The sequence below is a fragment of the Aegilops tauschii genome, chromosome 5 (assembly GCF_002575655.3).
Source record: "Aegilops tauschii subsp. strangulata cultivar AL8/78 chromosome 5, Aet v6.0, whole genome shotgun sequence".
NCBI lineage: Eukaryota > Viridiplantae > Streptophyta > Magnoliopsida > Poales > Poaceae > Aegilops > Aegilops tauschii.
Window position 1 is genome coordinate 534,444,157 of NC_053039.3, and position 72,089 is coordinate 534,516,245.

General features: G+C 47.0%; 2 protein-coding genes across 2 annotated transcripts; both read left to right on the plus strand.

Annotated features, from left to right (window-relative positions):
* Positions 1–32,388: 32,388 nt before the first annotated feature.
* On the plus strand, positions 32,389–32,937 carry LOC109784726 (uncharacterized). The gene is made up of 2 exons (XM_020343326.1): positions 32,389–32,613; positions 32,659–32,937. Exons 1-2 carry the CDS (start codon positions 32,389–32,391, stop codon positions 32,935–32,937), a joined length of 504 nt encoding a protein of 167 aa, XP_020198915.1.
* Positions 32,938–67,420: 34,483 nt separating this feature from the next.
* On the plus strand, positions 67,421–68,269 carry LOC109776145 (uncharacterized). Its single transcript, XM_020334810.1, has 2 exons — positions 67,421–68,105; positions 68,190–68,269. The coding sequence occupies exons 1-2, from the start codon at positions 67,421–67,423 to the stop codon at positions 68,267–68,269; spliced, it is 765 nt and encodes a 254-aa protein (XP_020190399.1).
* Positions 68,270–72,089: the final 3,820 nt, after the last annotated feature.

Sequence of the window (72,089 nt, forward strand, 5' to 3'; positions counted from 1 at the left end):
GAACAAATTATTGTTGAGCAATTGACAGAACTAAGCATAGTTATGAGAATATCTAGGTATGATCATATATATAGGCATCACATCCGAGACAAGTAGACCGACTCCTGCCTGCATCTACTACTATTACTCTACACATCGACCGCTATCCAACATGCATCTAGAGTATTAAGTTCATAAGAACAAAGTAACGCCTTAAGCAAGATGACATGATGTAGAGGGATAAATTCATGCAATATGATAAAAAACCCATCTTGTTATCCTCGATGGCAACAATACAATACGTGCCTTGCTGCCCCTACTGTCACTGGGAAAGGACACCACAAGATTGAACCCAAAGCTAAGCACTTCTCCCATTGCAAGAAAGATCAATCTAGTAGGCCAAACCAAACTGATAATTCGAAGAGACTTGCAAAGATAACCAATCATACATAAAAGAATTCAGAGAAGATTCAAATGTTGTTCATAGATAAACTTGATCATAAACCCACAATTCATCGGTCTCAACAAACACACAGCAAAAGAAGATTACATCGAATAGATCTCCATGAGAGAGGGGGAGAACATTGTATTGAGATCCAAAAAGAGAGAAGAAGCCATCTAGCTAATAACTATGGACCGAAGGTCTGAAGTAAACTACTCACACTTCATCGGAGGGGCTATGGTGTTGATGTAGAAGCCCTCCGTGATCGATGCCCCCTCCGGCGGAGCTCCGGAACAGGCCCCAAGATGGGATCTCGTGGGTACAGAAGGTTGCGGCGGTGGAATTAGGTTTTTGGCTCCGTATCTGATCGGTTGGGGGTACGTAGGTATATATAGGAGGAAGAAGTACGTCGGTGGAGCAACAGGGGGCCCACGAGGGTGGAGGGCGTGCCCTGGGGGGTAGGCGCGCCCCCTACCTCGTGGCTTCCTTGTTGGTTGCTTGACATAGGGTCCAAGTCTCCTGGTTCATGTTCGTTCCGAAAATCACGTTCCCGAAGGTTTCATTCCGTTTGGACTCCGTTTGATATTCTTTTTCTGCGAAACTCTGAAATAGGCAAAAAACAGCAATTCTGGGCTGGGCCTCCGGTTAATAGGTTAGTCCCAAAAATAATATAAAAGTGAATAATAAAGCCCAATAATGTCCAAAACAGAAGATAATATAGGATGGAGCAATAAAAAATTACAGATATGTTGGAGACGTATCAATAGTGTCATTGACAGAGTTCTTCAATCACTGCCACCAAGCTATAAAGGCTTCGTGATGAACTATAACATGCAAGGGATGGAAAAGACAATTCCCGAGCTCTTCACAATGCTTAAGGCTGCGGAGGTAGAAATCAAGAAGGAGCATCAAGTGTTGATGGTTAACAAGACCACTAGTTTCAAGAAAAAGGATAAAGGGAAGAAGGGGAACTTCAAGAAGAATAGCAAGAAAGTTGCTACTCCCGGGAAGAAGCCCAAGTCTGGACCTAAGCCTGAAACTGAGTGCTTCTACTGCAAAGGGACTAGTCACTGGAAGTGGAACTTCCCCAAGTATTTGGCAGATAAGAAGGATGGCAAAGTGAAAGGTATATTTGATATACATGTTATTGATGTGTACCTTACTAATGCTCGTAGTAGCGCCTGGGTATTTGATACTGGTTCCGTTGCTCATATTTGCAACTCGAAACAGGGGCTACAGATTAAACAAATATTGGCTAAGGACGAGGTGACGATGCGCGTCGGAAATGGTTCCAAGGTCGATGTGATCGCCGTCGGCACGCTACCTCTACATCTACCATCGGGATTAGTTTTAGACCTGAATAATTGTTATTTGGTGCCAGGGTTGAGCATGAACATTAAATCTGGATCTTGTTTGATGCGAGACGGTTATTCATTTAAATCAGAGAATAATGGTTGTTCTATTTATATGAGTAATATCTTTTATGGTCATGCACCCTTGATGAGTGGTCTATTTTTGTTGAATCTTGATCGTAGTGATACACATATTCATAATATTGAAACCAAAAGATGCAAAGTTAATAATGATAGTGCAACTTATTTGTGGCACTGCCGTTTAGGTCATATTGGTGTAAAGCGCATGAAGAAACTCCATGCAGATGGGCTTTTGGAATCACTTGATGCTTGCGAACCATGCCTAATGGGCAAGATGACTAAGACTCCGTTCTCCGGAACAATGGAGCGAGCCACTAACTTATTGGAAATAATACATACTGATGTATGCGGTCCAATGAGTGGTGAGGCTCGCGGCGGGTATCGTTATTTTCTGACCTTCACAGATGATTTGAGCAGATATGGGTATATCTACTTAATGAAACATAAGTCTGAAACATTTGAAAAGTTCTACGGTCTGATTCCGGAGGCGAATATTTGAGTTACGAGTTTGGTCTTCATTTGAAACAATGTGAAATAATTTTGCAACTCACGCCACCTGGAACACCACAGCGTAATGGTGTGTCCGAACGTCGTAACCGTACTTTATTTGATATGGTGCGATCTATGATGTCTCTTACCGATTTACCACTATCGTTTTGGGGTTATGCTTTAGAGACGGCTGCATTCACATTAAATAGGGCACCATCTAAATCCGTTGAGACGACACCATATGAACTGTGGTTTGGCAAGAAACCTAAGCTGTCGTTTCTTAAAGTTTGGGGCTGCGATGCTTATGTGAAAAAGCTTAAACCTGATAAACTCGAACCCAAATTGGAGAAATGTGTCTTCATAGGATACCCAAAGGAAACCGTTGGGTACACCTTCTATCACAGATCCGAAGGCAAGATATTCGTTGCTAAGAATGGATCCTTTCTAGAGAAGGAGTTTCTCTCGAAAAAGTGAGTGGGAGGAAAGTAGAACTTGATGAGGTAATTGTACCTTCTCCCGAATTAGAAAGTAGTTCATCACAAAAACCAATTCTAGTGATTCGTACACCAATTAGTGGGGAAGCTAATGATGATGACCTGAAACTTCAGATCAAGTTACTCCCAAACCTCGTAGGTCAACCAGAGTACGGTCCGCACCAGAGTGGTACGGTAATCGTGTTCTGGAAATCATGTTACTAGACCATGACGAACCTACGAACTATGAGGAAGCGATGATGAGCCCAGATTCCGCGAAATGGCTTGAGGCCATGAAATCTGAGATGGGATCCATGTATGAGAACAAAGTGTGGGCTTTGGTTGACTTGCCCGATGATCGGCAAGCCATAGAGAATAAATGGATCTTCAAGAAGAAGACTGACACTGATGGTAATGTTACTGTCTACAAAGCCGACTTGTTGCGAAAGGTTTTCCACAAGTTCAAGGAGTTGACTACGATGAGACCTTCTCACCCGTAGCGATGCTTAAGTGTGTCCTAATCATGTTAGCAATTGCCGCGTTTTATGATTATGAAATTTGGCAAATGGATGTCAAAACTGCATTCCTTAATGGATTTCTTAAAGAAGAGTTGTATATGATGCAACCAGAAGGTTTTGTCGATCCTAAAGGTACTAACAAAGTGTGCAAGCTCCAGCAATCCATTTATGGACTGGTGCAAGCCTCTCGGAGTTGGAATATACGCTTTGGTAGTGTGATCAAAGCATATGGTTTTATACAGACTTTTGGAGAAGCCTGTATTTACAAGAAAGTGAGTGGGAGCTCTGTAGCATTTCTAATATTATATGTGGATGACATATTGCTGATTGGAAATGATATAAAATTTCTGGATAGCATAAAAGGATACTTGAATAAGAATTTTTCAATGAAAAACCTCGGTGAAGCTGCTTATATATTGGGCATCAAGATCTATAGAGATAGATCAAGATGCTTAATTGGACTTTCACAAAGCACATACCTTGATAAAGTTTTGAAGAAGTTCAAAATGGATCAGTCAAAGAAAGGGTTCTTGCCTGTGTTACAAGGTGTGAAGTTGAGTCAGACTCAATGCCCGACCACTGTAGAAGATAGAGAGAAAATGGAAGTCATTCCCTATGCCTCAGCCATAGGTTCTATCATGTATGCAATGCTGTGTACCAGACCTGATGTGTGCATTGCTATAAGTTTAGCAGGGAGGTACCAAAGTAATCCAGGAGTGGATCACTGGACATCGGTCAAGAACATCCTGAATACCTGAAAAGGACTACGGATATGTTTCTCGTTTATGGTGGTGACAAAGAGCTTGTGGTAAATGGTTACGTCGATGCAAGCTTTGACACTGATCCGAATGACTCTAAGCCACAAACCGAATACATATTTATATTGAATGGTGGAGCTGTCAGTTGGTGCAGTTCCAAGCAGAGCGTCGTGGCAGGATCTACGTGTGAAGAGGAGTACATAGCTGCTTTGGAAGCAGCAAATGAAGGAGTCTGGATGAAGGAGTTCATATCTGATCTAGGTGTAATACCTAGTGCATCGGGTCTAATGAAAATCTTTTGTGACAATACTGGATCAATTGCCTTGGCGAAGGAATCCAGATTTCACAAGAGAACCAAACACCGCTTCAACTCCATCCGCGATCAAGTCAAGGAGGGAGACATAGAGATTTGCAAGATACACACGAATTTGAATGTGCAGACCCGTTGACTAAGCCTCTTCCACGAGCAAAACATGATCAACACCAAGACTCCATGGGTGTCAGAATCATTACTAAGTAATCTAGATTATTGACTCTAGTGCAAGTGGCAGACTGAAGGAAATATGTGAAAGTGCAACTATCCCTGGGTGGTTTTAGTAATTCCTAACAACATATAGCTCATTGAGCTAATCCTATTTCAAGATAAATATTTCAGGAAAGCTCAGTGATTGGCATGGCATGGATTAAGAAAGTGGACCCCTCAAAATGCTACGGACAAAAGGATTGGCTCAAGCTCAAAGCAAAAGACTCTACATTTTACTTTTAGTGATCCAAGATCACATTTAGTCCATAGGAAAAGCCAATACTATTAAGAGGGGGTGAGGTGTTGCTTTGTGATTTTCTTGCTCAAAATGCTTAGCGATATGCTGCAAAAACCCTCAACTACTTTCTCATATCCACCTATGTCCCAAACCAAAAGTCAAACTCGGCCCCACCGATTTGATCTATCCGGAGCCACCGAGTTCTCTTGACATAGCCACTGCCAGAAACCCTAGTCTTTTCGGTCTCACCGATAGGGATCTCGGTCTCACCGAGATGGGATTGTAATATCTCTGTTTCCCATCGTCACATTTTGGTTAAACCGAGATGAGCGATCGGTCCCACCGAGATTGCAATGCAAACTCTTTGTTTCCCCTTCGTAACGTTTCGGTCTAACCGAGATGAGCGAATCGGTCCCACCGAGTTTGCCTGACCAACTCTCTGGTTAGTCTATTACCAAAATCGGTCCAACCGAGTTTGTGTAATCGGTCTCACCGAGATTACGTTATGCCCTAACCCTAATGACATCGGTCCCACCGAGTTGACATGTTGGTCCCACCGAAAATCCTAACGTTCACATTTTGAACTAAATCGGTCTGACCGAGTTCTCTAATTCGGTCCCACCGAGTTTGGTAAATTGTGTGTAACGGTTAGATTTTGTGTGGAGGCTATATATACCCCTCCACCCACTCTTCATTCGTGGAGAGAGCCATCAGAACATGCCTACACTTCCAACATATATTTTCTGAGAGAGAACCACCTACACTTGTGTTGAGGTCAAGATATTCCATTCCAACCACATAAATCTTGATCTCTAGCCTTCCCCAAGTTGCTTTCCACTCAAATCATCTTTCCACCAAATCCAATCCTATGAGAGAGAGTTGAGTGTTGGGGAGACTATCGTTTGAAGCACAAGAGCAAGGAGTTCATCAACACACCATTTGTTACCTCTTGGAGAGTGGTGTCTCCTAGATTGGCTAGGTGTCACTTGGGAGCCTCCGTCAAGATTGTGGAGTTGAACCAAGGAGTTTGTAAGGGCAAGGAGATCGCCTACTTCGTGAAGATCTACCCGAGTGAGGCAAGTCCTTCGTGGGCGACGGCCATAGTGGGATAGACAAGGTTGCTTCTTCGTGGACCCTTCGTGGGTGGAGCCCTCCGTGGACTCGCGCAACCGTTACCCTTCGTGGGTTGAAGTCTCCATCAACGTGGATGTATGATAGCACCACCTATCGGAACCACGGATAAAAAATCTCCGTGTCAACATTGCGTTTTCTCCCTCAAACTCCTCCCTTTACCTTCATATGCAATTGTTTTACATTCCGCTGCTATACTCTTAGAATTGCATGTGTAGGTTGATTGCTTGATTTGTGCTAAGTTGCTAAAATCTGCCAAAACTTAAAATTGGGAAAAGGCTAGATTTTTATTTGGTCAAGTAGTCTAATCACCCCCCTCTAGACATACTTTCGATCCTACAATATGCCCTAGAGGCAATAATAAACTTGTTATTTATATTTCCTTATATCATGATAAATGTTTATTATTCATGCTAGAATTGTATTAACCGAAAACTTAGTACATGTGTGAATACATAGATAAAACAGAGTGTCCCTAGCATGCCTCTACTTGACTAGCTCATTGATCAAAGATGGTTAAGTTTCCTGACCATAGACATGTGTTGTCATTTGATGAACGTGATCACATCATTAGAGAATGATGTGATGGACAACACCCATCCGTTAGCTTAGCATAATGATCGTTAAGTTTTATTGCTATTGCTTTCTTCATGACTTATACATATTCCTCCGACTATGAGATTATGCAACTCTCGAATACCGGATGAACACCTTGTGTGCTATCAAACGTCACAACGTAACTGGGTGATTATAAAGATGCTCTACAGGTGTCTCCGAAGGTGTTTGTTGGGTTGGCATAGATCGAGATTAGGATTTGTCACTCCGAGTATCGGAGAGGTATCTCTGGGCCCTCTCAGTAATGCACATCACTATAAGCCTTGCAAGCAATGTGACTAATGATTTAGTTGCGGGATGATGCATTACGGAACGGTTAAGGAGACTTGCCGGTAACGAGATTGAACTAGGTATGATGATACCGACGATCGAATCTCGGGCAAGTAACATACCGATGACAAAGGGAATAACGTATGTTGTTATTGCAGTTTGACCGATAAAAGATCTTCATAGAATATGTAGGAGCCAATATGAGCATCCAGGTTCCGCTATTGGTTATTGACCGGAGATGTGTCTCGGTCATGTCTACATAGTTCTCAAACCCGTAGGGTCCGCACGGTTAATGTTCGATGACGATTTGTATTATGAGTTATGTGTTTTGGTGACCGAAGTTTGTTCGGAGTCCCAGATGAGATCACGGACATGACGAGGAGTCTTGAAATGGTCGAGAGGTAAAGATTCATATATTGGAAGGTAGTATTTGGACATCGGAATGGTTTCGAGTGGTTCGGGTATTTTACCGGAGTACCGAGGGGTTACCGGAACCCCCCGGGGAAGTATTGGGCCTACACGGGCCTTAGTGGAGAGAGAGGAGGGCCGCAAGGGGTGGCCGCGTGCCCCCCATGGCAGTCTGAATTGGACTAGGGGAGGGGGCGGTGCCCCTTTCCCTCTCCCTCTCCTTCCTTTTCCCCTCCGGTAAGAAAGGAAAAGGGGGGGGGGCGAATCCTACTAGGAGTGGAGTCCTAGTAGGACTCCCCCCCATGGAGCGTCCCTCCTGGCCGGCCGCCTCCTCCTCCCCTCCTTTATATACGGGGGTAGGGGGCATCCCAAAGGCACATCAATTGTTCTCTTAGCCGTGTGCGGTGCCCCCCTCCCCAATTTACTCCTCTGGTCATATCGTCGTAGTGCTTAGGCGAAGCCCTGCGCGGATCACATCACCATTACCGTCGCCACACCGTCGTGCTGACGGAACTCTCCCTCGACCCTCTGCCGGATCAAGAGTTCGAGGGATGTCATCGAGCAGAACGTGTGCTGAACTCGGAGGTGCAGTACGTTCGGTACTAGATCGGTTGGATCGTGAAGATGTTTGACTACATCAACCGCGTTAAACTAACACTTCCGCTTTTGGTGTACGAGGGTACGAGGACACACTCTCCCCCTCTCGTTGCTATGCATCTCCTAGATAGATCTTGCGTGATCGTAGGATTTTTTTCGAAATTGCATGCTACGTTCCCCAACAGCCATCGCTACCTCATCTGCGCGTGCGGCCGTGATTTGCTTCTATGCCGCCAGATGCTCCCGAGCTCCTCACTATACTGCATGCAAAATGGCTGTGGGCAGCGCTTATTTGGAGGATGGGGCAGTGATTTGGACGCAAGGTGTCACGCCGTCGATCGGGGCATATGGGGCAGAGGATGGGGGGTGTGGATTACGTGAATATATCGACGAGACCGCACATCAAGAAGAAGGATCGCTGGCGAGGAGGGTGACGCTCCAAGTAAGCAGTGAAGGTTTGAACTTGGAAAGGAAAGAGGAACAGTGGAAACGTGGCTTTTGGTCGGGAGGAGGGGCGGGGAGCTAGATATTTCCACGGTTGCCGAATTTTTTTGCTCGGTGCCGCGAGAAACTAGCGCGCAAGTGTGGTTGAAGCGCGGGGACAATGAAGCATCCGGCGTAAACCATACAAGAGGGTGCGCCAAGATATTTGATATCGCATCACACACGATTCTTGCTAGTAAACTGTTTGTGGTGTACCTGATTTTTTTCATTCTGATTTGAAAGACAAAATGGTGTTTGATACGTCTCCAAGGTATCTATAATTTTTGATTGTTCCATGCTATTATATTATCTGTTTTGGATGTTTAATGGGCTTTATTATGCACTTTTATATTATTATTGGGACTAACCTACTAACCGAAGGCCCAGTGCAAATTGCTGTTTTTTTTTCTATTTCAGTGTTTCACAGAAAAGGAATATCAAACAGAGTCCAAACGGAATGAAACCTTTGGGAGAATCGTTTTTGGAACAAACACAATCCAGGAGACTTGGAGTGGACGTCAAGGAAGAAACGAGGCAGCCACGAGGTAGGAGGGCGCGCCCAGGGAGGTAGGTGTGCCCCCACCCTCGTGGGCCCCTCATGGCTCCACCGACCTACTTCTTTCGCCTATATATACTCATATACCGCGAAAACATCCGAGAGCACCACGAAACCCTATTTCCACCGCCGCAACCTTTTGTACTCGTGACATCCCATCTTGGGACCTTTTCCGGCGCTCCGCCGGAGGGGGAATCGATCATGGAGGGCTTCTACATCAACACCATAGCCTCTCCGATGATGTGTGAGTAGTTTACCGCAGACCTTCGGGTCCATAGTTATTAGCTAGATGGCTTCTTCTCTCTCTTTGATTCTCAATACAAAGTTCTCCTTGATCTTCTTGGAAATCTATTTGATGTAATACTTTTTGCGGTGTGTTTGTCGAGATCCGATGAATTGTGGGTTTATTATCAAGGTTATCTATGAACAATAGTTGATTCTTCTCTGAATTCTCATATGTATGATTTGATATCTTTGCAAGTCTCTTCGAATTATCGGTTTGGTTTGGCCTACTAGATTGATCTTTCTTGCAATGGGAGAAGTGCTTAGCTTTGGGTTCAATCTTGCGGTGTCCTTTCCCAGTGACAGCAGGGGCAGCAAGGCACGTATTGTATTGTTGCCATCGAGGATAAAAAGATGGGGTTTATATCATATTGCTTGAGTTTATCCCTCTACATCATGTCATCTTGCTTAATGCGTTACTCTGTTCTTATGAACTTAATACTCTAGATGCATGCTGGATAGTGGTTGATGTGTGGAGTAATAGTAGTAGATGCAGAATCGTTTCGATCTACTTGTCACGGACGTGATGCCTATATACATGATCATACCTGGATATTCTCATAACTATGCGTTTTTCTATCAATTGCTCGACAGTAATTTGTTCACCCACCGTAAGATATGCTATCTTGAGAGAAGCCACTAGTGAAACCTATGGCCCCCGGGTCTCTTTTCCATCATATTATATCTATTTTATTTACATCGCATCTCATTTGCTATTTTGCAATCTTTACTTTTCAATCTATACAATAAAAATACCAAAAATATTTATCTTATCATCTCTATCAGATCTCACTTTTGCAAGTGCCCGTGAAGGGATTGACAACCCCTTTATCGCGTTGGTTGCAAGGTTATTATTTGTTTGTGCAGGTACTAGGCGACTTGCATGTAACTGTTGGGGAACGTAGCAGAAATTCAAAATTTTCTACGCATCACCAAGATCAATCTATGGAGTAATCTAGCAACGAGGGGAAGGGGAGTGCATCTACATACCATTGTAGATCGCGATGCGGAAGCGTTGCAAGAACGCGGATGAAGGAGTTGTACTCGTAGCGATTCAGATCGCGGTTGATTCCGATCTAAGCACCGAAGAACGGTGCCTCCGCGGTCAACACACGTGCAGCCCGGTGACGTCTCCCACACCTTGATCCAGCAAGGAGAGAGGGAGAGGTTGGGGAAGACTCCATCCAGCAGCAGCACGACGGCGTGGTGGTGATGGAGGAGCGTGGCAATCCCGCAGGGCTTCGCCAAGCACCGCGGGAGAGGAGGAGGAGGGAGAGGGGTAGGGCTGCGCCGAAAGAGAGACGTTCTCATATCTTGGGCAGCCCCTAGACCTCAACTATATATAGGGGGGGATGGGGCTGCGCCCCCTCTAGGGTTCCCACCCCAAGGGGGGGCGGCCAACCCTAGATCCCATCCAAGGGGTGCGGCCAAGGGGAGGAGAGGGGGGGGGGGGCGCTACTAGGGTGGGCCTTAAGGCCCATCTGGACCTAGGGTTTGCCCCCTCCCACTCTCCCATGCGCCTTGGGCCTTGGTGGGGGGGGGGGGCGCACCAGCCCACCTGGGGCTGGTCCCCTCCCACACTTGGCCCACGCAGCCTTCTGGGGCTGGTGGCCCCACTTGGTGGACCCCCGGGACCCTCCCGGTGGTCCCGGTACATTACCGATAACACCCGAAACCTTTCCGGTGACCAAAACAGGACTTCCCATATATAAATCTTTACCTCCAGACCATTCCGGAACTCCTCGTGACGTCCGGGATCTCATCCAGGACTCCGAACAACATTCGGTAACCACGTACATACTTTTCCTATAACCCTAGCGTCATCGAACCTTAAGTGTGTAGACCCTACGGGTTCGGGAACCATGCAGACATGACCGAGACGTTCTCCGGCCAATAACCAACAACGGGATCTGGATACCCATGTTGGCTCCCACATGTTCCACGATGATCTCATCGGATGAACCACGATGTCGGGGATTCAATCAATCCCGTATACAATTCCCTTTGTCTATCGGTATGCTACTTGCCCGAGATTCGATCGTCGGTATCCCGATACCTTGTTCAATCTCGTTACCGGCAAGTCTCTTTACTTGTTCCGTAACTCACATCATCCCGTGATCAACTCCTTGGTCACATTGTGCACATTATGATGATGTCCTACCGAGTGGGCCCAGAGATACCTCTCCGTTTACACGGAGTGACAAATCCCAGTCTCGATTCGTGCCAACCCAATAGACACTTTCGGAGATACCTGTAGTGCACCTTTATAGCCACCCAGTTACATTGTGACATTTGGTACACCCAAAGCATTCCTACAGTATCCGGGAGTTTCACAATCTCATGGTCTAAGGAAATGATACTTGACATTAGAAAAGCTCTGAGCAAACGAACTACACGATCTTGTGCTAGGCTTAGGATTGGGTCTTGTCCATCACATCATTCTCCTAATGATGTGATCCCATTATCAACGACATCCAATGTCCATGGTTAGGAAACCGTAACCATCTATTGATCAACGAGCTAGTCAACTAGAGGCTTACTAGGGACATGGTGTTGTCTATGTATCCACACATGTATCTGAGTTTCCTATCAATACAATTCTAGCATGGATAATAAACGATTATCATGAACAAGGAAATATAATAATAACCAATTTATTATTGCCTCTAGGGCATATTTCCAACAGTCTCCCACTTGCACTAGAGTCAATAATCTAGTCCACATGACCATGTGATTAACACTCATAGGTCACATCACCATGTGACCAACACCCAAGAGTTTACTAGAGTCAACAATCTAGTTCACATCACCGTGTGATTAACACTCAATGAGTTCTGGTTTGATCATGTTATGCTTGTGAGAGAGGTTATTAGTCAATGGGTCTGAACCTTTCAGATCCGTGTGTGCTTTACGAATATCTATGTCATGTTGTGGATGCTACCACGCGCTACTTGGAGCCATTTCAAATAATTGCTCTACTATACGAATCCGGTTTACTACTCAGAGCCATCCGGATTAGTGTCAAAGTTCGCATCGACGTAACCCTTTACGACGAACTCCTTTTCACCTCCATAATCGAGAAAATCCTTAGTCCACTAGATACTAAGGATAAGTTCGACCGCTGTCATGTGATCCATTCCCGGATCACTATTGTACCCCTTGACCAACTCATGGCAAGGCACACTTCATGTGCGGTACACAGCATAGCATACTGTAGAGCCTACGTCTGAAGCATAGGGGACGACCTTCGTCCTTTCTCTCTCTTCTGCTGTGGTCAGGTCTTGAGTCTTACTCAATACTCACACCTTGTAACATAGCCAAGAACTCCTTCTTTGCTGATCTATTTTGAACTCTTTCAAAAACATGTCAAGGTGTGCGTTCCTTGAAAGTATCATCGGGCATCTTGATCTATCTCTATAGATCTTGATGCCCAATATGTAAGCAGCTTTATCCAGGTCTTCCTTTGAAAAACTCCTTTCAAACAACCCTTTATGCTTTCCAGAAATTTTACATCATTTCGGATCAACAATATGTCATTCACATATACTTATCAGAAATGTTGTAGCGCTCCCACTCACTTTATTGTAAATACAAGTTTCTAACAAACTTTGTATAAACCCAAAAACTTTGATCACTCCATCAAAGCGTATATTCTCACTCCGAGATGCTTGCTCTAGTCCATGGAAGGATCGCTGGAGCTAGCATACCTTTTAGCATCCTTAGGATCGACAAAACCTTTCTGATTGTATCACATACAACCTTTCCTTACGAAAACTGGTAAGGAAACTTGTTTTGACATCCATCTGCCATATTTCATAAATGCAGCTAATGCTAACATGATTCCGACGGACTTAAGCATCGCTACGGATGAGAAAATCTCATCGTAGTCAACTCCTTGAACTTGTGGAAATACTCTTTGCCACGAGTCGAGCTTCATAGACGGTAACATTACCGTCCATGTCCGTCTTCTTCTTAAAGATCCATTTATCTCAGATTTCATGGCTTGTAACCATTTGTCGGAATATGGGCCCACCATCACTTCTCCATAGCTCATAGGTTCATCATTGTCCAACAACATGACTTCCAAGACAGGATCACGTACTACTCTGAAGTATTACGCATCCTCGTCGTCCTACGAGGTTTGGTAGTGACTTGATCCGAAGTTTCATGATCACTATCATAAGCTTCCACTTCAATTGGTGTAGGTGCCACAGGAACAACTTCCTGTGCCCTGCTACACACTAGTTGAAGTGACGGTTCAATAACCTTATCAAGTCTCCACCATCCTCCCACTCAATTCTTTCGAGAGAAACTTTTCCTCGAGAAAGGACATGTTTCTAGAAGCAATTACTTTTGCTTCCAGATCTGAAATAGGAGGTATACCCAACTGTTTTGGGTATTCTATGAAGATGCATTTATCCGCTTTGGGTTCGAGCTTATCAGCCTGAAACTTTTTCACATAAGCATCGCAGCCCCAAACTTTTAAGAAACGGCAACTTAGGTTTCTCTAAACGGTGTCGTCTCAACGGAATTGCGTGGTTCCCCTTTTAAAGTGAATGCGGTTGTCTCTAATGCCTAACCCATAAACGATAGTGGTAATTCGATAAGAGACATCATGGTATGCACCATATCCAATAGGGTGCAGTTATGATGTTCGGACACACCATCACACTATGGTGTTCCAGGCGGTATTAATTGTGAAACACTTTCCACAATGTCTTAATTGTGTGCCAAACTCGTGACTCAGATACTCATCTCTATGATCATATCACAGACATTTTATCCTCTTGTCACGACGATCTTCAACTTCACTCTGAAATTACTTGAACCTCTCAATAATTCAGACTTGTGTTTTATCAAGTAAATACACTCAGCATCTACTCAAATCATCTGTGAAGTAAGAACATAACGATATCCACTGCATGCCTCAGCACTCATTGGACTGCATACATCAAAATGTATTACTTCCAATAAGTTGCTCTCTTGTTCCATCTTACTGAAAACGAGGCCTTTCAGTCATCTTGCCCATGTGGTATGATTTGCATGTCTCAAGTGATTCAAAATCAAGTGAGTCCAAACGATCCATCTGCATGGAGTTTCTTCATGCATATATACCAATAGACATGGTTCGCATGTCTCATTCTTTTCAAAAATGAGTGAGTCCAAAGATCCATCTACATGGAGCTTCTTCATGCGTTCTATACCAATATGACTCAAGTGGCAGTGCCACAAGTATGTGGTACTATCATTACTATCTTATATCTTTTGGCATGAACATGTGTATCACTACGATTGAGATTCATTTTAGGTGCAAGACCATTGAAGGTATTATTCAAATAAACAGAGTAACCATTATTCTCCTTAAATGAATAACCGTATTGCGATAAACATAATCCAATCATGTTTGTGCTCAACGCAAACACCAATCTCGATGGTAGAGGGAGCATGCGATGCTTGATCACATCAACCTTGGAAACACTTCCAACACATATCGTCATCTCACCTTTAGCCAGTCTCCATTTATTCCGCAGCTTTTATTTCGAGTTACTAACACTTAGCAACTGAATCGGTATCCAATACCCTGGTGCTGCTAGGAGTACTAGTAAAGTACACATTCATATAATGTATATCCAATATACTTCTGTCGATCTTGCCTGCCTTCTCATCTACCAAGTATCTAGGGTAGTCCTGCTTCAGTGACCGTTCCCCTCATTACAGAAGCACTTAGTCTCGGGTTTGGGTTCAACCTTGGGATTCTTCACTAGAGCAGCAAATGATTTGCTGTTTCATGAAGTGTCCCTTTTGCCCTTGCCCTTCTAGAAACTAGTGGTTTTACTAACCATCAACAATTGATGCTCCTTCTTGATTTCTACTTTCGCGGTGTCAAACATCGCGAGTTGCTCAAGGATCATCATCTATCCTTGATATTTATAGTTCATCATGAAGCTCTAATAGCTTGGTGGCAGTGATTATGGAGAACCATCACTATCTCATCTGGAAGATTAACTCCCACTCGATTCAAGTGATTGTAGTACTCAGAAAATCTGAGCACATGCTCAACGATTGAGCTTTTCTCCCTTTGTTTGCAGGCTTAAGAAATTTGTTAGAGGTCTCATACCTCTTGACGTGGGCACTAGTCTGAAATCCCGATTTCAGTCTTCGGAACATCTCATATGTTCTGCGACGTTTCAAAAACCGTCTTTGGTGCCACAATTCTAAACCGTTAGCATTACGCACTGAACTATCACGTAGTCATCAAAACGTGTATGTCAGATGTTTCGCAACATCTACAGACGACGCTGAGGTTCAGCACACCGAGCGGTGCATTAAGGACATAAGCCTTCTGTGCAGCAATGAGGACAATCCTCAGTTTACGGACCCAGTCCGCATAATTGCTACTACCAACTTTCAACTAAATTTTCTCTAGGAACATATCTTAACCAGTAGAACTAAAGCGCAAGCTATGACATAATTTGCAAAGACCTTTTTGACTATGTTCATGATAATGAAGTTCATCTGATTATGAACTCCCACTCAGATAGACATCCCTCTAGTCATCTAAGTGATACATGATCCGAGTCAAACTAGGCCGTGTCCGATCATCACGTGAGACGGACTAGTCATCATCGGTGAACATCTCCATGTTGATCGTATCTACTATACGACTCATGTTCGACCTTTCGGTCTCTTGTGTTCCGAGGCCATGTCTGTACATGCTAGGCTCGTCAAGTCAACCTAAGTGTTTCGCATGTGTTCCGAGGCCATGTATGTACATGCTAGGCTCGTCAACACCCGTTGTATTCGAACGTTAGAATCTATCACACCCGATCATCATGTGGTGCTTCGAAACAACGAACCTTCGCAACGGTGCACAGTTTGGGGGAACACGTCTCTTGAAATTTTTAGTGAGGGATCATCTTATTTATGCTACCGTCGTTCTAAGCAAATAAGATGTAAACATGATAAACATCACATGCAATCAAATAGTGACATGATATGGCCAATATCATTTTGCTCCTTTGATCTCCATCTTCGGGGCACCATGATCATCTTTGTCACCGTCATGACACCATGATCTCCATCATTGTGTCTTCATGAAGTTGTCACGCCAACGATTACTTCTACTTCTATGGCTAACGCGCTTAGCAATAAAGTAAAGTAATTTACATGGCGTTATTCAATGACACGCAGGTCATACAAAAATAAAGACAACTCCTATGGCTCCTGCCGGTTGTCATACTCATCGACATGCAAGTCGTGATTCCTATTACAAGAATATGATCAATCTCATACATCACATATATCATTCATCACATCTTCTGGCCATATCACATCACATAGCACATGCTGCAAAAACAAGTTAGACGTCCTCTAATTGTTGTTGCAAGTTTTTTACGTGGCTTGTATAGGTTTCTAGCAAGAACGTTTCTTACCTACGTAAAACCGCAACGTGATGTGCCAATTTCTATTTACCCTTCATAAGGACCCTTTTCATCGAATCCGTTCCGACTAAAGTGGGAGAGACAGACACCCGCTAGCCACCTTATGCAACTAGTGCATGTCAGTCGGTGGAACCTGTCTCACGTAAGCGTACGTGTAAGGTCGGTCCGGGCCGCTTCATCCCACAATGCCGCCGAAACAAGATAAGACTAGTAGCGGCAAGAAGAATTGGCAACATCTACGCCCACAACTGCTTCGTGTTCTACTCGTGCATAGAAACTATGCATAGACCTAGCTCTGATGCCACTGTTGGGGAACGTAGCAGAAATTCAAGATTTTCTACGCATCACCAAGATCAATCTATGGAGTAATCTAGCAACGAGGGGAAGGGGAGTGCATCTACATACCATTGTAGATCGCGATGCGGAAGCGTTGCAAGAACGCGGATGAAGGAGTCGTACTCGTAGCGATTCAGATCGCGGTTGATTTCGATCTAAGCACCGAAGAACGGTGCCTCCGCGTTCAACACACGTGCAGCCCGGTGACGTCTCCCACGCCTTGATCCAGCAAGGAGAGAGGGAGAGGTTGGGGAAGACTCCATCCAGCAGCAGCACGACGGCGTGGTGGTGATGGAGGAGCGTGGCAATACCGCAGGGCTTCGCCAAGCACCGCGGGAGAGGAGGAGGAGGGAGAGGGGTAGGGCTGCGCCGAAAGAGAGACGTTCTCATATCTTGGGCAGCCCCTAGACCTCAACTATATATAGGGGGGATGGGGCTGCGCCCCCTCTAGGTTTCCCACCCCAAGGGGGGGCGGCCAGCCCTAGATCCCATCCAAGGGGTGCGGCCAAGGGGAGGAGAGGGGGGGGGGGCGCCACTAGGGTGGGCCTTAAGGCCCATCTGGACCTAGGGTTTGCCCCCTCCCATTCTCCCATGCGCCTTGGGCATTGGTGGGGGGGGGGGCGCACCAGCCCACCTGGGGCTGGTCCCCTCCCACACTTGGCCCACGCAGCCTTCTGGGGCTGGTGGCCCCACTTGGTGGACCCCCGGGACCCTCCCGGTGGTCCCGGTACATTACCGATAACACCCGAAACCTTTCCGGTGACCAAAACAGGACTTCCCATATATAAATCTTTACCTCCGGACCATTCCGGAACTCCTCGTGACGTCCGGGATCTCATCCGGGACTCCGAACAACATTCGGTAACCACGTACATACTTTCCCTATAACCCTAGCGTCATCGAACCTTAAGTGTGTAGACCCTACGGGTTCGGGAACCATGCAGACATGACCGAGACGTTCTCCGGCCAATAACCAACAGCGGGATCTGGATACCCATGTTGGCTCCCACATGTTCCACGATGATCTCATCGGATGAACCACGATGTCGGGGATTCAATCAATCCCGTATACAATTCCCTTTGTCTATCGGTATGCTACTTGCCCGAGATTCGATCGTCGGTATCCCGATACCTTGTTCAATCTCGTTACCGGCAAGTCTCTTTACTCGTTCCATAACTCACATCATCCCGTGATCAACTCCTTGGTCACATTGTGCACATTATGATGATGTCCTACCGAGTGGGCCCAGAGATACCTCTCCGTTTACACGGAGTGACAAATCCCAGTCTCGATTCGTGCCAACCCAATAGACACTTTCGGAGATACCTGTAGTGCACCTTTATAGCCACCCAGTTACGTTGTGACGTTTGGTACACCCAAAGCATTCCTACGGTATCCGGGAGTTTCACAATCTCATGGTCTAAGGAAATGATACTTGACATTAGAAAAGCTCCGAGCAAACGAACTACACGATCTTGTGCTAGGCTTAGGATTGGGTCTTGTCCATCACATCATTCTCCTAATGATGTGATCCCGTTATCAACGACATCCAATGTCCATGGTTAGGAAACCATAACCATCTATTGATCAACGAGCTAGTCAACTAGAGGCTTACTAGGGACATGGTGTTGTCTATGTATCCACACATGTATCTGAGTTTCCTATCAATACAATTCTAGCATGGATAATAAACGATTATCATGAACAAGGAAATATAATAATAACCAATTTATTATTGCCTCTAGGGCATATTTTCAACAGTAACCTCCTACTGGATTGATACCTTGGTTCTCAAAAACTGAGGGAAATACTTACACTACTTTGCTGCATCACCCTTTCCTCTTCAAGGGAAAACCAACGCATGCTCGAGAGGTAGTAGTGTTACGAATGGATATGACAGTTTTTGAATTGTTAGAACATTTATCTGTAGTGAACATGCAACTATATGAGTGTTGTGTTAAAAATTGGAATTATTCAGGGTTCATTTGGCCTTGTTAATACATTAATTGAGTTTCTAGGCGTTTAGTGTGCATACAACTAGAAACACGTGCTCTAGTGCACCGAAATGAGTGAAAAATCATATATGTGTCCTTGGATAAATGTTTAGGTCCCATGCAAGAAATGTGAACACCTACACCCCCTGAACAAATTAAAGTTGAACCTAGTATTGCTATGGTTAAAGATCTATTGGTCGATAATATTGATGGGCATGCTATTTATTTCTTTGATGAAGCTGCTAGAATTGCTAAACCCGATCCTAAAGATAAACATAGACCCATTGTTGGCATGCCTCTTGTTTCTGTTAAAATAGGAGATCATTGTTATGACGGATTATGTGATGTGGGTGCTAGTGTGAGTGAACTTCCTTTTACTTTATATAAAGAAATTATGAATGATATTGCACCTGCTGAGATAGAAGATATTGATGTTACTATTAAGCTTGCCAATAGAGATACTATATCACCAATTGGGTTTGTTAGAGATGTTGAAGTCTTGTGTGGGAAAATAAAATACCCTACTGATTTTCTTGTTTTTGCTTCCCCACAAGATGATTTTTGCCCCATTATATTTGGTAGACCTTTCTTGAATACTGTTAATGCTAGGATAGACTGTGAGAAAGAAATTGTTACTGTAAGTTTTGGGGATATGTCTCATGATTTTTAATTTCTCTAAATTTCATAGACAACCCCATGATAAAGAATTTCCTAGTAAGGATGAAATTGTTGGTCTTGCTTCTATTGTCGTGCCTCCTACTGATCCTTTAGAACAATATTTGCTAGACCATGAAAATGATATGTGTATGAATGAAACATAATTTGCCTATTGAAATCCTTGGGGATCCTACTCCACCCAAGGGTGATCCCGTGTTTGAGCTTAAACAATTACCTGATACTTTGAAATATGCTTATCTTGATGAAAAGAAGATATATCCTGTTATTATTAGTGCTAACCTTTCAGAGCATGAAGAAAAGAAATTATTTGAAAACTTTGAAGAAGCATCGTGCTGCTATTGGGTATACTCTTGATGATCTTAAGGGCATTAGTCCCACTCTATGCCAGCACAAAATTAATTTGGAGCCTGATGCTAACCTGTTCATTGTGTCCCTAAGAAGGGAGGTGTTACTGTTGTTCCTAATGATAAGAATGAATTGATCCCACAAAGAATTGTTACAGGTTATAGAATGGTAATTGATTTTCGCAAATTGACCAAAGCTACTAGAAAAGATCATTACCCTCTACCTTTTTTGATCAAATGCTAGAAAGACGATCCAAACATACACATTTTTGCTTTCTAGATGGTTATTCTAGTTTCTCTCAAATACATGTGTCAAAAGAGGACAAAAAAAGACCACTTTTACTTGCCCTTTCGGTACTTTTGCTTATAGACGTATGCCTTTTGGTTTATGCAATGCTCCTGCTACCTTTCAAAGATGTATGACTGCTATATTCTCTGACTTTTGTGAAAAGATTGTTGAGGTCTTCATGGATGATTTCTCCGTTTACAGAACTTCTTTTGATGATTGCTTAAGCAACCTTGATCGAGTTTTGCAGAGATGTGAAGAAACTAATCTTGTCTTGAATTGGGAGAAGTGCCACTTTATGGTTAATGAAGAAATTGTCTTGGGGCATAAAATTCCCGAAAGAGGTATTGAAGTCGATAAAGCTAAAGTAGATGCTATTGAAAAGATGATGTGTCCTAAAGATATCAAAGGTATAAGAAGTTTCCTTGGTCATGCTGGTTTCTATAGGAGGTTTATTAAAGATTTCTCTAAAATTTCTAGGCCTCTCACTAATCTCTTGCAAAAAGATGTTCCTTTTGTTTTTGATGATGATTGTGTAGAAGCATTTGAAATACTTAAGAAGGCCTTGATTTCTGCTCCTATTGTTCAGCCACCTGATTGGAATTTACCCTTTGAAATTTTGTGTGATGCTAGTGATCATGTTGTTGGTGCTGTTCTAGGACAAAGAGTTGATAAGAAATTGAATGTTATACATTATGCTAGTAAAACTCTAGATAGTGCCCAGAGAAATTATGCTACTACTGAAAAGAATTCTTAGCGGTTGTTTTTGCTTGTGATAAGTTCAGATCTTATATTGTTGATTCCAAAGTTACTGTTCACACTGATCATGCTGCTATTAAATATCTTATGGAAAAGAAAGATGCTAAACCTAGACTTATTAGATGGGTTCTCTTGCTGCAAGAATTTGATTTGCATACTATTGATAGAAAGGGAGCTGAGAACCCCATTGCAGACAAGTTGTCTAGGTTAGAAAATGTTCTTGATGACCCACGGCCTATTGATGATAGTTTTCCTGATGAGAAATTAGGTGTCATAAATGCTTCTCGTAATACTCCATGGTATGCTGATTATGCTAATTACATTGTTGCTAAATTTATACCACCTAGTTTCACATACCAGCAAAAGGAAAAGTTTTTCTATGATTTAAGACATTACTTTTGGGATGACCCACACCTTTATGAAGAAAGAGTAGATGGTGTTATTAGACATTGTGTACCTGAGCATGAACAGGAACAGATCCTACGCAAGTGCCACTCCGAAGCCTATGGAGGACACCATGTTGGAGATAGAACTGCACATAAGGTATTGCAATCTGGTTTTTATTGGCCCACTCTCTTCAATGATGCTCGTAAGTTCGTCTTATCTTGTGATGAATGCCAGAGAATTGGCAATATTAGTAGATGTCAGGAAATGCCTATGAATTATTCACTTGTTATTGAACCGTTTGATGTTTGGGGCTTTGATTATATGGGACCTTTTCCTTCCTCTAATGGGTATACACATATTTTAGTTACTGTTGATTACGTTACTAAGTGGGTAGAAGCTATTCCAACTAGTAGTGCTGATCATAACACTTCTATTAAGATACTTAAAGAAGTTATTTTTCCGAGGTTTGGAGTCCCTAGATATTTGATGACTGGTGGTGGTTCACATTTTATTCATGGTGCTTTCCGTAAAATGCTTGCTAAATATGATGTTAACTATAGAATTGCATCTCCATATCATCCTCAGTCTAGTGGTCAAGTAGAATTGAGCAATAAAGAGATTAAATTGATTTTGCAAAAGACTGTTAATAGATCTAGAAAGAATTGGTCTAAAAAACTTGATGATGCATTATGGGCTTATAGAACAGCTTATAAAAACCTATGGGTATGTCTCCATAAAATGGTTTATGAGAAAGCATGTCACTTACCTCTCGAACTAGAACATAAAGCTTATTGGGCAATCAAAGAGCTCAACTATGATTTCAAACTTGCCAGTGAAAAGAGATTATTTGACATTAGCTCACTTGATGAATGGAGAACCCTAGCCTATGAGAATGCCAAGTTGTTTAAAGAAAAAGTTAATAGATGGCATGAAAAAATGATACAAAAGAGTGAGTTTAATGTAGGTGATCATGTTTTGCTATACAACTCTCATTTAAGATTTTTTCAGGAAAACTTCTCTCTAAATGGGAAGGTCCTTACACTATCGAGAAGGTCTATCGTTCCGGTGCCATCAAAATCAACAGCACCGAAGACACACATCCGAAGGTGGTAAACAGTCAAAGAATCAAACATTATATCTCAGGTACTCCCATAAATGTTGAGACCAATATAATTAATACCGTAACACCGGAGGAGTACATAAGGGATACTTTCCAGAACGTTTCAGACTCCGAAAAGGAATAGGTATGTGGTACGGTAAGCAAACCGACTCCAAAACTGTTCTAATAGCAATTTTCTCCGTTTTGGAATATTAAAAAATTATGAAAAATTAAAAGTAGTCCGAAAGAGACACGAGGAAACCACAAGGGTGGAGGGCGCCCTACCCCCCGGGCGCGCCCACCTGCCTTGTGGCCACCTCGTGTGCCCTCCGGACTCCGTTTTCTTGCACTATACTTCTTTTGGTCGGTAAAAATTCATTATATAATCTCCCGAAGGTTTTGACCACCGTACCACGACAAAATCCTCTGTTCTTGTTTCGAGTTGTTTTTCTAACAGATCTAGATCGCCATGATGTCTCCAAGCGCCCCCAAGGACAAGTTTTTCGAGAAGGTCATCAACCCCTACCTTGCGGAGGTGCTGCGACACCCTCAAACCATTGAGATGCGTGAGGGGGTGCTGCACATCCGCGATGTTGAGGGGCCGAAGAAGACCGGAAGCGAGGAGACAAGACTCGAAGCAATGGAGCAGCAAGTTTTCAAGTGTGAAGGGATGGTGGAATGGGGACTCAACGCCAGTCACTTGATGATCACAGAGTTCACCAACAATCACAAGCTGGATGCCAAGAACATCGGGGAGGCCATCTTCAAGCTTCATGAGAAAATCGAGCATCTCCAAGCCTAGATCTATGACCTGCAAAACCAAAACTGTGAGTATGAATACAAATTTAAGAGGATGAGTTTGGCTGCAGATTTGAGGATCCTGGAGACTCGTTCATCTTTCTATGATGGTGAGCCTATGCCTTGGAAGATGGATGACAAACCTACTACATCAACAACTCCATCATCACCACCTCCGAAGAAAGAAACATAAATACATGGGTATGGGCACTCCCCTTGGCAACTGCCAAGCTTGGGGGAGGTGCCTCGGTATTGTATCACCATCACACGTTTACCTTTATCATTTTTCTTAGTTCGATCCTTTTGGTTATATCTGATCTAGTAGAATAAAGTTTCAGTATGATCTAGCTTTGAGTTTTGTTTTGAAATCTATCTATGTAATCGATTCCGTAAGCTATATAATAAAGAGTAGTTTTGAGTTGAGGGCTTTGCTTTCTTGCCATGATCTTGAGGGAATTAAAGAAAAGAAAAAACAAAAAGAAATAAAAAGATCATACAATGATCTTATGGAGAGTAATGACTTCACATATAAAGAGTATGATGAATAAAAGTTGTTGAGAGTTGACAAACATAGTTTTGGTCATTGTTGCAATTAGTAGGAAATAATAAAGAAAGAGAGGTTTAACATATAAGTATACTATCTTGGACATATTTCTAATTGTGAGCACTCATTAAAATATGACATGCCAAAAAGTTGATGTTGGAGAAAGAAGACAACATAATGGGTTATGTTTTCTTATACCCGAATAGAAGTTATATTGTCATGGATCCTCCAACATGTTGAGCTTGCTTTTCCGTCTTATGCTAGCCAAATTGTTTGCACCAATTGGAGATACTACTTGTGCTTCCAAACATCCCTTAAACTAGTTTTGCCATGAAGGTCCACCATACCTACCTATGGATTGAGTAAGATCCTTCAAGTAAGTGCAAGAAATAAAAATTGCTCTCTAAATATGTATGATTTATTAGTGTGAAGAAAATAAGCTTTATACGAACTTGTGATATGGAAGAAATAAAAGCGACAGACTACATAATAAAGTTCTTCATCACAAGTGGCAATATAAAGTGACGTTCTTTTGCATTAAGATTTTGTGCATCCAACCATAAAAGCGCATGACAACCTCTACTTCCCTCTGCAAAGGGCCTATCTTTTACTTTTATCTTCTACCCTTATACAAGAGTCATGGTGATCTTCACCTTACCTTTTTTTCACTTTTTTCCTTTTGGCAAGCACTATGTGTTGGAGAAAGATCCATATATATATATATATATATATATATATATATATATATATATATATATATCCACTCGGATGTACGTTATCATAAAGTATTATTGTTGACATTACCCTTGAGGTAAAAGGTTGGGAGTTGAAACTATAAGCCCCTATCTTTCTTTGTGTCCAACTGAGGCTTTGAACCCATAAGTATCGCGTGAGTGTTAGCAATTGTGAAAGATTAAATGATAGTTGAGTATGTGGACTTGCTGAAAAGCTCTTAAATTGACTCTTTTCGATGTTATGATAAATTGCAATTGCTCCAATGACTGAGATCATAGTTTGTTAGTTTTCAACAAAGTTTTTGATTCATACTTTATCTTGTGAATGAATTGTTACTTTGGCATAAGAAATTATATGACATTATATGTTGATGTTCTAAAGATGATCATGATGCCCTCATGCCCGTATTTTATTTTATCGACACCTCTATCTCTAAACATGTGGACATATTTTTCGATTTCGGCTTTCGCTTGAGGACAAGCGAGGTCTATGCTTGGGGGAGTTGATACGTCCATTTTGCATCATGCTTTTATATCGATATTTATTGCATTATGGGCTGTTATTACACATTATAGCACAATACTTATGGCTTTTCTCTCTTATTTTACAAGGTTTACATGAAGAGGGAGAATGCCGGCAGCTAGAATTCTGGACTGGAAAAGGAGAAAATATTAGAGACCTATTCCGCACTACTCCAAAAGTCCTGAAACTTCACGGAGAGTCATTTTGAAATTAATAAAAAAATATTGGGCGAAGAAAGCACTAGAGGGGGCCCACCAGCCATCCACAAGGGTGGGGGGTGCGCCCTACCCCCCTGGGCGCAACCCCTGCCTTGTTGGCCACCTGGCAGGCCCCTGATGCCCATCTTCTGCTATATGGTGTGTTTTGACCTAAAAAAAATCAGAAGGAAGCTTTCGGGAGAAGCGCCGCCGTCTCGAGGCGGAACTTGGGTAGAACCAATCTAGGGCTCCGGCGGAGCTGTTCTGCCGGGGAAACTTCCCTCCGGAAGGGGGAAATCGAAGCCATCATCATCACCAACGATCCTCTCATCGAGAGGGGGTCAATCTCCATGAACATCTTCACCAGCACCATCTCCTCTCAAACCCTACTTCATCTCTTGTATCCGATCTTTGTCTCAAAACCTCAGATTGGTACCTGTGGGTTGCTAGTAGTGTTGATTACTCCTTGTAGTTGATGCTAGTTGGTTTATTCGGTGGAAGATCATATGTTTAGATCCTTAATGATAATTAATAATCCTTAGATTATGAACGTGAATATGCTTTGTGAGTAGTTACGTTTGTTCCCGAGGACATGGGAGAAGTCTTGTTATAGGTAATCACGTGAATTTGGTATTCATTTGATATTTTGATGAGATGTATGTTGTCTTTCCTCTAGTGGTGTTATGTGAACGTCAACTACATGATAGTTCACCATGATTTGGGCCTAGGGGAAGGCATTGGGAAGTAATAAGTAGATGATGGGTTGCTAGAGTGACAAAATTTTAAACCCTAGTTTATGCATTGCTTCATAATGGGATGATTTGGATCCATATGTTTCATGCTATGGTTAGATTTATCTTAATTCTTCTTTCGTAGTTGCGGATGCTTGCGAGAGGGGTCAATCATAAGTGGGAGGCTTGTCCAAGGAAGGACAGCACCCAAGCACCGGTCCACCCACGTATCAAATTATCAAAGTAACGAACGCGAATCATATGAGCATGATGAAAACTAGTTTGACAGTAATTCCCATGTGTCCTAGGGAGCACTTTGCTTTATATAAGAGTTCGTCCAGGCTTGTCCTTTGCTACAAAAAGGATTGGGCCACCTTGCTGCACCATATTTACTTTTGTTACTTGTTACCCGTTATGAATTATCTTATCACAAAACTATCTGTTACCGATAATTTCAGTGCTTGCAGAGAATACATTGCTGAAAACCGTTTGTCATTTCCTTCCGCTCCTCGTTGGGTTCGACACTCTTACTTATCGAAAGGACTACGATAGACCCCCTATACTTGTGGGTCATCATGAATCTGCCGGAAACATTGAGAAACTTGGTTTTTAAAGTCTTGTAAAACCAAAACTCGTCTAAAAATCATGAAACTTGGCATGACGTCATGACATGGCACCAACATGCTGTGGTAATTTTTTGTCCGATTTGGGACAAGTTTTGGTATAATCTTCATGCAAACGGGAGCTTTGCTTCTCTCAAGAAGGCTCGTGGTTCCAAGAGGGAGCGTGTCACCTCTGTGTGCGAAACGACATACGCTGCCTCTTACCGCCTTGATTCTTTTACAGAGGCAACATGGGCCAATAGGAGTTTCGTGCTAAATTTTAGAGTTATTTAGGGCTCGTTTGCCTTTTTTATACATTATTTGAGTTTTTGTAGGCATTTAATATGCATAATTCAAATTCGAACAAAATGCACATGCTCCAGTGCGTCAAAATGGGTTGAAAAATCATATATGTGTCCTTGGGTGAATGTTTAGGTCCCATGCAAAAAATGAGAATGGATTTCAAACATCTGAACGTCGGCTCGGCCGGAAACATTGAGAAACTTGGTTTTTAAATTCCTGTAAATCTGAAATTCACCTGAAAATCATGAAACTCGGCATGTTGCCTTCACATGGCGCCAACATGCTGTGCTAAAAATGTTGGCTGATTTAAGAAGGCGCACACATTAACAACCAACAAAGTCATTTTGGAACAAGAGTTGCCATGTTACAATCGGAAACATAAGTATAATTGAAACCGTGGGCGGTCTGCTAACCATTTATGTGCCGCCACGCGTCCCCTTTTTTATTGGCTGGGAAGCGCCATGCGGCCTAGCTATTTGAGTATGGGGGGCGTGCGAGCAGGCCGCTGTGCATGCTTATCAGGGGGTGAGCCCTTTGACCTCCATCCGCCGCCCACCTCTCTCCCAACTTCTCCATTAATGGTGCCCAAGCCCCTGTTTTATAGGCGCTGGTGTGGTTATGTCTCACTCGACTGAGATTTAAGAGATAAAAAAGAAAATCTGACATAAAATTATGCATGGATCTTGATGTAAGATCGACGGACATAGCATCGACTGAGACTTAGCAAGACTGATATAAATATAATGACGATGGCAATGGATAATAATTGTCTTACATATTTATGAAGACAATTAAAAATGCCACATGCGACAACGCCCGAAAGACACAAGGGCGAAATAAGAAGGAAGACACAGACAATGATCTGATCGCTACTCTCTACTTTCTTGCATGCGTTGCTGCAGGGCACATAGTTCCTCCAACACCTTTCTTCATCATGTCCACGACTAGTTCTCGCAGCGAGCGATGATGATCTCTTTCACGCCCTCAATACGTTGCTTGGTAACAGCCACTGATTCCTCCACCAGCCTTTCGCGCTTGATGCAGAGCATGACATTCTCGTCCATAAGTTTCTTGATAATGACGCCCGTCTTCTTCAACAAGGCAGTGGTATCCTCGTGCTACTTCGCCCTTCCCTCTTCGCCCTCAGCAGATCACGCTCGGTGGGGAGCTTTGCTTTGTCACCCCCTTAGTCCCCAGATGACGCCAGTAGCATTATTAAACGAGGCATTCATCTCCTTCGGCAGCTTCACCCAACCAGAGATCCGATCCATCAGGTCATTGAGCATAGCACGCATGCACCTGTGAGAGCCATCGCCTGCCCGCGAGAGATCTTTCCAGGCCGCCATGCCACGGGAGGACCTCTCTGCTGCATCTGCGTCGTGGTGGGATATCTGTGTTGCTTCCGCGGCACGGCCAAACCAGTCTGCTGCTTCAGCGGCGCGACTGGACCTCTGTGTTGCTTCAACGATGCGACATGACATCTTGGCTGCTTTCGCGGTGAGGCGGGACATCTATTGTGTTTACGCTTCCATGCTCACCTCTCCCTGATAATTTCTCGACCTAGAACTCATACGGGCCATGGCAGACACAAGGAATGGCGAAGAAAGACTTGTTTGTTTGTTGATGAGGAATTCAGGAGGAATGTGCAGTCATCTTGGAGTACAGGTAGTATTTATAACCTAGTAATACGCTGCTAAGTGGGAAACCATTTAGGTTTTGATCAGTGTGAACAAGTTTGTAATTAAATATAGCATGGTAATTTGGAATGTGATGGGAAGCAAGCTCAAAATTTATTGACGGTTCTAGTTTCGAAGTGCGGCATGATTCCCGGATAGCGTAACGTGGGCACGCGTTTTCGGATGCGTACTTGGCATCTGCACCATAGGATGCACCGTAATCGACGATGTCAGCACACGACTTGTTCCATCAACCGTGCACGCTCATTATTACCATCACACACGCTTCTTTTAATTAGAATGTGTGACCATCTAGCACATACACCTTGATCTGTCTGACTGTTTCTGTTTGTTGTGGCTAATCGCAAACAGTTCATCCGTGTGAAGTGTATGCCATCTATTGCACACACCTTAATCTGGCTGACCGTTTCTGTCGGGGGGGGGGGGGGGGGTGAACCCCGGGCAGGCAACGGAACCCGGATCCTTTTCAAAAACATTGGGGCCAGCAACGCCCCACAATCCGGCTCGCACTTGGCCGAGTTGCTCAACCCGACCAAAGTCCCTCAACCTGGCCAAACTCCTCAACCCGGCCCCAACGGCCGGCGCAAGACGGCCGAACCCGGCATGCCAAGACTTCTCCAACAAGCCAGCTCCCCTTGGCGTATTCCTCAACCCGGCCACGGGTCAACTCCCGTCCCATCCCAGCTGTGCGATGGGACGAGTCTCCATCCAAGGGCGAGCAGGGCAACAGTACCCCACCAACTCCTCTGGTCAGCCGAGGCATGGCAACAGTGCCCCACCTACCATGCTGACCAGGGCCGGCGTGGCTATAGTGCACCCGTTGTCACTGCTGATGCTAGCAAGCGGCGACCTGGCGGTGCGCCACTGTAGCGGACTCGACCCGGCCACTCCGTGATGATCGACAAGAGGGCTAACAGTGGCCCCTAGAGAACCCGGCGAGCCCTGACACCCGGCGGGTCCCGGCACCGGCTTCCCGGACAATGACAACCCGACCCCACGGCCTTGTAACATTACCATTGTATCCCTGGGGGGTTGACCTACAAAAACCCCTAGGAGCCCTCATGCATACGGGCGGACACAAGATCAACTAGACTAGCCACACACTAGGAGAGGGAGCAGCCAAGGCCTTGGTCTGCCTTCCTTCTTTCTCCATACAGCTCTAAGAGCAACTCTGTACTATTACATATAAACCACACTCGGCAGGACTAGGGGTGTTATCTCTCCGGAGAGCCCCGAACCTGGGCATGTCTTGCGTCCCTCGCTCACTCATGTCGACCTTGCCTTTGGATCCCACCGGTGCCCTCGAGCCTCCTCCTGTCTTTAACCATCCCTTGGCATCCGCCGTGCGCCCACCATGATAGTTGGCTCCCACTGTGGGGTAGCTCGAGGTCCCGACCGGAGACATGTTCCAGACGGGGCTCCTCTCCGACTCCGACGAGCCCGTCACGCTGGCGGACGACTTCATCGACGCGCTCGCCGCCTCCTTCCCCGCGCTGCGCATCTTTGATGCGCCCGCGGCCGATGACTACCCCAGCGAGGTATTTGACATCTCCGACTCCCCCATCTCCCTCGGCAACGGCGCTCCCGCCGGGGCGGCAGACCTCTGTGTGGAGGTATTCGTCACCGACACCGGCGCTTCTTCTTCGTCCAGCGCGGCGAGGAAGGCCGCCGAAGCCAAGGCCGCAGTGGGTCGCGCCAACTCGCCCAACCCGTTGCGCGCCATGATGCAGAGCCTTCGCGTCCCCATCACCACCGATGTCGACGTCTCCAACATCGCCGAGACCCAGACTCGGCTCGAGAAAGACCGCCAGCGCCTACTGGACCTGTCCGAGACGCTCGCTGCCACACAGCGCCGCCTGGACTCCGCTAAGCTGGAGCGCAACGCCGCCTATGGCTTCACGCCCGCCGCAGCCAAGCCAAGCCGGGTCGCCGACGTGCGGGCTTGGGGCGGCGCGATCGGCCGCGCCTTAGGTGCAATCCCTCGTGTCTACGAGACCCGCGTGAAGAATATGTGCGCCACCCAGGCGGCCACGGTCGGCCTGGATCAGCTCGCCGGCGAGGAGCTAAAGGACCGCCTGAAGCGGGTGAACGACCTCCTCGACGCGGCCAACGCGCAGCAGGACCGCCTCAACCAACTAGCCAAGCCGGCGGGATCCGGCTCCATCCACACCAACGGTCCCGAGGAGTAGTGGAACACGACGTCTTCACCACCCGGCGAAGCGCATTCCGGCCGCAACTGGACCGGTGCAACCGCGCTCCGGTGACTGCCGGCGGCTTGGGCGATGAGCCGACCCCGGAAGACCGGCGCCGACGTGATCCTCCCCCGCAACCCAGCTGACGTCCGGCTTCGGCCGACCCGGCCCCCCACGGCACGGTCGTCAGCCGGCTGGGCCCACGCGCCATCAACGATACCGACGCTCGCCACCGCCTCGACCAGCTCGCCCCCTCCCTGGAGCTGGAGGAGAACAACGCCGTTGGGCCGGCGTGCTTCGGCCCGCGCATCCGGGATGAGCCTTTCCACAAAGAGTTCATGCTCCCCCGCGACACCCCCAAGTACAATGGCACCGTGAAGCCGGAGGACTGGCTCATTGGCTACACCACCGCCATCGGCATCGCGGGCGGCAACCGCCATCTCACAGTACGCTACGCTCCACTCATGCTCCAGGGTTCAGCCCGCACATGGTTGAATAGCTTGCCGGTGGGCAGCATCAACGCGTGGGTCGACTTCGAGCAGACCTTCGTACGCAACTTCACCGGCACCTACAAGCGACCCGACCGCCCCAACCAGCTCGCCATGTGCGTGCAGGGGCCCACAGAGACTGGTCGTGAGTACCTCGCGCGCTGGACCGAGCTCTGGAACAGCTGCGAGGGCGTCCACGAAGTTCAGGCCATCCAATACTTCGTCAGCGGGTGCCGAGACGGCACCCTCCTCAAGCACAAGCTCTTACGCTCCAAGCCAGCCACCATGGCCGCGCTCATTGTGACGGCAGACAAGTACGCCAACGCCGACTCCGCCATGAAGATCCAGGTGGCGCTGGACGAAGCCGGCAAGGTGAAGCCGGTTCCCCCTCCCAAGCCGGCCGGCGAAGGCAGCCGGCAACAGAACAACCAACAGAACAACAAGCGCAAGGCCGACCAGCCGGCTCAGTGCTACGATAACTGGCTCGTCGCGGCCGTCGAACAGGCACCCGCGGCCGAGTCGACCGCCAAGCGCCGGCAAACCGGCAAGACGGCGTGGCAACCCACCATGAGCTTCAACGAGATGCTCGACGCTCCCTGCAAGCACCACAGCGGCGCAAGGCCGTCCACCCACATGCTTCGGCAGTGCGCCATCACCAAGCGCATCATGCGGGGTGACATCCAGCCCCCTCCGGCTCCGACTCCGGGAGCGGGGCAGCCGCCTCCTCCTCCGCCCTCGGCAGGCGGCGCGATGCGCGACGATGTCTACCCCGACTAGAACGCGATCTATGTCGTTTTCACCAGCCTCGGTGACGACAAGCATAGCGAGCGCCTGCTTCGGCAGGAGGTGAACACCGTCATCCCGGCCAAGCCGGAGTACATGCACTGGTCGGAGCGCCCGGTCAGCTGGACCCGTGAAGACCACCTAACCGTCATGCCAAATCCGGGTGGCTACGCCCTCGTCCTCAACCCAACCATCGTCGCGCCTCGGCACATGTGCAAGTTCTCCCGGGTCCACATCATGGCAGCAGCAGCATCAACATCCTCTACCACGACACCATGACCAAGCTCGGCCTCGAGGCCAAAGACCTGGAGCCGACCCGGACGATCTTCCACGGCATCGTTCCCAGCCTCTCCTGCTCCCCGATCGGTCGGATCTGGCTCGACGTCCTGTTCGGCACCAGCGACCACTTCCGACGTGAGCCGCTCTGGTTTGAGGTGGTGGATCTATCCAGCGCGTATCATGCGCTGCTAGGCCGGTCCGCACTCGCCAAGTTCATGGCGGTCCCCCACTATGCCTATCTGAAGATGAAGCTGCCGGGTCCGTAGGGCCTCACCACCATCACCGGTGACTACCGCAAGTCCCTGGAGTGCGCCCGAGACGGTGCCCGACTGGCCGAGTCACTGGTCATAGCCGAGGAGCGGCGCCAGCTCGACCGGATCGTCGCGCTGGCCAACGAGGTACCAGCCGTGCCGGCTTCGGCCAAGGAGTCGGCCGACGAGGCCTCGTTCCAGCCCTCCAAGGAGACCAAGAAGGTCAAGCTGAAACCGGAAAACCCCAGCTGCAGCAAGTACATTGTCATGGGCACCCGCCTCGACAGCAAATAGGAAGGCGAGTTCGTCGACTTCCTAGGTGAGAATCGGGATATCTTCGCATGGACACCAAAGGACATGCCGGGTATTCCATGGAAGTACACCGAGCACAAACTCCACGTCCACAAGGACGCCAAGCCTGTCCGCCAACCCCTACGACGTTTCTCCGATGAGAAGAGAAGAATCATCGGTGAAGAGGTCGCCAAGATTTTGGCGGCCGGCTTCATCATGGAGGTGTTTCACCCTGAGTGGCTGGCAAACCCAGTCCTCGTCCTAAAGAAGAACAAGACCTGGCGCATGTGTATTGACTACACCAGCCTGAACAAGGCCTGCCCCAAGGATCTGTTCACCCTCCCGCGAATTGATCAAGTCATCGACTCCACTGCCGGCTGTGAGCTCTTGTCCTTCCTGGACGCTTACTCCGGCTACCACCAGATAAAGCTGGACCCGGCTGACGCCCTGAAGACGTCCTTCATCACACCCTTTGGGGCGTATTGCTACATCACCATGTTGTTCGGCCTGAAGAACGCTGGCGCTACGTTCCAACGCTGCATGTAGAAATACCTGCTGCCACAACTCGGCCACAACATCCACGTCTACATGGATGACATCATGGTGAAGACCAAGCAGCACCTCACGCTCCTCGATGACCTGAAGGAAACTTTTGCTAACGTGCACGAGTACCGGGTCAAGCTCAACCCGGAGAAATGCGTTTTCGGCGTGCCGGCCGGAAAGCTACTCGGCTTCCTCTTCTCGGAGCGTGGCATTGAGGCAAACCCGGAGAAGATCGAGGCCATCGAGCGCATGCACAAGCCGGCTCGGTTGCGCGATGTCCAGAAATTCACCGGCTGCTTTGCTCGCAGCCGGTTTCTCAGCCTGCCGGGCGAGAGGGCCTTGCCCCTATATCAGCTGATGAAGAAGATGACGCCGTTCAAGTGGAACGACCAGGCAGACTAAGCCTTCCGGGATCTCAAGCGCATGCTCTCCACCGCACCCGTCCTCGCCGCACCGGCCGAGAAGGAGCTGCTGTTGCTCTACATTGCCGCCACCTCGCGGTCGGTCAGCACGGTGATGGTGGTCGAGCAACCAGAGAAGGGCAAGATCCAAGCCGTCTAGCGCCCGGTCTACTACCTGAGCGAGGTGCTTTCCGCCTCCAAGCAGAACTACTCGCACTACCAGAAGATGTGTTACGGCGTGTACTTTACCGCGAAGAAGTTGAAGCAGTATTTCCAAGAGCATGTTGTCACCGTGGTTAGCACGGCTGAGGGAGTCCTGGACTAAGGGGTCCTCGGGCGTCCCGCCTGTTATCTACTGGGCCGGACTGATGGGCTGTGAAGACATGAAGACCGAAGACTGCACCCGTGTCCGGATTGGACTCTACTTGGCGTGGAAGGCAAGCTAGGCGACCTATTATGAAGATTTCCTCCTATGTAACCGACCTCATGTAACCCTAGATCTCTCCGGTGTCTATATAAACCGGAGAACATAGTCCGGATAGGACAGATTCATGACCATATACTCATAGGCTAGACTTCTAGGGTTTAGCCATTACGATCTCGTGGTAGATCAACTCTTGTAACACTCATATTCATCAAGATCAATCAAGCAGGAAGTAGGGTATTACCTCCATAGAGAGGGCCCGAACCTGGGTAAACATCGTGTCCCCCGTCTCCTGTTACCATCGATCCTAGACGCACAGTTCGGGACCCCCTACCCGAGATCTGCCGGTGTTGACACCGACATTGGTGCTTTCATTGAGAGTTCCACTATGCCCTCACCAAGAGGGTTGATGGCTCGCCTTGTTGTCAAGGATAATATCATCTCTGGAGGAGCCCTGGCCCCAGGCCAGACCCTCCGACTCGGCGGCTTCGTCATGACCGCCGGCTTGGCCCTCAAGCCGATGATGACCTCTCAAGTCATCGAAAATCGCCTCCGCGTTGATCCCAAATACTCCGCCCGCATGGATCCAGTGGAGTTATCGTCGTTGAACGAACTCCTGGATCTCATGGCCGCCTTGGGGGTCGCTACAGACTATGATCGGGTCGGGCTTAAACCCGGCCAAAGAGAAATTAAAACTCCACCGATCACCCATCAGATAGCGGTAGTCGAGGAGCAGAGCAACTCTTCCACTATATTGAAGACGAACTATGTTCGGATCGCCGATCTTGAAGAGCCGGATATTTTCCAGCAGAAAAGCGTGTCTCTCCCTCCGAACATAGAGTCGGATGACGAGCCCAAAAAATCAGTCGATATCCCGGAGCCCGAACTGTCCGGCCCGGTAGACCTCCAAACTCCGGATCCAAAATCGGGTCAGGGTTCGGATTCAATTCCATCCACCCACCCGGACATAGATGCTCTCAGGAGCATCAAACAACAGTCTCAGGAAACGGTCCACCACTTCTGGGCCAGATTCCTCCTTGTTAAAAACAAGGTAAAAGACTGCCGCGACAAAGACGCGATAGCAGCATTTTGCAACAACTGCGCGGACGAAGGTATCCTTAACGCCATCAATCGCCGCCTCACACCAAAGTTCGCTGACCTAGCAGCTATCGTACAAAAGTACATCGCGATGGAAAGCGCCTGGAAAACTCAGCAGCTTGCTGGGAACCATCCCGGCTCCCCTTACAGGCGAAAAGGACGCTCCCCCGTGGCACACCCAGCCGAACAGTCAAAAAATATAAACCCATTACGTTGCACGGCACCGTTCTGGAGGGATGGCTCAATGGCCCATGCAAAATACACACGACGCCGGATACCGTGGCAACCCACAGCCTTAGAGCATGTTGGATACTTCGGTAGGTAGCCAAGAGCGGCGAGGACATCCTTATCAAGGACACCCCAGACCAACACCCTCCAACAAACGACGACAATAGAGTATTGGCAGTCTTCAAGACATTCGCTTAAAACAACAAGCGTAAAAGGGCCCTGCGTGATATCGCCGAAGTTTGCCAGTTCGCTATAATTGACCCCTGGAACGACACGGCCATAACCTTCAACGCCAGTGATGAACCTAAATACAGAACAGTCCGAGCGCCAGCTGCCCTAGTCCTCAGTCCCATCGTGGACGGCTTTCGACTTACAAATGTCCTCATGGACGGCGGCAGCGGACTAAACCTCATTTACGAGGACACGCTCCACAAGATGGAAATAGATAGGAGCCGCATCGAGAAAAGCAGCACAACCTTTCGAGGTATCATTCCCAGCCAGGAAGCTCGGTGTGCAGGAAAAATTACACTTGATGTGGTGTTCGGCACGCCGGAGAATTATCGGTCCGAAGAAATAACTTTCCAGGTGGCCCCTTTCAACAGTGGGTACCACGCCCTGTTAGAGCGAGAGGCCTTCATGCGCTTTCAAGCCATACCTCATTATGGGTATATGAAGCTAAAAATGCCTGGGCCTAATGGAATAATCACCCTCGTCAGCGATCCGGACATAGCACTCCGCGCCGAGAATAAAACCGCATCCTTGGCCCTCGAGGCATTGTCTTAGGCCCTTGCGGCCGAAGAACTAACCGCACTATGCTCCACCGTGGATAAGGACGATGTGATCCTGGACAAATGACCCAAATCCACTTCCTTCAAGACAGCAAAAGAAATAGTTAAATTTCAGGTCCATCCAACAGACCCGAAGAAGACAGCGTCTATAGGAGCGCAACTCAGCCCTGCAGTCAACGCCGCACTACGAGACTTCCTGCGCGAAAACTGGGATATATTCGCCTGGCATCCTTCCGATATGCCATGAATCCTGCGCGAGTTGGCCGAACATAGCCTCAACATACTAAAGGGATATAAGCCGGTCAAGCAAACTATGCGGCGCTTTTGCGAACCCAAACGACAAGCTATGGGGGAGGAGCTAGCCAAACTCATCGAGGCCAGATTCATCAAAGACATTAAACATCCGGACTGGCTAGTGTAGGAGATATGCCCTAGAGGCAATAATAAATGTTATTGATTATCTCCCTGTTCATAATTATGTTTATGTTCCATGCTATAACTGTTGTGGTTCCCGAGCCCGTATATCCATAAAGGCTCTGGGGAGAACCCATATGCACGTGTGGAATAATAAACGGTAAAATGTATTCCTAGTCGTGCCTCTAAGACTAGCTCAAGTGTTGCATGATGATTATGCTTTCCCAATCATGGGCATGTCTATGCCAAGCAACTTTGAGGGCACAATGTCAGGAAGGACATTTGTGTTGAATCGACCCGAATTGATGTTATGCTATGAGATACATTCGTCACAAGTTAATGGTTTATAACACAGAGATAGTTAATGTTTGCATAATTCCTTAGACCATGAGAGTATCGAGTATCTTCATGCTTGCTTCATGAACTTTGGGGTTTGTTAAACGTCATCCGTAACTGGATGGCTATTACGGCGGCTTACGGGTTCATGGGAAAGTATGTTAAGTAACTTGATAGCTCGAGATTGGGATTTGCTCCTCCGACGATGGAGAGATATACTCGGGCCCACTCGGGTGTTACGGTGTCCATCATCGTCTGGCTAGACACTTTCTGATTTGATCACGGGGATGCCGGAACACGAAACGAGAAAAGAGAACAAAACCGGTAACGAGGTAACTTGCATAGTGGACAAAGTGTTGGCCCACGGGGATGCAATAAATCTCACCTCAGGTGTTTGTGATATATCGTGAAGCAACAGGAATAGCTCACCTCAACTGGAGGTTCACTCGAATATTCATTCGTGTGGGTATAGGGGTCAATATGGGTGTCCACGGCTCCGATGTTGATCATTGATCGGAAGGGGTTCCAGGTCATGTCTATACTTCACCGAACCTATAGGGTCACACGCTTAAGGGTCATCTATCTGCTGAATACTAGACAGGCAGTCTGAGAGAAAATCACCGAGAAAGTTTCGGACACCGAAAAGTTTCGGACAGCGGAATCGTACCGCAGAGAGAGGTCACCGGATGAGTTTCGGTGAAACCAAAAAAGTTGTTTAGGGGTATGCCATTAAGTCAAAATGGTTTTGGCACATGCCTGATAATTCTTGGAGGATGCCAGAATCATTCTGGAAGCTTTTTGGAATTTTCTGAGATAAAAACCGGAAATGTTCCGGAGCTGCCGGAGCCACTTCAGATGCTTTTCGCAGATGAAAATCACTAAACCGGAATTGTTTCGGAACGCGTTGAAAATAATTTTGGTGGGTACTGGAAATGTTCTAAGCCCACATAAATATTTTCAGTTCGAACAGACGCTGAAAAATGTCGTCGTGAATAGTGAAAGTGCTTTTTGGGATATTTTATGGTGAGTCACCTTTTGGGATATCTCCAAAAGGCTTCTAGAAGGGCTTGGGGGCCAAGCATGCTCCTCATGGGGGTCCCCCAACGGGGTTGGCCGGCCACATGTGTGGGGCTCCATGGAGCTCCACTTCACTCCCCATTATGCCCTTCATGTGTGACATTTGCATGGGCATTTTGGGTTTTTGTGAGCCATCCCTACCCCTTGGCTTTCCTATAAATAGAGGAGGAGTGGGCAGCCCAAACCTCATCCCTTCTCACATACAAGTGCCATGCAATGATCTGGCTTCTCTCTCCCTCCCCGCGAAATAGTTTCGTAGAGCCGAAAGGCTGTCTGGGTTCCGGCAGGAACTAGTTCTGGACGGCGAAGCCCTGCCGGATAGATGACACCGTATGTGTGCAACTCTGTAGAGAGATCGTAGTTTCGGTCTTAGTTCGTGAGTGCCTCCCGAAGGGCTGTCCATGTGACCGTCCGAGTTTCGAAGGTCCTCCCGAAGGGCTGTCCAAGTGACCGTTCGAGTTTCGAAGGTCCTCCCGAAGGGCTGTTCGCGACACCGTCCGGGGGGGCTGTTTGACCGCCTCCCGGAGGGCTGTCTGAGGAGCAGATGAGGGTATACATCCTCGCGGTTGGGAGGTTGTAAATCCTAGCTGCGGGGATCTGCACCGCCGATCGTCATCGACTCTACTTCCCGCTGCGCTACGAGTCGGTAACGAAAAAGATCAAACCATGTATGCAGTCTCCATAGTGGTCCTGGGCTGGTGCGTAGTTCGGAAAATTTTTGTTTTCTGCTGCATTACCCTACAGTGGCATCATGAGCCATGCTATGCATAGATGCAGGTTTCGATCTAGAATACATGGAGATGTATGGGTATTGCATAATATAATTAGGTAGTAGATGAGATCTATTGCTGAAAATTATTTATGCGGGTGACAGATGAAATCTGTTACCTGAGGTTCTTGTTGCTTCCCTAGAATTTGCGTTTGCTCAATCTCGAGACAACATGGTGAAATTTGACAAAGTTCTGGCAATCCGTGATCCTGATTGATCATGGAAGTGCTATCAGTTCTTTGGGTTCTGCCGTAGTCAAAAGAAAGATGAAATTCGCAGATGAAAGGGCATTGCAGATATTATCTGCACGGGGGTCATGCGTATGACGAAGTTTAGTATGGGGCTCGAGATTTAATTATCTCGTGTTTCATACACCCCGAGATGTTAATCTAGCAACTTGAATAATCATACTTGATGATAAAACGTTGGTAGCTGCGGTTTAAGTCAAAACCTTAGAAGCCACGTAAAATAAAATTTTGCATAAACCGATTAGAGGCGTCTAACTTGGTTTTGCAGGATGTGCATGTGATGTGGTATAGCAGTGCTCATTTTAATTCAATTATGTATGAGATGACTATATGATGTAATTTGATTAACATGACCTGCGTGTCATGATTCGGCATGATGGCTGGAGCCATATGATTGCACTTTAATGACCTGCGTGTCAACCTTGTTGTAATGCATTATTTTGTTAGCTATAGAGATAGCAATAGTATCTTGTGCATCAACAAGGTGGTGCCAATCTTCGTGAAGGTGAACACCGACGCGAATGCCGAAGACGAAGAAATGAAAAACTTCTCCGTCAGAAAGGGCTATACCATATATTGCTATTATGAATTGCCTGAGATGTTAATCCCTTATGATGCACCCTTCTTGATTGCGCGGTAGTCGCTTTTTATTAGGGTGATCTCTCACTTAAAATATCAAAGTAGTTAGTTTTCACCCAAGTGTAGCACCGTCTGAAATTCGTATCTTTCTGGGGTGCGCCATGTACACATGAGCATGAACGAATCGAGAGGAATGAGGCGGGTGAGGTCAGACCTCGCAGCAAGATCACTTGGTTGTCTTTGACGTTTAGGCAGGAGAGTCCTGAGCTCGGAACACGCCCATCGAAAGATGAACAAGAATCACATAGAGATGTCATCGGCAAGTTGGCCTACCGATTGAAATTCGTGTCATCAGTGATGAACCCGTCAATGGCATCGAATAGAAATATGGATCTTGAATCACTCTAAATCAATTATGAGAGATATTGATTTGAGTGGGAGCGCACTGTTGAATTAACATGTTTAATTCTCAGTGCAATTAATTATGAACACTGTCTAAGTGTTTCTTGCAAAATAGTTGTAGAATAATGGCTCGCGTTTCCACCTTTCCTGTTAAAATTGAATAGCTGTTAAATATCTGGTTAAAACTTTACGTTTGGTAACGTAATGTGAGGATTGTCCTCAAAAGTGCCGAGAAGGACTTTGTCCTATCGCATGCTTTTCGTATCCTCCCGCTAATGCTATGGATCATGTGACTCTCGTCCTTCGATCCAAAAGCTAGAATTCTGTTACGGTCAAGCGGAATATGTTTGCTTCCATGAAACCCAAACTTCGAAAGTTGGGATAGTTATATGATATGCATGGAACTGAAAATTATTTTCAGATACAAACAAAGAAATGTTTGTTTGCAAGTATTAGTAAAAGTGTTTACTATGCATTTGACTGTTGGGAAAGGGATCCAGAAGAACGCCTGTCATATAATGAAAGGTGAATAAAACAACAACTTAAAGAGAAAGGAAGTGTCCAAAGGGTGTTAGTATGACTTACACGCCTAGGAAGTCCGGGGCTAATGCCACTCTTAAGTTGGGGCTTCTTCTCAGAGTAGGAGAAATACTAAAAGTTAAACTGTTAGAAGTATAAAGGCAAAAGGAAAGAAGACTGGAATATCCAGCTCACGTATGAATGTCATACAAGTTTTTGATGTATAGAAGGCTGGTCAAAGATATAGTTCTTGCGAATTATGGTTAAACATGTTAATCACTAATTCTTGGGTATTGTGAGTTCATCACAAAAATGCCCGCTCGATTGCATTCTGTTGCAACTCGATGTAAGAACTACTATGGCCTGAAAGACTAGCTAGAAATGAGGTTAAGGTATACACAGGGAACATAGTAAATGTTACTATACCTTCCATCGGTGTATTGCCGTCTGTATTTATTTTCATAATTCATTTAGAGTTTTACAAACTCTATCCCATTGCATAAGGTATCTTGCAAGAAGGTTGTTCATAAGAGAACTTTTTATGTTCGATGTTATGAATAACACAAGGGCCATACTTTCATTATGAATGAGATGTATGTTATGAATATTAATAATAATACAATACCTCTGGGTTTACTTTCATAATTCATTTTAGAGTTTCATACACTCTAGCCCATTGCACAATGTTTGTTGCAAAAGAGTTGTTCATAAAAACAACAATTGTTGTTAAGTATTATGAATAACATAAGGGCCATACTTCCATCATCGATGGGACGTATGTTATGAATATTGAGGGTAATATGATACATCCATAACACTGACGCTAAATGTCGCAAGACTAAAAGAATACCACACAAGTGTGGCACTACATTTGGTCACATTGGAGAAACCCGCATGGAAAATTCCATTATGATGGATTTTGAAGTCTTTTTGATTTTGAATCATCTGACACTTGCAACTTTCCTCCGAAAAGTGAAGTGACTAAAATACCGTTCACAGGCCATAAGGAACGAACAACAAACTTATTAGTGATCATACATTTGATGTGTGTAGTCCGATAAGTGTTGTTAGTGGTGGATTTATTTATCTTCAGAAATGACTCAAGTAGATATATGGATATTTACTTGATGAGACGTAAGTCTGGATCTTTTGAAATCATTCGAAAGGTTCTCAAAAATGAAGTAGAAGTTATTGTAACAAGAAAATTATGTTTCTGCAATTTGATTGCACAAAGGAATATTTGAGTTACATGTTTAGCGAATGTCTGATGAGTTGTGAAAGGGGTTTCATAACTTGCACCTCCCGGAACACCACTGCAAGTGGAAAGTCCGTGGAGATGTAATCAAACCATTTATGACATGGTAAGGTCAAAGATGACATAAATAAATTTGCCATTATCCCTTTTAAAGTGATGCTTTAGAGACTGCGGCTTTTACACTGAAAAGAGCTACATCGGGTCTGTTGAAATGAAGCCATGGTATGGTACGCCCAACCATGTTATATCTTTTCTTAACATTTGGAATATGGGGCTTGTGTAAAAGGTTACAAACCTATTCCAAATCAGACAAGTGCTACTTTGTAGGTTATACCAAAATGTTGGGTATTCCTCCCTCACTATACCGAGGCAAATAGTTTTGCCGCGAAACGGTGTGCTTTTAAAGAGAATGGTTCTTTCAAAAAGGTGAGTGGGAGAATAGTGCAACTCGACGAGATAAACAGTATCTACGTCATCAGATCAAAGGAAAGAGACCTTGGAAGTAATTCTAGAGTTTCCTACTGCGACTGATACGGAAGTCTCTACAATAAAATGTATGAACTTCGGTCGAACTTGCAGCTGAACCACGTAGGCAAGGCTCGTGCAAACCTATCAGGTGCGCAAACGAGATATTGTTGTTAGACAACATTATACCTACGATACACAAGGAAGCGTTGATGGGCCCTGATTCCGGAATTGGCTAAATGCCAATACAACCCGAGTTAGTTTCCATATAAGTGATTCAAGATTAAAACCTTGATACACCTTTCAGAAGACTTAGAGTCTAACGAATATTTATGGAACTTAAAACTGATACGGATAAAATGTTTTATCTATAAAGCTCGACTTGTTGAAATAACAAGTTCAAGAGTTGACTACGATGAGGTTGTTTTCATCGTAGCGATGCTTAAAGTCGGTTCGGGTTGAACTAGCAATTAATACATATTTCAATCATGAGATATGAAACATGGATGATAAAAGGATTTCCATCTGATGGAAATGAAAGCTAGGACTTGTATATGATACAGTCCAAAGTAATTTGTCGATCCAGAGGATGCTAGTAGGTATGCAAACTTCAGAGTTCCAGCAATGGACAGAAGAGAGCAAAATGGAGTTGGAATCTTCGTGTTTTGATGAAATGGTCAAAGGGGTTTTGACTTCATCAATGGGTAACGAAGATGCTTGTAATTCAAGAAAGTAAGTGGGAGCGTAATAATATTTCTAAAAACCTTATGTGCTTGGCACATTGGTAATTGGAAATAAATTTCTTGACACAAATTAGGACTTCATTTGAAAATAGTTTTTCGATGAAGTGCTTAGGCTAAATAGCCTCAATATTAGGCATGATGATCTATGGAGATAGATTTACCTAATGGGGCTAAGAAATGAATACATATTGACAAGATGCTAAAACCTTTTAGCATTTAAAATGCCAAGGAGTGATTCTTGCCAAAGTCACATGGAAAGAGTTTTTGCAAGACTTGGTGTCCCAAAACACTGATGAGTAAAATACATGATGCAGATTCCACACACTTTTGTGTTTGGATTAATCATGTATTCCATGGTATGTAAAACAACCAGATATGTCCGATACTCCCAAGGTGTTGCGAGTATGGATACCAAAGTGATCAAATTACTGATCATGGGACAACAGTGAAAGATGTCACAGAGTACTAGAGTAAGTACTGATGACATGGTTTTCTCGCAAGCAGAGATCATGAAGAGTTCGTTGTAAAATGTTACATCGATACAGTCTTCATCTTTTCTCCATGCGATTTTCGATTTAAATTAAGGGTTTTGTGTAACACACAATGTGGTGGCACAGTTAGTTGGAATTTGTTCAAACTAGTTACTGTGGAGAATTCTATAACAAGGGCTAAGTATGTTGACGCTTTAGAAGCGACAAAGAAGATGTTGAATCATATAGTTCATTCATGAACTTAGTATAGTTCCAAGATGGCTTTTGACAATGGGACACTACTGCAGGTAGTTGCTCCATAACTCAGTCTGAGGAATCCAGGTTCGACCTGTGATTCACATACATACAAAGCCAAGTCCACACAAAATATGAATTTTGTGAAAACGTGAAAACGCGAGGACATGCAAAGATACACACGGAACTGAAGTCGTCAGATCCGTTGGACATCAGGCTATACCACAAGCAAAGCATATTTACACCGGTGTGCCACAGGTGTGAAGTGCATTAGCATAAGCTAGATTATTGTCTCTAGTGCAAGTGGGAGTCTGTAGGAGATATGCCCTAGAGGCAATAATAAATGTTATTGATTATCTGCCTGTTCATAATTATGTTTATGTTCCATGCTATAACTGTTGTGGTTCCCGAGCCCGTATATCCATAAAGGCTCTGGGGAGAACCCATATGCACGTGTGGAATAATAAACGGTAAAATGTATTCCTAGTCGTGCCTCTAAGACTAGCTCAAGTTTTGCATGATGATTATGCTTTCCCAATCATGGGCATGTCTACGCCAAGCAACTTTGAGGGCACAATGTCAGGAAGGACATTTGTCTTGAATCGACCCGAATTGATGTTATGCTATGAGATACATTCGTCACAAGTTAATGGTTTATAACACAGAGATAGTTAATGTTTGCATAATTCCTTAGACCATGAGAGTATCGAGTTTCTTCATGCTTGCTTCATGAACTTTGGGGTTTGTTAAACGTCATCCGTAACTGGATGGCTATTACGGCGGCTTACGGGTTCATGGGAAAGTATGTTAAGTAACTTGATAGCTCGAGATTGGGATTTGCTCCTCCGACGATGGAGAGATATACTCGGGCCCACTCGGGTGTTACGGTGTCCATCATCGTCTGGCCAGACACTCGGATGCATGTAACTTGCCATATTTGTAACTCCGACTCTTGCCATTCTCGGCTATGTGTTATGATATTCCCTCCGTTGTCGGGTTTTGTCTTTCGTTTTGTATTTTGTCATGTCATGCATTTTCATATCATGTCATCATGCGCATTGCATTTGCATACGTGTTCGTCTCATGCATCCGAGCATTTTCCCCGTTGTCCGTTTTCCAATCCGGCGCTCCTATCTCCTCCGGTGCACCCCTCTTGTTTTCTTTCGTGTGCGTGTGTCAAACTTTCTCGGAATGGACTGAGGCTTGTCAAGTGGTCTTAATATACCACCCGGAGACTACCGGTCAAGTTTCGTTCCATTCGGAGGTCGTTTGGTACTCCAACGGTTAACCGGGCATCCGCAAGTCCATTTGAGTGTCCAGCAAAAACCCCCTCTAAAACCAGCCGAAAACCCACCAAACTCTCTTCCATGCTCTAGGTCGTTCGATCACGATCGTGTGGGCGAAAACCGCACCTCATTTGGAGCCTCCTAGCTCCCTCTACCTATAAATATGTGGGCATCTCGAAATACATTCTCAGTCCAACCCTAGAAAAAATCCCTCCGCGCCGCCGGACGCGTCCGTACCCCGCCGGACACGTCCGCCGCCGCGCTCCGACGAATCGCAGCGCGCCACGTCGCCTCCTTCCTCTCCCCACGCCGCCGGCCCGCCGGGCCCAGGCGAGGCCCGCCCGGCCCGATCCGCCGCGCCTCTCGGGCCGTCGCCGACCTGTGCCCCGCGCCTCGCCACCGGCCGGCGCCGCCCCGCCGCAGCCGCCCGTCTCGGCCTCGCCGCCAGCGCCCGCCGCTGCCACCGCGGCCACCGCCTCCGGCCGGCGCCCCTCCTCCGGCCTCGCCTCCTCCTCTCCCACCTCCCTCCGGCGAAGGACGCCGGCGAGTCCCACTGCCCCGAGCTCGAGCTCCCCCAGATCCGATCGAGATCCTCGTGAGTTGACTTTTTCCCGAGCCTCCAAATCCTCTAAGTCCCTAAATTTCATCAGCAAGTGCCTTTGTTCGTGATGCGATTACTCCGTGCATGTAGCTCCGATTAGCACGTCTATAATGTCAAATTGTTCGTCTCATGATGCTCTTCATTTTGTTCAATTGAACCATGTTCATTAGAGGTCATATTGATGCCCAAATCTCTGTTGGAAGAGGGCTAGTTGCTGTTATTCTCTGGTTCTTGACAGAACTTGGGAGATTTGTCATTTTTGTATCATTTAATCTGTGCATCTTTTGGACATGAGCTCTACATGTGTTTTGAAGTATGCCATGCCATCTTTCCAGTTGTGTAGTCCATGTATTTTTGTGACCTATGTGGTGACTAGCACAAGCATGCAAAGTAGGCCCCGTAATATTTCTGATTTCAGGGACTTAGTGATTTCTCTAAGTCTTTGTCTGCTGTAATTTTGTTGCCATGTAAACTTGATGCTACAGAGAGATCCATGCATATTTTGGAGATGTTCAGTAAGGATGTTTTGTAGATATAGTTGTAATTGATCCATTCCTGTAATTGTTTGCAATTATGGAGTGCCATAGCATGACTCAATCTTGCTCTACTTTTGCTATAAAATATTTCTGGCAGATTCTTAACATGACTTGCAATCTTGCCAAGCTTATTGTACTTGATCCATACATGCTATGCATTTGTTCTTGACATGGATAGCTTCATAAACATGCCATCTTGCTGTAGGTAAGCTTGGTTTGTAATGCATTGCTCTGTAGTGAGTGCATCAAGCTCACAAAGAGGCCTACATATTATTATTTCTGCCATGCTCTGTTTTCTGCCAAGTCTAAAACCTGATAACGATACTTGCTATGTTTACATGCTTGCCATGATATCTTCTGTTAATTTTGGCTTATGGTCAGTAAGGGACTTTTGTCATGTGTATTTAGTAGAACACTGCCATGCCTTGTTTTGCTATGTTAAGTTCCTGTAGCATGTTGATTTCGTGCTCTGAACATCGCTACCTGTTGCTGTTTACTGCCATGTCCAGTTTTTCACCAAGTCTGTGAACCTGTAATCTTTTGCACTTTTTCCATGCTTGTTTGAGCTTGATATGTTGAGAACTAGCCATAGCTCAGTGTTCATCTTTTGTCAAGCATCTCCTGTAGATTACTACCATTTGCTTTTTTGCTATGTTGGGGTGCTGTAGCATTGTTGCTTGTTGCATTCTAAGTGCTATCTTGCTGTTTATCGCAGATTAGTGTAATTCTTGTTTTGCTTGTCTTTTGCAAACCGTGCATCCGATTCCGGTGATCTTTATATCGATTTCGACCGAAATCATCTCATCTTTCCAGTGGCATGCTTGGTTTGCCAAGTTACTGCCATGTTCAACATTTTCCTTCCGGAGCACGCATATGCATCGCATATCATATCTTGCATATCATACATGTTTTGCATCATGTTGCTTGCGCATTTCTCGTTGTTGATTGTGGTTCCGTTTGTTTGTGTTCTTGTCTTGGGTAGAGCCGGGAGACGAGTTCGTGAACGAGGAACCTTTCGAGTACGCTTACGAGGATCAAGCTTTCGACAACTCTGAGAACCTTGCAGGCAAGATGACCACCCCTCGAAATCACTTCTATCTTTGCTATGCTAGTTGTTCGCTCTATTGCCATGCTCCGCTACCTATCACTTGCTATATCATGTCTCTCATTTTTTCCATGTCAGCCCCTAACCATCCTTTCCTAGCAAACCGTTGTTTGGCTAAGTTACCGCTTTTGCTCAGCCCCTCTTATAGTGTTGCTAGTTGCAGGTGAAGTTGAAGTTGTTCCATGTCGGAACATGGATATGTTGGGATATCACAATATCTCTTATTTAATTAATGCATCTATATATATTTGGTAAAGGGTGGAAGGCTCGGCCTTATGCCTGGTGTTTTGTTCCACTCTTGCCGCCCTAGTTACTGTTATACCGGGATTATGTTCCTTGAGTTTGCGTTCCTTACGCGGTCGGGTGATTTATGGGACCCCCTTGACAGTTCACCTTGAATAAAACTCCTCCAGCAAGGCCCAACCTTGGTTTTACCATTTGCCGCCTAAGCCTTTTCCCCTGGGTTTTCGCGAGCCCGAGGGTCATCTTTATTTTAAACCCCCGGGCCAGTGCTCCTCTGAGTATTGGTCCAAACTGTCAGTCGCCGGTGGCCACCAGGGGCAACTCTGGGCTGGCCTATCGGAAGCTTGGACAATCCGGTGTGCCCTGAGAACGAGATATGTGCAGCTCCTATCGGGATTTGTCGGCACATTCGGGCGGCTTTGCTGGTCTTGTTTTACCATTATCGAGATGTCTTGTAAACCGGGATTCCGAGACTGATCGGGTCTTTCCGGGAGAAGGTTTATCCTTCGTTGACCGTGAGAGCTTATGATGGGCTAAGTTGGGACACCCCTGCAGGGTATTATCTTTCGAAAGCCGTGCCCGCGGTTATGAGGCAGATGGGAATTTGTTAATGTCCGGTTGTAGATAACTTGTCACTTGACCCAATTAAAATACATCAACTGCGTGTGTAGCCGTGATGGTCTCTTCTCGGCGGAGTCCGGGAAGTGAACACGGGCTGAGTTATGTATGACGAAAGTAGGTGTTCAGGATCACTTCTTGGTCATTGCTAGATGACGTCCGTTCCGTTGCTTCTCTTCTCGCTCTTTTGCGCAAGTTAGCCACCATATATGCTTTTGCCGCTGCAGCTCCACCTCATTACACCACCCTTTCCTCCAAGCTTAAATAGTCTTGATCTCGCGGGTGTGAGATTGCTGAGTCCCCGTGACTCACAGATTCTACCAAAACAGTTGCAGGTGCCGACGATGCCAGTGCAGATGATGGTGTCGATCTCAAGTGGGAGTTCGACGAGGAACGTGGCCGTTACTATGTGTCTTTTCCTGATGATCAGTAGTGGAGCCCAGTTGGGACGATCGGGGATCTAGCATTTGGGGTTATCTTATTTTCATCTGGATTTTGACCGTAGTCGGTCTATATGCTTGTATTTTGGATGATGTATGATGATATTTATGTATTGTGTGAAGTGGCGATTGTAAGCCAACTCTTTATCCCATTCTTGTTCATTACATGGGATTGTGTGAAGATGACCCTTCTTGCGACAAAACCTCTATGCGGTTATGCCTCTAAGTCGTGCCTCGACACGTGGGAGATATAGCCGCATCGTGGGCGTTACAAGTTGGTAATCAGAGCCATCCCCGACTTAGGAGCCCCCTGCTTGATCGAATCGCTGGCGTTGTTGAGTCTAGAACAAAAATGTTTTGAGTCTTAGGATTATATATCGGAGAGTAGGATTCTTTTTACTCCTCAGTCCCTTCGTCGCTCTGGTGAGGTCTCCTGACGTAGAAGTTTTGACTATTCTCTCCTCAAATTTCACTAAAATTTTTTTAGGATCACGCGGGTATCTTGGAATCGTTCCGATGGATTTGTGACGAGAACATTGTTCTTGGTGCCTCCTGACATTTAGGGGTTGTGGCAGTGTCCCGGGGAGTTGAGCTCCGAGGTGTTGTCGTCACAATTTTATCTTTGCAGTTCTGGAATACCTGAGTTTCGCCGACATCGAAATCTCTTTTATGCAGTTGTTGGTGAGATCACCTCGACGCCACCCAGTACTGTGGCGGGAGTTCGGGAGTATTGCCATAACTTGTATAACGGATGTTTTTCGAAGGTTGAGGTAAACGATTTCCGAAGGTTTCTTGGTTATGTGTTGACTGATGGATACAGCTGGATCTAGGGATTGCTAGTTTGGGTGATATATATTTTGTGTCCCCTGTATCCCTTACACCAGATTGCATAACCAGAAAGTTTCGGGAGTTTATAAGTGGGAATTCAAGTAGCCTTAGGATATCTTTCCGACAGACGCATGATATGAGATTGGGGTTCGACGTCTAGTGGTCCGCCTGTATACGGTTGATTTTACAGTGGTCTCGTTGTGTCTTAAAGAGTCCATGGCTTTGCCGACTCGGGGACGCTTCGTATGTCATGTGCACAGCCTTGTACATGATGGTGCTGTACGATTGAGCCCGTGTGGGCCCCACCACGAAAACTTCGGACGAAATATCTATCATATGTTTGTTCCGGCTTATCCTGCAAGCCAATAGTTGTTTTGTTTTTATATTGTGGTTTTCGAGTTGCTTCGAATTCATATGTTCATTCCATATCTTTTTCAAGTGGCTTCTCAACTTATGGAAGTGTGATGATTTACTACGGAATTCATTCGTTCATCTTCGTTCGAATGTTTATTGTGAAGACTATATGTTGCAATTTCTATCCGTTGATTCTGCTTATCTATTTATCTATCAAGATGCTAACGGATGTCACCCTCTTCAGGATGGCTCCGCCAACGCGTCAGAATCCGGATCACAATGAAGGGAGTCAAGCGAACCCTCCGCCACCACCTCCACCTCCGGAGGCATGGCAAGCAATCATGGCAGCCACCAACGCCAATGCTCAGATGATTCTGCAACTCTTGCAAGAACGTACTCAAGGGCAAGACAATCAAGGCAATCAAGGTCAAGGCAACAATCAGTTTCACTTTGCCACTCTCAACCAGTTTCTCGCAAATCAGCCCAAGTCTTTCAGCTACTGTGCCGAGGCCACGGATGCCGATGATTGGCTCGTGGACATCAACAAGCATTTTGAATGTAGCAATGTCAGGCCTGAGGACTTTGTCAAGTTCGCTTCTTTCCAGCTCAAGGACCAAGCTGCTGATTGGTATCAACAATACAAAGATTCCAGAGGAGGTCGTGTGATCACTTGGACTGACTTCTGTCGGGACTTCAAAGCGCACCACATTCCACAAAGTGTTGTTGAGGGCAAGCGTGAGGAGTTCCGCAATCTCAAGCAAGGCAACATGTTTGTGTATCAATACAACGTTCAGTTTCAGAAACTTGCTCGCTTTGCTAAACAAGACGTTCCTGATGAGAAGAGCATGATCTATCACTTCAGAGGTGGCCTTAAAGAGGATCTGCAGTTAGGTCTCGTTCTTGTTGAGCCTACTCACTTTGATCAATTCTACAATATGGCACTGAAGCAAGAGGCTGCTTAGCTCAAGTGTGAGGCTTCTAAGAAGAGAGTCAGAGACGCAGTTCAGTCTTCTTCTTCCTCACTTGTGACAGCTAAGCAACAGAAGTTCTGGTTGCCTCCTCCTCCTCCGTTTCGTCAGCCTTACCAGCAGAAGAACAAAGGTGGCCATGGTTCTTCCAACTCTTCCAACTCTGGCTATCAGAACAAGTCTCAGAATCAAGCTCCAAAGTCCAATGCTCCTTATCACCGTCCACTCTCAGAGGTGACTTGCAACAAATGTTAGCAGAAAGGTCACTATGCTAACAAGTGCTTCAACCAGAGGCGTCTTCCTCCTCCTCCTCCTGTCAGATCTTCCAGCAATGCAGTGGTCAAGCATAATCCAAAGTTTGCAAAGGTGAACATGATGAATGCAGCTCAAGCGGAGGAATCTACTGATGTGATAATGGGTAATCTTCCTGTTAATGATATTCCCGCAAAAGTTCTTTTTGATACTGGTGCATCGCTTTCTTTCATTTCAAGACCTTTTGCATCCAAGCATGAATTGCATTTCCAAGGATTGCCTAGGCCGTTAGCAGTTGTCTCTCCGGGCAAATGCATGAATGCAAGTTCCATGGTCCCGAATGTTACCATCAAGATGGGTGACTATAAATTCCAGTCTTCTCCAATTGTTCTTGGTGACTCGGATATTGATCTTATTCTCGGGATGGACTGGCTTTCTAAGCACAAGGCTCAACTTGATTGTGCTGCCAGGGAAATTCAATTGACACACTCTTCTGAGGATGTGATTATTTTGCCGCTCGTGATGAAACCATTCGGTTTTTCTCTCTCAATGAGAAGGGCGAATTGAATGCCATCTCTCAAATTCCAGTCGTTTGCGAGTATCAAGATGTCTTTCCAGAAGAGCTTCCGGGTATGCCTCCTCATCGGCCAGTTGAGTTCGTTATCGAACTGGAGCCTGGTACTGAACCCGTTTGCAAGCGTCCATACAAGCTTGGAGCAAACGAGCTGAAGGAATTGAAGAAGCAGCTCGATGAACAAGAGCGTCTGGGTTTGATCAGACCGAGTTCTTCTCCATGGGGTTGTGGTGTTCTTTTTGTCAAGAAGAAGGATGGCACGGACCGACTGTGTGTCGACTACCGTCCATTGAACAAGAAGACAATCAAGAACAAGTATCCACTTCCCAACATCAATGAGCTATTTGAGCAACTCAAAGGTGCTAAAGTATTCTCGAAGCTTGACCTTCGTATGGGTTATCATCAGATTTGCATTCGTGAAGAAGATATTCCCAAGACAGCATTCAGAACAAGCTTTGGTTCTTATGAATATACTGTCGTGTCTTTCGGCCTTGTCAATGCTCCTCCGGTGTTCTCTCGGATGATGAATTTCATCTTCAACCCCTATACCAATGAATTCGTTCTGGTGTATCTCGATGATATCTTGGTCTTCTCCAAGAATAAGCAGGATCATGCCAAACATTTGCGATTGGTGCTCGACAAGCTCAGAGAGTATCAATTCTATGCGAAGTTCTCCAAATGTGAGTTTTGGCTTGATGAAGTTCTTTTCCTTGGTCACATCATCTCTGCCAAGGGCATCGCTGTTAACCCCGAGAAGGTGTCCGCAGTTGTGGATTGGGAACCTCCTCAAAATGTCAAGCAGCTCCGCAGTTTTTTTGGTCTTGCAAGCTATTGCCGAAGATTCGTTGAGAATTTCTCCAAGATTGCAAAACCTCTTTCCAACCTCCTACAGAAGCATGTGAAATATGTCTGGTCTCCTGAGTGTGACGTTGCTTTCAACACTCTCAAAGAGAAACTAGTCACAGCTCCTGTCTTGACTCCTCCTGATGAATCCAAGCCGTATGAAGTTTTCCGTGATGCTTCTCTCCAAGGTCTCGGTGCTGTGTTAATGCAAGAGAAGAAAGTTGTGGCCTATACCTCTCGGCAGTTGAAGCCCAACGAAAAGAACTACCCCACTCACGATCTTGAGTTGGCGGTAGTTGTCCATGCATTGATAACATGGAGACATCTCTTGTTGGGAAGACAAGTGGACATTTTCACTGATCACAAGAGTCTCAAGTATATCTTCACTCAACCCAACCTCAACCTCAGGCAGACTCGATGGGTCGAAATGATTCAAGAGTACAATCCGAGTATCGAATATACTCCAGGCAAAGCAAATGTCATTGCAGATGCTTTAAGCAGGAAGGCTTATTGCAATAGCTTAATCCTCAAGCCTTTCCAACCGGATCTTTGTGAAGCTTTCCGCAAGCTGAATCTCCAAGTTGTTCCTCAAGGCTTTCTCGCCAACCTCTTAGTATCTCCTACTTTGGAAGATCAAATTCGTGAGGCACAACTCCTTGATGCCATGGTGAAGAAGGTGAAACGTGGTATCGACAAGGGTCTTTCCAAATACAAGTGCTATCGCATTGATGACAGAGACACTTTATTCTTCGAGGACCGGATTGTGGTTCCGAAAGGTGATCTAAGGAAAGTCATAATGAACGAGGCGCACAATTCTCTCCTTTCCATTCATCCTGGAAGTACGAAGATGTATCATGACCTCAAGCAGTCGTATTGGTGGACTCGAATGAAGCGAGAAATTGCTCAATTCGTGAATGAATGTGATGTCTGCCGAAGAGTGAAAGCAGAACACCAACGACCAGCTGGTCTCCTCCAACCTCTTGCTATCCCAGAATGGAAGTTTGATCACATCGAAATGGACTTCGTGACTGGATTTCCCAAGTCCAAGCGCGGAAATGATGCTATCTTCGTTGTCATCGACAAGCTTTCTAAAGTGGCTCATTTCCTTCATATCAAAGAATCCATCACAGCAGCCCAGCTGGCAGAGCTTTACACCTCCAGAATTGTCTCCTTGCACGACATTCCACAATTGATTTCTTCAGATCGTGGAAGCATCTTCACCTCTAAGTTCTGGGACTCCTTCCAGAAGGCCATGGGCACAAACATTCGCTTCAGCACAGCTTTCCATCCTCAAACTAGTGGCCAAGTCGAGCGAGTCAATCAAATTCTTGAAGATATGCTCAGGGCTTGTGTCATTTCCTTTGGCATGAAATGGAAAGATTGTCTTCCATATGATGAATTCTCCTACAACAACAGCTTCCAAGCAAGTTCGGGCAAGGCCCCATTCGAGATTCTCTATGGCAGAAAGTGTCGTACTCCTCTCAATTGGTCAGAGACTGGTGAACTCCAACTTCTTGGCAATGACTTAATCACTGAAGCTGAAGAAATGTGTAAAGTCATCCGTGATAATCTCAAAGCCGCGCAATCGCGCCAGAAGAGTTACTATGATAGTAAGCATCGTGATTTGACTTTCGAGATCGGAGACCATGTCTACCTCCGCGTCTCTCCAATGAAAGGCACTCGTCGCTTCGGTATCAAAGGGAAGCTTGCCCCTAGATACGTGGGTCCTTTCAAGATCATTGGCAAAAGAGGCGACCTCGCCTATCAACTTGAGCTTCCTTCAAACTTCGCGAACGTGCACGATGTGTTCCACGTGTCACAGCTCCGCAAGTGCTTCAAGACGCCTGAGCGCACTATCGACTTCGAAGAGATTGACCTCCAAGAAGATTTGTCTTATCATGAGCACCCAGTTGCTATTCTTGAAGAAACTGAGCGCAAGACTCGCAACAAGTCAATCAAATTTCTGAAAGTGAAGTGGTCGCACCATTCCGACCGGGAAGCCACCTGGGAACGCGAGGACCATCTCCGTTCCGAATATCCGGAGTTCTTTCAGTCCTAGATCTCGGGACGAGATCCTCTCGTAGTGGTGGAGTGTTGTAACACCCCGCATGTAACTTGCCATATTTGTAACTCTGACTCTTGCCATTTTCGGCTATGTGTTATGATATTCCCTCCGTTGTCGGGTTTTGTCTTTCGTTTTATATTTTGTGATGTCATGCATTTTCATATCATGTCATCTTGCGCATTGCATTTGCATACGTGTTCGTCTCATGCATCCGAGCATTTTCCCCGTTGTCCATTTTCCAATCCGGCGCTCCTATCTCCTCCGGTGCACCCCTCTTGTTTTCTTTCGTGTGCGTGTGTCAAACTTTCTCGGAATGGACCGAGGCTTGTCAAGTGGTCTTAATATACCACCCGGAGACTACCGGTCAAGTTTCGTTCCATTCGGAGGTCGTTTGGTACTCCAACGGTTAACCGGGCATCCGCAAGTCCATTTGAGTGTCCATCAAAAACCCCCTCTAAAACCAGCGCAAAACCCACCAAACTCTCTTCCATGCTCTAGGTCGTTCGATCACGATCGTGTGGGCGAAAACCGCACCTCATTTGGAGCCTCCTAGCTCCCTCTACCTATAAATATGTGGGCATCCCGAAATACATTCTCAGTCCAACCCTAGAAAAAATCCCTCCGCGCCGCCGGACGCGTCCGTACCCCGCCGGACACGTCCGCCGCCGCGCCCCGACGAATCGCAGCGCGCCACGTCGCCTCCTTCCTCTCCCCACGCCGCCGGCCCGCCGGGCCCAGGCGGGGCCCGCCCGGCCCGATCCGCCGCCGCCTGTCGGCCCGTGCCCCACGCCTCGCCGCCGGCCGGCGCCGCCCCGCCGCGGCCGCAGCCCCGCCACGGCCGCCCGGCGCCGCCCCGCCGCAGCCGCCCGTCTCCGCCTCGCCGCCGGCGCCCGCCGCCGCCGCCGCGGCCACCGCCTCCGGCCGGCGCCCCTCCTCCGGCCTCGCCTCCTCCTCTCCCTCCTCCGTCCGGCGAAGGACGCCGGCGAGTCCCACTGCCCCGAGCTCGAGCTCCCCCAGATCCGATCGAGATCCTCGTGAGTTGACTTTTTCCCGAGCCTCCAAATCCTCTTAAGTCCCTAAATTTCATCAGCAAGTGCCTTTGTTCGTGATCTGATTACTCCGTGCATGTAGCTCCGATTCACGCGTGTAATATGTCAAATTGTTCTTCTCGTGATGCTCTTCATTTTGTTCAATTGCACCATATTCATTAGAGGTCAGCTTGATGCCCAAATCTCTGTTGGAAGAGGGCTAGTTGCTGTTATTCTCTGGTTCTTGACAGAACTTGGAGATTTATCATTTTTGTATCATTTAATCTGTGCATCTTTTGGACATGAGCTCTACATGTGTTTTGAAGTATGCCATGCCATATTTCCATTGGTATAGTCCATGTATTTTTGTGACCTCTGTGGTGACTATCACATGCATGCAAAGTAGGCCGCGTAATATTTCTGATTTCAGGGACTTGGTGATTTCTCCAAGTCTTTGTCTGCTGTAATTTGGTTGCCATGTAAACTTGATGCTACAGAGAGATCCATGCATATTTTGGAGATGTTCAATAAGGATGTTTTGTAGGTATAGTTGTTGCTGATCCATTCCTGCAATTTTTTGCAATTATGGAGTGACATAGCATGACTCAATCTTGCTCTACTTTTGCTATAAAATATTTCTGGCAGATTCTTAACATGACTTGCAATCTTGCCAAGCTTATTGTAGTTGATCCATACATGCTATGCATTTGTTCTTGCCATGGATAGCTTTATAAACATGCCATCTTGCTGTAGGTAAGCTTGGTTTGTAATGAATTGCTCTGTAGTGAGTGCATCAAGCTCACAAAGAGGCCTACATATTATTATTTCTGCCATGCTCTGTTTTCTGCCAAGTCTAAAACCTGATAACGATACTTGCTATGTTTACATGCTTGCCATGATATCTTCTGTTAATTTTGGCTTATGGTCAGTAAGGGACTTTTGTCATGTGCATTTAATAGAACACTGCCATGCCTTGTTTTGCTATGTTAAGTTCCTGTAGCATGTTGATTTCGTGCTCTGAACATCGCTACCTGTTGCTGTTTACTGCCATGTCCAGTTTTTCACCAAGTCTGTGAACCTGTAATCTTTTGCACTTTTTCCATGCTTGTTTGAGCTTGATATGTTGAGAACTAGCCATAGCTCAGTGTTCATCTTTTGTCAAGCATCTCCTGTAGATTACTACCATTTGCTTTTTTGCTATGTTGGGGTGCTGTAGCATTGTTGCTTGTTGCATTCTAAGTGCTATCTTGCTGTTTATCGCAGATTAGTGTAATTCTTGTTTTGCTTGTCTTTTGCAAACCGTGCATCCGATTCCGGTGATCTTTATATCGATTTCGACGAAATCATCTCATCTTTCCAGTGGCATGCTTGGTTTGCCAAGTTACTGCCATGTTCAACATTTTCCTTCCGGAGCACGCATATGCATCGCATATCATATCTTGCATATCATACATGTTTTGCATCATGTTGCTTGCGCATTTCTCGTTGTTGATTGTGGTTCCGTTTGTTTGTGTTCTTGTCTTGGGTAGAGCCGGGAGACGAGTTCGTGAACGAGGAACCTTTCGAGTACGCTTACGAGGATCAAGCTTTCGACAACTCTGATAACCTTGCAGGCAAGATGACCACCCCTCGAAATCACTTCTATCTTTGCTATGCTAGTTGTTCGCTCTATTGCCATGCTCCGCTACCTATCACTTGCTATATCATGTCTCTCATTTTTTCCATGTCAGCCCCTAACCATCCTTTCCTAGCAAACCGTTGTTTGGCTAAGTTACCGCTTTTGCTCAGCCCCTCTTATAGTGTTGCTAGTTGCAGGTGAAGTTGAAGTTGTTCCATGTCGGAACATGGATATGTTGGGATATCACAATATCTCTTATTTAATTAATGCATCTATATATATTTGGTAAAGGGTGGAAGGCTCGGCCTTATGCCTGGTGTTTTGTTCCACTCTTGCCGCCCTAGTTACTGTTATACCGGGATTATGTTCCTTGAGTTTGCGTTCCTTACGCGGTCGGGTGATTTATGGGACCCCCTTGACAGTTCACCTTGAATAAAACTCCTCCAGCAAGGCCCAACCTTGGTTTTACCATTTGCCGCCTAAGCCTTTTCCCCTGCGTTTTCGCGAGCCCGAGGGTCATCTTTATTTTAAACCCCCGGGCCAGTGCTCCTCTGAGTATTGGTCCAAACTGTCAGTCGCCGGTGGCCACCAGGGGCAACTCTGGGCTGGCCTATCGGAAGCTTGGACAATCCGGTGTGCCCTGAGAACGAGATATGTGCAGCTCCTATCGGGATTTGTCGGCACATTCGGGCGGCTTTGCTGGTCTTGTTTTACCATTATCGAGATGTCTTGTAAACCGGGATTCCGAGACTGATCGGGTCTTTCCGGGAGAAGGTTTATCCTTCGTTGACCGTGAGAGCTTATGATGGGCTAAGTTGGGACACCCCTGCAGGGTATTATCTTTCGAAAGCCGTGCCCGCGGTTATGAGGCAGATGGGAATTTGTTAATGTCCGGTTGTAGATAACTTGTCACTTGACCCAATTAAAATACATCAACTGCGTGTGTAGCCATGATGGTCTCTTCTCGGCGGAGTCCGGGAAGTGAACACGGTCTGAGTTATGTATGACGTAAGTAGGTGTTCAGGATCACTTCTTGGTCATTGCTAGATGACGTCCGTTCCGTTGCTTCTCTTCTCGCTCTTTTGCGCAAGTTAGCCACCATATATGCTTTTGCCGCTGTAGCTCCACCTCATTACACCACCCTTTCCTCCAAGCTTAAATAGTCTTGATCTCGCGGGTGTGAGATTGCTGAGTCCCCGTGACTCACAGATTCTACCAAAACAGTTGCAGGTGCCGACGATGCCAGTGCAGATGATGGCGTCGATCTCAAGTGGGAGTTCGACGAGGAACGTGGCTGTTACTATGTGTCTTTTCCTGATGATCAGTAGTGGAGCCCAGTTGGGACGATCGGGGATCTAGCATTTGGGGTTATCTTATTTTCATCTGGATTTTGACCATAGTCGGTCTATATGCTTGTATTTTGGATGATGTATGATGATATTTATGTATTGTGTGAAGTGGCGATTGTAAGCCAACTCTTTATCCCATTCTTGTTCATTACATGGGATTGTGTGAAGATGACCCTTCTTGCGACAAAACCTCTATGCGGTTATGCCTCTAAGTCGTGCCTCGACACGTGGGAGATATAGCCGCATCGTGGGCGTTACATGGGGCTCCATGGAGCTCCACTTCGCTCCCCATTATGCCCTTCATGTGTGACATTTGCATGGGCATTTTTGGTTTTTGTGAGCCATCCCTACCCCTTGGCTTTCCTATAAATAGAGGAGGAGTGGGCAGCCCAAACCTCATCCCTTCTCACATACAAGTGCCATGCAATGATCTGGCTTCTCTCTCCCTCCCTGCGAAATAGTTTCGTAGAGCCGAAAGGCTGTCTGGGTTCCGGCAGGAACTAGTTCTGGACGGCGAAGCCCTGCCGGATAGATGACACCGTATGTGTGCAACTCTGTAGAGAGATCGTAGTTTCGGTCTTAGTTCGTGAGTGCCTCCCGAAGGGCTGTCCATGTGACCGTCCGAGTTTCGAAGGTCCTCCCGAAGGGCTGTCCGAGTGACCGTTCGAGTTTCGAAGGTCCTCCCGAAGGGCTGTCCGCGACACCGTCCGGGGGGCTGTTCGACCGCCTCCCTGAGGGCTGTCTGAGGAGCAGATGAGGGTATACATCCTCGCGGTTGGGAGGTTGTAAATCCTAGCTGCGGGGATCTGCACCGCCGATCGTCATCGACTCTACTTCCCGCTGCGCTACGAGTCGGTAACGAAAAAGATCAAACCATGTATGCAGTCTCCATAGTGGTCCTGGGCTGGTGTGTAGGTCGGAAATTTTTTGTTTTCTGCTGCGTTACCCTACAGCTGGCAAACTTGGTAATGGTACCAAAGAAGGATAAATCCTGGCGCCTATGCGTCGATTTCAAAGACCTTAACAAGGCTTGCCCTAAGGATCCCTTCCCTCTTCCCCGCATTGATCAAATCATTGATGCTACCGCAGGTCACGACTCGCTGTGCTTCCTTGATGCATATTCCGGATACCATCAAATAAAAATGAAGGAGTCCGATCAAGCTGCAACAGCATTCATTACACCATACGGGCCGTTTTGCTTCAACACCATGCCTTTCGGGCTCAAGAACGCCGGCGCCACCTACCAGCGCATGATCCAAACATGCCTCGAGAAACAGATCGGCAAAACAGTGGAGGCCTACGTGGACGACGTCGTCATCAAAACTAGACACGTCGAAACACTAATAGACGACTTGCGTCTCACATTCGACAACCTCCGCACATACGACATCAAGCTTAACCCAGAAAAGTGCGTCTTCGGCGTCCCAGCCGGTAAACTATTAGGCTTCATCGTTTCCAATAGAGGAATTGAAGCAAATCCAGCCAAAATCCGAGCTCTGTCACAACTGACTATGCCAACCGAACTCAAGCAGGTCCAAAAACTCACTGGGTGCGTGGCAGCTTTAAGCCGCTTTATCTCCAGGTTGGGAGAAAAGGCGTTGGTGCTCTATCGCCTTCTACAGTGCACCGATAGCTTCGAGTGGACAGACGCGGCGATGGCCGGACTGGAGGAAATAAAAGCCCTTCTGGCAAGCAACCCAATCCTGGCCGCGCCAAATGCTGGTGAACCAATGCTCTTATACATATCGGCAACACACCAGGTGGTGAGCGCCGTACTCGTCGTCGAATGAGAACAGGACGGACACAAATTTCCACTCCAGAAGCCGGTATACTACGTATCCACCGTCCTCACACCATGCAAATCCCGGTACCCCCATTATCAAAAAATAGCATATGCAGTCTTCATGGCATCTCGAAAATTGCGACACTACTTTCAGGAGTGCTCACGGTGGCCTCCGAAGTGCCCCTCAATGATATAATTAACAACTGGGATGCAACGGGCCGGATTGCTAAATGGGCCATTGAGCTTCTGCCATTCGACATCACGTACAAACCACGTCGAGCCATCAAATCCCAGGTACTGGCTGACTTCGTCGCCGAATGGACAGAAGCCGAACTCCCTAAAGAGTACGGCGCGTATTCCAACTGGGTGATGCATTTTGACGGCTCCAAGATGTTGGCAGGGCTAGGGCGGGCGTCGTGTTAACGTCCCCATAGGAGATATCGTCCAGTACGTACTCCAAATATTATACACAAACTCCAACAACGCAGCCGAATACGAGGCCTTGCTACATGGCCTCTGGATGGCCGTATCAATGGGCATACAACGCCTGGAGGTGTGCGGGGACTCAAACCTCACAATATCCCAAATTAATGGAGACTTTGATGCCAAAGATCCAAAGATGGCAGCTTATCGCAATGCCGTTTTGAAGATGTCGGCTCGGTTCGAGGGACTCGAATTTCATCACATCGCCCGCGAAAGTAACTAGGCGGCAGACGTCCTTGCTTGCATCGGCGCTAAGCGCGACCCCGTCCCACCTAACATCTTCCTCGAAAGGCTCTTTAAGCCATCCGTGGTATGGCAAGGGGGAGATAGCAACGACAGTACCGTTCCGAACACATACACAGATAACGAACACGCCGATATCATCGGAGGTTCAACCACCGAAGTAACACCATCGGCCCACCTCATCATGGTAGTAATTGCCCTGTGGACCGAACCATTCTTGGCCTACTTTAATAGGAAGGAGCTCCCAGAAGATCAGAACGAGGCTCGCCACATAGTTCGGCGTTCGAAGGCCTATAAAGTTCATGAAGGAGAGCTCTACAAGAAAAGCACTACCGGAGTCCTTCAAAGGTGTATCTCCGAGGAGGAGGGGCGGCAACTCTTGGCAGAAATTCACGCCGGTCTCGGTGGGCACCACGCCGCAACCCGGGCACTTGTCAGCAAGGCCTTCCGTACAGGATTTTACTGGCCTACGGCCCGGGCAGACGCACAGGACCTCATCCAGCGCTGTGTCGGATGCCAACTCTTCGCCAACCAAAGCCATATGCCCCCAACCGCTCTACAAACAATCCCCATTACATGGCCCTTTGCGGTCTGGGGCTTGGACATGGTCGGACCCCTTAAAGGGGGAAGCCATAAGAAAAAATATCTGTTGGTCATGGTGGACAAATTCACCAAGTGGATAGAGGCTAGACCAGTTAAAATGGCCGAGTCCGGACCGGTGATTGCATTTATATCCGATGTGGTACACCGTTACGGTGTACCGCACAACATCATCACCGATAACGGTTTGAATTTCACAGCTGATGAGGTGAAAACCTGGTGTGCTAATCTGGGCATTAAGCTCGATTACGCCTCTGTCTACCACCCGCAAACAAACGGTCAAGTCGAGCGAGCTAATGGTCTTATTATGAGCGGCATCAAACCCAGACTAGTGCGGTCTTTGAAAGAATCAGACAAGCACTGGGTCGAGGAGCTCGACTCCATACTCTGGGGGCTGTGGACCACGCCCAACTGTACTACCGGATATACACCTTTCTTCATGGTGTACGGTGCAGAGGCTGTATTGCCCTGCGATATTATACACGACTCACCTCGAGTGCGTATGTACGAAGGGAAAGAGGCCGAGTTGGATCGGCAGGACAGCCTAGATGCCCTGGAGGAGGAGCGCGACGTCGCCAAAGCCCGTTCAACATTTTATCAATAGCAGGCTCGAATATCAAAGCAGAGAAGTACGGGCCAAGACTTACAACGTTGGCGAACTCGTTCTATGCTTGCCGGGGAAGAAAAAGGACAAACTCAAGCCCAAATGGGAGGGTCCCTTCATAATTGACGAAGTTCTTACCGGGGGAGCGTACCGTCTTCGTGACGCATCAGACAATCGCCTAGAGCCGAACCCCTGGAATGCGGCCAGACTCCGAAGGTTCTATGCCTAGTGCCGAACCCTTTGTTAGTCTCCTTCTACCCTACAATTTCCATAACTCTTTCCCCCTTTTACACAATTTTTCGCTTTAAAAGCTCTCATTCGGCTTGACCGAAAACTGCTGGCGTACACATTTTTACAAACGTACGCCCATCATACCTGGGGGCTTCTTTTAACAGAAGCTTGTTAATATTACTTGCCGAGCATTAAGCTCATCACACATACGCGTCTCTCCCGTATGTCTTTTCTTCACCATTATATGCATCGATATGACTTAAGTTTTGGCCAAGCTGGGTGGCCTGGCTCCTGTGCTTACCCCTATGTTCCCGATTGTTCGGCTAGGTGGTAAAGGGAGCACCTCTGCGATTGTTATTGCCGGGTCATCCGGATGTGTACCTCAGACTGGGTGAAGCCGAAAGCTAGCGTTCTTAAGGGAATATTTGGTCGGTGGATGAAAAATATTTTTTTGCACTCACTCTATTGTGAACCCCCAGAAGTTATACACACAGTGATTTTCACATCACAATTCGGACATGTCTACTAATGCATGCACACCCAGGGAAAGGAACCCTTAACGGAACTATTCTCCCTGGAAGATGTTTCTTACAATCTCAATGTAATATAACATAACTAGCCGGATACAACTTGTCTGTTCAAGCAACTATGACCCCCACGCTTAGTTTTCCACGCATACCCCGGCCTATTCGGCTGTGACGGTATTCAGAAACACTCCGCACCTTCGGGTCCGGAGGTCAAAGCGAAAAGGTCTGCCATGACAAATGATATACAATTCGGCTAGAAATTCCACATGGTGAGGAAAGTACATAGTCACTTGGACTCAAACACTTCTGCCTCTATACCATCTAGCAGGCAGTCTAATTTACAATCCTGTTGGGAATATTTGGCGGCCACCTCTACTTGGTCATATACTAAACTAACGGGAATTTCTTCCCCATTCGACCCTACCGGCCCGACCCGCGCCATGTGATTAGGATCAAGCTTGGTGTACCGAGTTTTCACCATGGCCCAAGCCTCTCGCGCACCCTCTCGGCAGGCCGATATCTTCCATAGCCGAATACGTCGCCGCGCTCCTTTAAACAGCTCCACAAGCTCCTCCATACTTCCTGGAGGGGTGGCAGATGGCCATAGAGCCTTGGCAACACTCCGCATCGCCGGCCGAGCCTGTTCCTGCACTCGCAATAGCCCTTGCAGCAGATCACACGATGATCCGGACACCTCCTCTTCAGGACGGCCCGTCAATATACCTGCGATCACAACTATATCAGTTTCATCCACTTTCGAACTACTTTCAAAATAGTTCAGATACGTACTGAATATGCCGCCCCGCAGCTTCTTGTTCTCCTTCACGGAATCGGCTAGCTGGGCCCGCACATCTTTCAGCTCTTCGCCTAGCTGGGTCTTGCAATCCTGGAGCTGGTTTTTCTCAATAATGGCCTGCTTCAGCACACGATCGCCTGTAGCTTGTAGCCTTTTGGCTTCTTGCTCATTCGCTTGCGTGACTTCCAACGCCTCTTTGAGTCCCCTGACCATTATGTCATGGTATAAGCAAGACTGTTAGTATTCTGGGCATATAAGTATATTTTCTCATTGGAGGGGAATATTACCAGGTGACGCCTTCTTGAACTCTTTTAGTTCAGCGGTAGCAGCATTTAGCTGCGTCCGACATTGTTCCAGCTCTTGGGATAGCAGGTTGTTCTTCTCTGTAAGAACCTGGTCATACAACGGTCCTTAAATCAGTTGTACCAACTGCTTTCAGTCCCGGGGGCTACTGGCATAGGCTATCCTTTTTTGACAAAGTAACCTTACCTGCACATCTGTTAGATATTGCCTCGTGGCTTTTCTAAGCCCATCTCGAGCAGCTCGGATGTATGCGTCGCCCAAGCTAAAGGCACTAAATGCCTCATCCTAGAACTTCGGGTCTCGTAAAATAGCCCTGCATCGCCGATGATTCATGGCGCTCTCTACTTCCAAGTTGGTAACGTACATATTGTCCGAACCCTCGGCCGAAGGGCGGTCCGGCTTTGTTCCTACATCGGCCCCCATCTCCCCGACCGGATCTAAATCTTGGTTGTTGGGAACGCGGCCGGCCGGACCCCCGGACGCAGTTCGGTGAACCTTTTTCCTGTAATCAAACATGCGCATAGGTCACAGTTGGATACGGCCACTGAAAAATATATTTATCTGTACCTCCTTGATGAAGGCCTGGCGCTGCCTTCAACGGCCCTCCTCTTCGAAGATCTGTCCGGCACATGAATCGATTTCCTCGGTATCACCGAACGCCTCCCCTGAAGAACGCGTGACAATGCGGTGGGTGAGGCAGAGTAAGAGCACCCTTTCAGAGAAGGTGTTTCTTGATTACTTACCTGTGAAGCAGGAAGAAGACCAGGGTAGTCAGCGATGATGGCCACTTCTGTGCCATCATAGCTCATTTGGTAAAACACCCCCTCCGCGAGCACCACAAATATATCCGGATCCTCTTCAAACCCGGGATCAAGCTCCCGGTTGTGATTATCCGGCTGCGGGGCGGGACTATGAAATCCCTTGGTGACCTTTCGCCAGTGCTGTCATAAGAAAACAAGCTAGAAATTAATCAAAGGCAATTCGGAGATGGAAGGAGCAAAAACAGAGGGGTTGGGCCTTACCCAACTGGGAGGATTATACATAGACTACCCTCCTCTAAGTTTGATGCGAAGAAATTCCTTTTCCTCACCTTTGAACAGTTCGGCTAATATCTTAGCCAAAGCGGCAGGGGTGTCCGGACCTTTCCGGCCGCAGCGAGAGGCGTCATCCTCCCCATTGTAGTGCCACATTGGAAGACCTCTGTATTGGAGCGGCTGGACCCCTCACGCTATGGAGATCGCCATAATCTCAATAACTGTGAGCCCGGACTGAGCGAGCTCTTTCATCTTGCTCATCAGCTGACGAACCTCCGTGCCGTCCTCCTCTTCAAGGCTCCGGGGACGCCAACTGTAGCGTTTCTTCAGCGGGACGCACGCAAATTCAGGAAGACCCTTTCGAACCGGGTCGGGAAGCGCGACGTCCTCAATATAGAACCATTCGGAGGGCCATTCATCAGGCGCCTTCCTTGGAGTGCTGGATAGATATCCAGTATTGGCGACGCGCCATACTTCGGCTCCGCCCACTTCAAATATCGACCCTTCATAATTGCGCGGGATGAGACAGAACGGCTTCCTCCACAAATCGAAATGAGCCTCGACGCCCAAAAATAATTCGCATAAAGCAACGTAACCCGCAATATGCAGAATAGAGGCTGGAGTGAAGTTGTGCAGCTGGAGGCCGTAATACTCTAGAAGCCCTCGGAGGAACGGATGGATTGGAAATCCAATGCCTCTTAGCAGGAAGGGGACAAAACACACACGCTCTCCCCCAGACAGATTGGGGAAGTCCTCTGCCTGAGTCCCCTCATTGAAGGAAGCTAGCCCCATTCGAACAAGGACTAGATCCGCAGGGGGAAGGAATCCCTGCATTTGCAACTTTATCAACTAGCTATGAGACACAGAACACCTCTCCCACTCGCCTTTCTCTGGGCAGGGATGAGCGGAGGAGCTGGGAACACTAGCCATGCTGGAATGGTTTCTCCTAAGCAGTCTCTGGGGATCTCTTCTGCGCGACACTGAATGGATCTAGGATCCAATCTCTTTAAATAGGCGCTCTTCCCCGCATGGACAAGGTGTTATTCGCAAAATACCCTGAATTTCCACATTCGCTCGACGCGTGGAGGGGGAGATTATTTAACATACAGAAGCCAAGGAGGCGACATTGGATCAATGGCCGAATATATTACTTGGAGAGGGAACCCGCCTTGCAACGCCGAAGACTATCTACGTGCCAAACACCTCGTCATTGAAGCCTGGTTCGGGGGCTACTGAGGGAGTCCTGGACTAAGGGGTCCTCGGGCGTCCGGCCTGTTATCTACTGGGCCGGACTGATGGGCTGTGAAGACATGAAGACCGAAGACTGCACCCGTGTCCGGATTGGACTCTACTTGGCGTGGAAGGCAAGCTAGGCGATCTATTATGAAGATTTCCTCCTATGTAACCGACCTCATGTAACCCTAGATCTCTCCGGTGTCTATATAAACCGGAGAACATAGTCCGGATAGGACAGATTCATGACCATATACTCATAGGCTAAACTTCTAGGGTTTAGCCATCACGATCTCGTGGTAGATCAACTCTTGTAACACTCATATTCATCAAGATCAATCAAGCAGGAAGTAGGGTATTACCTCCATAGAGAGGGCCCGAACCTGGGTAAACATCGTGTCCCCCGTCTCCTGTTACCATCGATCCTAGATGCACAGTTCGGGACCCCCTACCCGAGATCTGCCGGTTTTGACACCGACAACGGCCCCTCTCGGCGAGATCATTGGCTGCTGGGACGCCTCTGGTCGGGTTGCCAAGTGGGCACTCAAGCTAGCCGGCCACACCATCCTCTACGAGCCCCGCACCACGATCAAGTCCCAAGTTCTGGACGACTTCCTCGTCGACTGGACCGAGACCCAGTACCTGCTGCCGCCGCCGGATTCGACGCACTGGCGCATGCACTTCGACGGCTCCAAGATGCGCCTCGGCCTGGGGGCCGACATCGTGTTGTCTTCCTCGGAGGGCGACCGACTCCGGTACACGCTCCGGATCCACTTCGCCGCCTCCAACAACGTCGCCGAGTACGAAGCCCTTGTGCATGGCCTCCGGCTTGCCAAGGAACTCGGCATCTGGCGCATCCAATGCTACGGCGACTCGGACCTGGTGGTGCAGCAATGCTTCGGTGAATGGGACGCCCGCGACACCAACATGGCAAGCTACCGCTTCCTCGTCCAGCAGCTGTCCGGCTTCTTCGACGGCTGCGAGTTCCTCCACGTCCCGCGCACGGATAATGAAGCTGCCAACACACTAGCCAAGATTGGCTCATCCCGGCAATCCATCCCGTCCGGCGTCTTCCTCGAGCACCTGCACAAGCCCTCCGTCAAGCCGTCTCTGGACCCTGAGTCCATCTTCGTCCCAGACGACCCGGCCGCACCTCCACCTGGCCCGGGGACTGCCGAACCCGGCCCGGGGGCTGCTGAGCCCGGCCTAGGGAGCGCCGAACCCAACCCGGGGACTACTGAACCCGGCCCGGGAGCCACCCAACCCGGCTCGGGGGCTGACGCCCTCGACCCGGTCGCCGTCGTCCTCGACCCAGCCGTCGTTGTTCCCGACCCGGGGGCCGCCGCCTCCGGCTCGGGGGCTGCCGCCCAAGAACTCGCCATGGTGGCCGTCTTCGCTGTGGCGACGGTCCCGTCGTGGGCCCTGCCCATCTCAGAGTTCATGGAAACCGGGGTTCTCCCCATGGACGAGACCGAAGCCAGGCAAGTGCAGCACCGGGCGTCAGCCTACAGCACCATCAACAACGAGCTCATCAAGCGTGGTCCGACAGACATTTTCCAGTGCTGCATCGAACAAGAAAAGGGCATTGAGATCCTCCTCGACATACATCAGGGCGAGTGCGGGCACCACGCCGCCTCGAGATCCCTGGTGGCCAAGGCTTTCTGCCATGGTTTCTACTGGCCCACGACCCTCCAAGACGCTGAGTCACTTGTCCTCAAGTGCGAGGGATACCAACGCTTCAGCAAGCGCAGCCACCAGCCGGCCTCGGCGCTCTGAACCATCCCGATCACCTGGCCCTTCGCGGTCTGGGGACTCGACATGGTGGGACCTTTCAAGACCGCTCGAGGCGGCATGACGTACTTGCTGGTGGCGATGGACAAGTTCACCAAGTGGATCGAAGCACGACCAATCAAGAAACTGGACGGGCCGACAGCCGTCCGGTTCATCAAGGATATCGCGGTACGCTACGGCGTCCCGAACAGCATCATCACGGACAACGGCACCAACTTTGCCAAGGGCGCGCTCGCGCAATACTGCTCCGTCTCCAGCATCCGTCTCGACCTAACTTCCGTGGCGCACCCGCAGTCCAACGGCCAGGTCGAGCGGGCCATCGGCCTCATTCTATCCGGCATCAAGCCACGGCTCATCGAACTGCTCGTCTGTTCACCCGGCATCTAGCTTGATGAGTTGCCAGCCATCCTCTAGAGTCTCCGCACCATGCCAAACCGGTCGACCGGGTTCACCCCGTTCTTCCTCATCTACGGAGCCGAAGCCGTCATCCCGACCGACATCGAGTTTGACGCACCGCGCGTCGTGATGTACACCGAAGCTAAAGCCAAGGAAGCCCGCGAAGACGGCGTCGACCTACTCTAAGAAGCACGCCTCTTGGCGCTCAGCCGGTCAGCCATCTATCAGCAAGGCCTAAGGCACTACCACAACAAGAAGATCAAGCCCCTCGCATTCCGCGAGGGAGACCTCGTCCTCCGACTCATCCAGCAGCAAGCCGGCCAACACAAGCTGTCCTCCCCATGGGAAGGCCCCTTCATCGTCAGCAAGGCCTTAGGCGACCGCAATGCCTACTACCTCATCGACGCCCGCAAGCCAAACAAGCGGAAGAGAGGCACCGCCGGCGAAGAAACAACCCGACCATGGAAAGCAGAACTCCTCCGCCCATTTTACAGTTAGCTGTGTGCACGTATGTATCACTGCCTTTTGTAAGCATATGAAAACTATGGAGTCCCCGAACAACGCTCGGGGCCTGCCTTTCCGACCAAGTTATTGTGTCTCATGCACTTGTGCAATTTTTTCTTAAAAAAAGCCCCACCGCCGGTTCGACTCGCTCGACCCGGGGGCTCGGGGGCTGGCCGGCTTGGTCATCGCCCATTGCACTCCTTAGCAACTCCTGGCGTGTTCAGGTCGCCGCGGCCCTCCACTTCGCCCTACGCCACAGAACCGGCTTCGGCTGTCGGCCGGCAAGAAAAAGGGGCCAAAGCGCCAGCACGCTAGTGAAAGGATCGAGAAGAGGTTTCTAGAGGGGGGGGGGAGTGATTAGACACTCAACAAAGAAAAATGGCAGTTTTTAAGTTCTTCAAGTTAAGGTGGAGTTTTAGCACAATTTTAAACATTCACAATACATTTCAAGCAAGCATGACAAGAGTATATGAGCAGCGGAAAGTAAAGCATGCAATTTGCAAGAAACTAAAGGGATGGGATTGGAGTGTGCAAACGCAATTGGAGACACGGAGATTTTTGGCGTCGTTCCGATAGGTGGTGCTATCGTACATCCACGTTGATGGAGACTTCAACCCACGAAGGGTAACGGCCGCGTGAGTCCACGGAGGGCTCCACCCATGAAGGGTCCACGAAGAAGTAACCTTGTCTGTCCCATCATGGCCATCGCCCACGAAGGACATGCCATACTAGGGTAGATCTTCACAAAGTAGGCGATCTCCTTGCACGTACAAACTCCTTGGTTCAACTCCACAATCTTGACAGAGGCTCCCAAGTGACACCTAACCAATCTAGGAGACACCACTCTCCAAAGGGTAATAGATGGTGTGTTGATGATGAACTCCTTGCTCTTGTGCTTCAAATGATAGTCTCCCCAACACTCAACTCTCTCTCACAGATTTGGATTTGGTGGAGAGATGATTTGAGTGGAAAGCAACTTGGGGAAGGCTAGAGATCAAGATTCTTGTGGTTGGAATGGAATATCTTGGTCCCAACAGATGAGTAGGTGGTTCTCTCTCAGAAAATGTATGCTGGAAGTGTAGGCATGTTCTGATGGCTTTCTCCACGAATGAAGAGTGGGTGGAGGGGTATATATAGCCTCCACACAAAATCTAGCCGTTACACACAAATCACCAAACTCGGTGGGACTGAATCGAGAAACTCGGTCAGACCGACTTGGTTCAAAATGTGAATGTTAGAGTTTTTGGTGGGACCGACATGATCAACTCGGTGGGACCGATGTGCTAGGGTTAGGGTAAAACCTCAACTCGGGTTGACCGATTACACAAACTCGGTGAGACTGATTTTGGTAATAAGCAAAACAGAGAGTTGGTCAGGCAAACTCGGTGGTACCGATTGCACATCTCGGTGGGACCGAAATAATTGCAACAGGTAACAGAGAGTTTGCAAGCCCATCTCAGTGAGACCGAGATCCCATCGGTGAGACCGAACTGATTAGGTTTTCTGGCAGTGGCTATGTCAAGTGAACTCGGTGGCGTCGGATAGATCAAATCGGTGGGGCCGATTTTGACTTTTGGTTTAGGACATATGTGGAATGAGAAAGGGCTTTGGAGCATATCACTAAGCACTTTGAGCAAGCAATCCATTAAGCAACACCTCATCCCCTTTTAATAGTATTGGCTTTCCTATGGACTCAATGTGATCTTGGATCACTAAAATGAAAATGTAGGGTCTTGAGCTTTGAGCTTTTGCCAATCTTCTGTCCTTAGCATCTTGAAGGGGTTCCACATCCTCTTGTCCATGCCACTCCACTGTTGAACTCATCTGAAATATACTAGATAAAAGTATTAGTCCAACAAGAGATATGTTGACATTAATTACCAAAATCACCCAGGGAGCACTTGTGCTTTCAGTCTCCCCCTTTTTGGTAATTGATGACAGCATACATCAAAGCTTTAGATAAAGATATGAAACATAATAAGTAAAGCTTTGGAAAGACATGTAACATGCATAGGCTCCCCCTACATGTATGCAATCATGTAAATATGGAATATAGATGCATGTGAATGCATAAGCATGTTAGAGCAAGCAATGAGTTACATGTATCTTGGCTGTATGCATCAGATCAAATGAATATAGAAAATATACCTTCATGTTCATGAGTCCTCCTTGCAAACAATATGTACATCAGCAAGAGATCATCATGCACATGAGTGTGATGCATGCACTTACCTTGTGGTCTTGAGCTAGCTTTGGAAGAGATGAACCTGAGTAAACAAGGTTAGATAACACAGAAACATCTACTAAACAAAGCAAACAGCAAACCACAAGAGTACCAAGATTGGGATGACATGTAGAGAGTGAGTACTAGGTACTCTATTGGATACAGACATGTCCCCAGAAAGATATGCAATGAATTCGAAGATTTCCTTCCCTTAGATGTCTTTCTCCCCCTGAATCTTATATGGGGTACTAGGAGATGGTAGGGAAAAGAAAATCAGGGCAAGACAAATAATCATAACAAATACTAACATGTCTTTCCCCTCTTAAAGACATGTGACTTCGCTCCTCTTTTAATACCAAGCATCTGGGAGGACTAAGAAATCTTTCTCTCCCATAGTGTCTCTTTCTCCCTTTGATGTGAGTAAGCTTTGATGTGATCTCTCTCTCCCCCTTTGACATCAATTTCCAAGAAGGGCTCTTCTGGATTATGAGTCAAGTAGGTTTGGTCCTTGAGTCACAGTACAAAGCAACATGTGATATAAGATGCTGGTAGAGGATAAGAATCATCGAGTGGAGCTGGAACAAGTATGCAGGATGCAAATGGCAAGGTGCATTGAAATCGGTAACACCGAGTTGTTTTCTTCGGTGGCACCAAGGTGATTCGGTTTGACCAAAAGAAACA

Excerpts from the sequence above, each read along its gene's own strand:
- LOC109784726 (XM_020343326.1), top strand. The coding sequence starts at position 32,389 with ATGACCAAGCTCGGCCTCGAGGCCAAAGACCTGGAGCCGACCCGGACG. Across the intron at positions 32,614-32,658 it reads CACTCGCCAAGTTCATGGCG|GGCCTCACCACCATCACCGG; the intron begins GTCCCCCACTAT and ends CCGGGTCCGTAG.
- LOC109776145 (XM_020334810.1), top strand. The coding sequence starts at position 67,421 with ATGGCAAGCTACCGCTTCCTCGTCCAGCAGCTGTCCGGCTTCTTCGAC. Across the intron at positions 68,106-68,189 it reads CCTCCTCGACATACATCAGG|ACGCTGAGTCACTTGTCCTC; the intron begins GCGAGTGCGGGC and ends CGACCCTCCAAG.